The sequence below is a fragment of the Elaeis guineensis genome, chromosome 1, assembly GCF_000442705.2.
Source record: "Elaeis guineensis isolate ETL-2024a chromosome 1, EG11, whole genome shotgun sequence".
Lineage (NCBI taxonomy): Eukaryota > Viridiplantae > Streptophyta > Magnoliopsida > Arecales > Arecaceae > Elaeis > Elaeis guineensis.
Genome location: NC_025993.2, coordinates 156414407 through 156486495, shown reverse-complemented (window position 1 = coordinate 156486495; position 72089 = coordinate 156414407). Strand labels below are relative to the sequence as shown.

At 36.6% G+C, this 72089-nt stretch overlaps 5 protein-coding genes and 1 non-coding gene across 7 annotated transcripts in view; 2 read left to right on the top strand and 4 right to left on the bottom strand.

The window, feature by feature from the left end:
* LOC105039213 (probable 2-oxoglutarate-dependent dioxygenase AOP1) overlaps positions 1–29708 on the top strand; it is a 92707-nt gene extending 62999 nt beyond the window's left edge. Inside the window, exon 2 of the mRNA XM_073245125.1 lies at positions 29207–29708. Within this exon, the coding sequence (XP_073101226.1) occupies positions 29207–29693 (487 nt within the window). The 3' untranslated portion in view covers positions 29694–29708. The remainder of the gene's footprint in view (positions 1–29206) is intronic.
* On the bottom strand, positions 7585–7691 carry LOC140854934 (small nucleolar RNA R71). Its single transcript, XR_012138028.1, has one exon. It is a non-coding gene; the product is annotated as a small nucleolar RNA R71 (small nucleolar RNA).
* A 5107-nt stretch (positions 29709–34815) lies between the features above and the next one.
* LOC105039211 (protein CHAPERONE-LIKE PROTEIN OF POR1, chloroplastic) lies at positions 34816–41396 on the bottom strand. 2 transcript variants are annotated; one of them, XM_010915288.2, is made up of 5 exons: positions 41143–41396; positions 40936–41027; positions 36458–36843; positions 35242–35318; positions 34816–35154 (listed from the first exon to the last, which is right to left on the bottom strand). In XM_010915288.2, exons 1-5 carry the CDS (start codon positions 41226–41228, stop codon positions 35004–35006), a joined length of 792 nt encoding a protein of 263 aa, XP_010913590.1. In that variant the 5' UTR covers positions 41229–41396; the 3' UTR covers positions 34816–35003. The 2 variants fall into 2 exon arrangements, with proteins under 2 accessions (XP_010913590.1, XP_010913591.1); XM_010915289.2 differs by having other exon boundaries at positions 36458–36840.
* Positions 41397–43808: 2412 nt separating this feature from the next.
* Positions 43809–46323, top strand: LOC140856721 (uncharacterized). The gene is made up of 4 exons (XM_073254949.1): positions 43809–44300; positions 44468–44901; positions 45852–45954; positions 46096–46323. The coding sequence occupies exons 1-4, from the start codon at positions 43809–43811 to the stop codon at positions 46321–46323; spliced, it is 1257 nt and encodes a 418-aa protein (XP_073111050.1).
* Positions 46324–51759: 5436 nt separating this feature from the next.
* Positions 51760–52615, bottom strand: LOC105039210 (uncharacterized). The gene is made up of 2 exons (XM_010915287.3): positions 52480–52615; positions 51760–52339 (listed from the first exon to the last, which is right to left on the bottom strand). Exon 2 carries the CDS (start codon positions 52328–52330, stop codon positions 52127–52129), a length of 204 nt encoding a protein of 67 aa, XP_010913589.1. The 5' UTR covers positions 52331–52339; positions 52480–52615; the 3' UTR covers positions 51760–52126.
* Positions 52616–56578: 3963 nt separating this feature from the next.
* On the bottom strand, positions 56579–71312 carry LOC105039209 (probable acyl-activating enzyme 17, peroxisomal). The gene is made up of 14 exons (XM_010915285.4): positions 71015–71312; positions 69760–69889; positions 69408–69658; positions 66723–66927; positions 64630–64670; positions 64415–64540; positions 61647–61720; positions 60575–60795; positions 58635–58729; positions 58240–58456; positions 57499–57624; positions 57319–57417; positions 57022–57234; positions 56579–56916 (listed from the first exon to the last, which is right to left on the bottom strand). The coding sequence occupies exons 1-14, from the start codon at positions 71269–71271 to the stop codon at positions 56806–56808; spliced, it is 2166 nt and encodes a 721-aa protein (XP_010913587.1). The 5' UTR covers positions 71272–71312; the 3' UTR covers positions 56579–56805.
* Between the last annotated feature and the right edge of the window lie 777 nt (positions 71313–72089).

Below are 72089 nucleotides of genomic sequence, written 5' to 3'. Positions count from 1 at the left end.
TCAGAGAAGGAGGCTAGGGAGGTGGGGGTCATGACCCATGGGTGCGGCACCATGGGCTTCGGTGCTGGTTGTCGGAAAAGAGGAAGAAAGGGCTTGATCGAACAGGAAAAAAATAGGGCATGATGTTTTGTGAATTTTCTGACGATCCCGATGGCCGACGAGGGTGTGTGAAATCATAGAAAGGAGGGGAAGAGGGAGAAGAAGAAAAGTCAGAGTCTTACCTCAAGCTTCAGTAGCATTGTCGGCTCCAATTTTTGACGAGCACGAGCAAGGGTGGTCGCAACCTCAATCAGAGAAAAGAGGAGAAATCAAGCTTGAAGATCGTCGGTGAGGGATCTTAGGGAGGGGAGGACTTATTTATAGAGAGTCCTAGGACCCCAGTAGTCCTAGGACTCCCATTCCAAATGGGGCTTGCCGGAGAAGAAGACTCCCGAAGCCCTAGGACCCCAATAGTCTTAGGACTCCCATTCCAAACTGGGCTTGTCGGAGAAGAAGACTCCTATCGGGAGTCTTCTTCCCGTTTCTCTTTTTTTTTTTTTTTTGGGATTGATGGGCCGCTTTCGGGTGGGCTTAAGGGGCTTTAGGACAGGGTATTGCATTCTACCCCCATTAAGAGAAAGTTTCATCCTCGAAACTTGATATACCTTCATTTTCAAATAAATAAAGATACCTTATCTCTATATTATCTTTATCATACTTTAGATCAGTTTCTGTCAACTCTACTTTTCTTATGACGCAATTCTTAAATAAAGCATCGGTGAGAATAATTTTTCTTAAGTGAAGAGATCACACGTAGTAATTTATTCAATTCTTTGAATATGTAGTTAAACTTGAAAAACACAGAAGAATAACAAAATTAAAATCAAATAACACATGGGCATCTACGGGTTGACTAGAATCATACCTGTAATGACTTGATCACCTGTATTGGCATCCTGTTCAGTCAAAACAAATATTTGTGCATTCTCTTTTTGGTTTTGATCAGTGAGTTTGGTGGACTTAGAGTCATTCTTTTTATTAAGATAATTTCGTGCTAAATGTCTTTTCTTGCCGCACTCAAAGCACATTCTGAGTTTCTTATAACAAGGCCCACTATGAGTTCTACCACAGTACTCACAAATTTCAATTTCTTTCTTCTTATTAGAGTGGTTCTCTAAATCATCATGATGGTCATTCTAAGTCTCATTGGTCTAGACCTTTTCCTATTTTTTTTTCTTCCTTCGATCTTTTAATATCTGATTCAACTTTCAAAACTAATTTTAGTACATCTTTATAGCCATTAAAAAGATGAGAGGACAAACGAGAGCAAATTTTATATCGTAGATCATGCTCAAATCTATTTGCTTTACTTTTTTCATACTCTAAAAATTGAGGGCAAAATCGACTTAACTCATTGAATTTGTTTGCATATTCCAGTACTGTCATATCATCTTTTTGCTTCAAATCTAAGAACTCATTTTCTTTCACTAATCTCACTAACTCAGAAAAATATTGGTCAAAAAATCTCTTTTTCAACTCCTCTCATATCAATTGATTATCATTATTTTCATATGCAGTCTTTATTGCAGTCCACCAAAACTCGATATTTTCTTTTAACATAGGAATTGCTAACCTAACCTTCACATCCTCAGGATACTATAGTGCATCAAACATCTTTTTCATTTCTCGAATCCATGTCTCTGCAACCAGAGGGTCAGGTCCATCCTCAAACAGTGATGAATTAAGCCTTCTAAATCTCTCGTAATATGACTCTAAAGATGGTGTGGGTTGAGAAGCAAGTTGTGTCTACCGTTGTTGCATAAGTTGGGCCACTACTTGGCATACCCCAGCAATATCTGCCTAAGTGGCCGATGCATTAGGAACCTGCTCAACTGATTGGCTGGTATTTTTTCTTGTAGTCCTTCTTGCTCCTCTCTTTCTATTGACAGAATTTATCGAGACTTCATTCTCTCTATTACTCATTATCATCTAGATAAAAAATACTAGCATTAATTATCTTCTTTAAATGAGTAATGAAAACTCTAAGAAAATTTATCTGTTCTTATTTAGTTAAACATGATCAAGCTCAACGAGACCTATCTACCCATTGCTAGACTTTAAGTTTACCCTTGATCAAACCTATGGCTCTGATACCATAAAATATTACACCCCAAATACGGAACATAACACGATCATGATATCAAGAGATGCAGTCCTTGATAACACAAAGTCAATTAATCATAATCAGCTAAAATCCATCAAAAATAAATTATAACAAAAATTTTAATTTCATTATTCATCAAGTAAATAAACCAATATTGAGTCAGAGTGACTAAATCCAAAAGATAACACTAAACCCATATATCAAAATTTATCAGTAGTTGATTACAAGCCCATAATAATCCTATAAATTCAATTTCAACTGCCAATCTCCATACTTACTGGTGTAGATCCTCCAGCCTAGATCATCTTTATTTTCTAACCTTATTTATCTGGACAGAAAAAAAATAAAAAGATATGAGCTACACCAGCTCAGTAAGCAAACCTTACACTATCTCATTCAGATCAAGCATAAGTTTATACATGCATCAATAAATCATTTAGAAAAAATAATTATCATTGAAACATAAAATTTTTATGATAACAATATATCATAAATCAATAATACTCTTGCACATGCATAAATCATGTAATTTATATAAACATAGTTTCAATGCACAGTATAAATAAATTCATAAATTATGTCAACTTTGTATATAAAGTTATAAATCATTTGTCATTCTTTTCATATCATGATTCTTAATAATTCTCTCAGACTAAATGCTAAGATCACTATTATATCCGTAACAGGGCCATAATCATATACCAACTACTATTATCTATTGACAAGATCGTATACCAATTACTATTACCCATTGACAGGGTCATATGTTAATTACTATTACCCACTGACAGGATCATATGCCAATAACTATTACCCATTGGTAGGATCGTACATAGCTACCTGAGAGCCCTTTTTTCTATGTTTCTTAAGATAGGCATTCTTATGCCATATTTCATCAAATCATATTTTCTTAAATTATATATAAATAAGATACTAGATAATTTTATAAAATTCATAATCCATAAATAATCTTTAACAGTAAAATGATTGTGAAATCATTCTTTTATAATAGAGCATACATTTCATAAATATGGAGTTCATATTTCATAAAAAGTCATTCATATTAAAATATTTATAAATCACTATTTTGTGATGAATCATGAATTTCACAATGCATATGCTCGATCTTTATTTTATGAAAATATGAAATAATTCTTTTCATGATAAAATAGTCAATAATTTCAAAAGTAAGTAAGAAGTGTCAGGGTTACTTATTTTTTTCATCCTAGATCTTTTATCTTCCTTAAATGAATCAGATAATCTTATTTAAAATATTAAATCAGAATCAATTTTTATTCTATAGATTCAATAAAATTAAATAATAACAGAAAGTGATTGATTAGGTGATCAGTCTGATAGACCACCCAAACACTGAATCGATTTGGGGTCATAGGTCCCTAAAAAGAAAAAAGATGGCCCAATATAGGATCTATAGATCTTCTTAGAGAGAGAAAGGAGGAGAGAGAAATTTTTTAGAGAGAGAAAATGGAGAGAGAAGAGAGAGAAAGAGGGAGAAAGAGGGGCGAGAGGAGAAAAAAAATTCTCCCCTTTTTTTTCTCTCTTTTTTTTCTTTTCTTTTCTTTTTTTTCTTTTCTTTTCTTTCTTGTTTTTTATTTTTCTTTTCCTTTTCTTTTCTTCTTCTTCTTCTTTCTTTTCTTTTCTTCTTTCTCTTCCTGGCCGAACAGAGGAGGGAGCGAGGGAAGGGGCTCGATGGCTCGGGCTCCTGCGAAGGACGACAGCACGGTCGGAGGTCCGACAGTGGCGGCCGACAGTGGAGAGCAAGAGATCGCCGACAGCGAGGCTCGACTGACGGAAGATTTAGAAAAAAATGAAAATAGGGGATCCATCCCTTTTCTTGGATTTCTCCGATCATTAGTCAACCACCGACGGCCATGACCTTCAGAGAAAGAGGCTAGGGAGGTGGAGATCATGACCCATAGGTGCTGCACCATGAGCGATGGCGCTGGTGGTCGGAAAAGAGGAAGAAAGGGCTCGACCGAATAGGAGAAAAATAAGGCATGATGTTTTATGGATTTTTCAACGATCCCGACGGTCGGTGAGGGTGTGCGAAACCATGGAAAAGAGGAGAAGAGGGAGAAGAAGAAAGGTCGGAGTGTTACCTCAAGCTTCAGCAGCGTTGTCGGCTCCAATTTTCAACGAGCACGAGCAAGGGTGGTCGCGGCCTCAATCGGAGAAAAGAGAGAAAATCAAGCATGAAGATCATCGATAGGGGGTGATTTATGTCACAAATTGACATAAAAAGTATTAATTAATATCTAAATTATCTAATTTTATTAGAAAATTGATACTTGTTATTATATTTTGTAGAAGAAGAGGTCATCAATAGAAAGAACAAGGAAAGAAGATTCCAACGGCATAAATTTTACGTAAAACGGAGTTAAATTGACCCAGGAATTGAAGAATGAAGAAAGAAGACTCAATTGGGTCAAATCCGAGTCAAATCAGATCAAAATTGATCAAAAATCAATTGATTTGGTGATCTGGTTAACCGCCTGATCCACAGCAACAGGCGCCTGGACCATGGACCCATCGGCGCACCATAAACCAGCCAATCAGCGAGTCTCGGCTCATCGCAACGCATCGCGAGCCCGATCCACGCGCGCGGTCCAGGGCTCATGAGGAGAGAGAAGAAGGTCCGAAGGGCAACCTGGTAACTTCACATCACTCGATGGTCCGATCTTCTCTGATCAAGATCAGCGCTCTACATTTTTACGCCATCGGACGGTCACCATCGCAGTCGGTCAAGATCCAACCGTAATCAAGGCAATTGCAAGAATCAATAAACACTAGGACAACACAGGATCCTTCTGCAGCACGATCCAACGGACAAAATCTTCCAGCGCCTTGATCGGACGGTCCGCAATGCATCCAACCTGATCCCATCTCTGCAGCACGATCCAACGATAGCGCTTCACCCAGATGGTGATCCGACGGCCCAGAATCGCTTCCGGCTTGATTTATTAGATGAATTGGATCCTTTAGATGAAGATCGGACGGCTGAAATAATTTCTAGAGTTTTTTGATGGATTTAAGTGCTTTTTGAGCGAGATTTGAGCCCCTAAACCCCCCTAACAGCCCTCTAAAATCTCTTAGTCCCACATCTAAAGTTTTGAAAACCTTATAACCCCCAAATGCCTATAAAAAGCCCCAAAAGGCCCTTGTTTTGAGGAGACTGGCCTTCCGATCAAGCTTGTAACCCTAGATAGTGGGGTTTTTAGCTTTCTTCTCAAGCCTCGAGCTTTGAAATTTTTGTAATAAATTTCTTTTATATAAAATCTTATTTTTATGCAATTTTATCTCTTTACATTATGCAATTTATTTTTCTTGCAATTAGGATAGTTTAATTTATGCAATTTAATTTTATGCAATTAGGTTAGTTTAAATTATGCAGTTTAAATTTATGCAATTAGGATAGTTTAATTTATGAAATTAGGGTAGTTTATTTTTCTGCATTTAAATTTTGCAAGTAGATTTAGATCATGTCTAGCTAAGCATCCCTTCTAGGGTTTGCGATGAAGCTAGATCATGAGTAGGAATTTTATATAGGGTTCTTTCTTTTTCTTAGGATTTTTTTTTCTTCCTCTTTTGTCAAGAATTTTTGATGAACTACAGTTGGGTCAGAGTCCCTTCATAGTTCATGCTTGATTCAGTGCATAGGAGGAGAAAACCCTAAGGGATCCTAGTTACTACTCCCTTGTAAAGAATCTTGATGGATTATCGTTGGGCCTTAGTCCCTTCATAATCTATGCTTGAGAAAGACAAGAGGAGTAGTCGTTAGGATCAATAAGAAAAATTCTAGGTAGAATTCCCTAATCTAGATCTAGTGGATTCAAAAACCCTAGATCCTTAGTCTTATTGTCTTTAGCAAACAACTTTCGATTTTCGATTTTCGTTAAAGCTCGCTTGAGCATAGATTTGAAAATTATTTTTAAACCAAGTCTCTGTGGGATCGACCCGTACTCGCTGGTCGTGCTACTCTGCATACTGTGTGCTTGCGATTTTATTTACAAATTTTAAGATTTGCACATCAAGTTTTTGGCGCCGTTGTCAGGGATTTGGCGTTTTAAATTGTTTTCAAATATTTGTTCTTCGTGCTTTGTAACTCTCTTTCTTTTTCCTTTAGGTTTCTAGATTTAGTTGGTGATTGCTGAAAAACTCAGGTACGCTTCTAATTTCTCTTTTATTATTTTTAGTTAATTACTTTTCCTTTTAGACCTAATCATTTGAATTTACTTAATCATAAAAAAATAATAAAAAAATAAAATAAAATAAAACAAAAGATATTTCATAATCATGAAGTAAAATATCAAAATAAAAAAAAATTCTAAATTAAAATCTTTTACATTCTTGGTCATCTTGTTTATTTGCATTTGTATTTTCATAATTAATCTAAGGGCATCAACCCATTAACAAGATAAGGTGGGGATTTCATTACCCTTCCTTAGCCCAAAAACCATCTCCATCATATTGCATTACCTAGACCTTTAATCTTAAAATCAATTAGACGTCAACCTTAAGGAATTCGAGCTCAATAGGACAAGGAACCCTAAGAGTTCTACCAAGTTTGAGTTGTTTGATTAGTTGGTGTCTAGGCAAGTCCCTGAGGGTGGTTTGTTAAATTGGTTCAGTTGCTGGCCTGGCCAACTCGTTTGGTGTCTAGAAAGACAACGATGAGTGAACCTCCCACCTCTTATACTTACCTGGCTAACTAGTTGATCAATCTCCACTTGGAAGACTTGAAGGGTCATCCTGGAACAGTTAGGAGCTGTCTAGATTTAGGTTAACCCTAGGATAGATTGAGTTTAATTTATTGTTTCACTTGTTTAAAAAATAAAAAAAAATTATTAAAATTTAAATTAATTTGGTTACTTTTCTTTAGATTTAGGACTCCTTAGGATCTTTTCTTTAGAACTTTTTCTCTTTTCTTTCTTTTTCTTATACATAAAAATTTTATAAAAAAAAATTGTATAAACATCGAGAACCGTACACCTCATGTGTGGAGAAGAGTGTCGGGTCGTCTAGTTAGAATTGAGTCAATTCCTGTTGTTTCAATGGCTGAACCAATCTAACCCATGACCCTTAAGGATTTGTGTTGTCCAGTTGGCTCCATCCAACCATCTTGTATCAGGTTGCCACAACCCACAGCTAACAATTTTGAAATCAAACCTCAAATCATAGATATGCTTCCAAAATTCACAGGATTAGAGGATGCTTATATATTTATTAGAGAATTTGAGGAGATATGTGCAACCATGAAACTGCAATTAACAGAGGATGAGGTCAAACTTAGATTAATCAACTTTGCCCTTAAGGATAATGCTAAGAAGTGGCTTTATAGTCTGCCAAACCATTCTGTCACTACCTGGGAGGGCTTTGTGAGAACATTTTTGAAAAAATATTTCCCCCATCATAAAACAGCTAGGATTAGGAATGAAATAAATCAATTTTACCAACTAGCTGGTGAATCATTTTGGAAGTACTTTGATCGTTTCAAGAATCTTTTGACCCAATGCCCACACCATGGAATAGAAACTTGGAGACTATGCCAGATCATCTATGAGGGGTTAGATTCAAACTCAAGAACCATGCTAGAGTCCATGTGCCAAGGCCAATTTATGGACAAAGAAACTACTGAAGCTTGGCAATTCTTAGAAGACCTAGCCGAGAAAAATTTACAGTGAGAAACAACTAGGGAACCTAATAAAGCTACACCTTCAAGAGGAGGAATGCATCAAATTCAACCAACCCTAGCATCAGAGGCCAAGATTGCAACCTTAACACGTAGATTGGAAGCCTTAGAATTACAAAGACCAGCCAATGTAAATCAAATATCTGCACCCATGTGTAAAGGGTGCAATGCACCAGACCATGTCTTAGAAGAATGTTCCTACTCGAATGAGTGTGCACAGGTGAATGCCACCTATCAAGGACCATTGAACAATCCTTATGCACCCACATATAACCCAGGTTGGAGGAATCACCCGAATTTCTCATGGTCCCAGAATCCTAATGTAGGCAATCCAAATTTCAATCAGCAAAATCTAAGGTCCAACCCAGTAATGAACAACCCGCCAGGCTTCCATGATAATGACAAGAAAATTACCTCTTTAGAGAAAAGCCTAGAAGCCATGATGAAGACACATACCAGCTTTATGCAAACCACGGGTCAATTCATAAATAATAACACCCAAGCTATAGCCCGTCTGGAAATGCAAGTAAGTCAGCTGGCTTCGACCATTAGTGAACGAGAACATGGTAGGTTACCTAGCCAACCTGAGCCAAATCCTAGGAACCAAAATGGTCCACGACCCCAACAAGGAAACCAAGTTAATGGTGTAAATGCCATTCATACCTTAAGATCGGGAAAACAAATAGACAATAAGGTAGTTGTACTTGATGATATAGAGGACTCATCTGCCGAGTCACCTTCTAAAACTACTACCTTTCAACTTCAAGCATCAGAAACTGAAAATTCACCTAGTCCAGTACTTAAAAGTCCTAGAGCTCCTTTTCCAAACAGACTGAAATCCAATAAATCTGAATATTTAGACAAAATTTTAGAGGTATTTAAACAAGTCCAAGTTAATATTTCTCTTTTAGATATAATCCATCAGGTTCCAACTTATGCCAAATTTTTAAAAGATCTTTGCACTAGGAAAAGGATCACTAATGTACCAAAGAAAGTATTTTTGGCTGCAAGTGTCAGTTCATACCTATCTAGCCATATGCCAATTAAATATAAGGACCCTAGAGCTCCAACAATTTCTTGTGTTATTGGAGAAACCAATATAAAAAAGGCCTTGCTAGATCTAGGAGCTAGTGTGAATATCCTTCCATATTCGGTGTATGAGCAACTAGGATTAGAAAAACTTCAACTTACTGGGATCACATTACAGTTAGCCGATAGATCTCTCAGGATCCCTAAGGGAATGGTCGAGGATGTTCTGATAAAGGTTGAAAATTTTATTTTTCCTGTAGATTTTATTGTTTTAGAGACTGAGCCAGTTGCGAATCCTAAAGGACATATACCTGTCATTTTAGGAAAACCATTCTTAGCTACGGCCAATGCTGAAATCAATTGTCGAAATGGTCTAATGAAGCTATCCTTTGGGAATATGACCATTGAGCTTAATGTTTTTAACTTAGAACAGGAATCCTCTTCTCATGCTGATGTCAATGTAGTCCAAGATGGTATTTATGAATCCATTGACATTAGTGATGATGAAGTCGACCTAGAGTCTAACCCCTGGTTAATCCATGAGTCTGAGGATGTCAATGAAATACTTAAAGAAAATCAGATTAATCAGGAATCGACACTTTCTACTGAACCAATCATTGAGATAGTGAAATCATCACCTAAACCATCGATAGAGGAAGCACCCATTTTAGAACTGAAACCCCTCCCAGAACATCTCAAGTATGCATATCTAGGACCCAAAGAAACTTTGCCTGTAATTATTGCATCAAACCTAGATCCCAAGCAAGAAGAGGAGTTAGTGTCAGTTCTAAAAGCAAATCAAGAAGCAATAGGTTGGACCATAGCAGATATCAAAGGAATAAGTCCTTCTATAGTTCAACATAGAATATACTTAGAGGAAGAGGCTAAACCAACAAGAGAAGCCCAAAGAAGGCTTAATCCAGCTATGAAGGATGTAGTTAAAAAGGAGATTCTGAAACTCCTAGATAGTAGAATAATTTATCCTATTTCTGATAGCTCTTGGGTAAGCCCAGTTCAAGTAGTACCCAAGAAATCTGGGGTAACAGTGGTCCAAAATGATGCAAACGAACTTATCCCGACTAGGATCCAAACGGGATAGAGGGTCTGTATAGACTATAGAAAGTTGAATGCTGCGACAAGGAAAGATCACTTTTCTTTGCCATTTATTGATCAAATGTTGGAAAGACTAGCCGAACAAGAGTTTTACTATTTTCTTGATGGATACTCCGGTTACAACCAGATCCCCATAGCCGCTGAAGATCAAGAAAAGACTACATTCATCTGTCCATTTGGTACTTTTGCCTATAGACGAATGCCCTTTGGACTATGTAATGCACCGGCAACCTTCCAGAGATGCATGATCAGCATGTTTTCAGATATGATAGAACGATTTCTAAAATTTTTATGGATGACTTTTCTATTTTTGGCCTAACCTTCTCCGAGTGTCTGAATCACCTGCAATTAGTTCTAGAACGATGTAAGGAGAAGTACTTAGTTCTCAACTGGGAAAAATATCAGTTTATGGTCAAACAGGGAATAGTTCTTGGCCATGTCATTTCTAAAAAGGGGATTGAAGTAGACAAGGCCAAAATAGATCTAATTGCAAGTCTTCCACCATCTAAATCTGTGAAAGAAATATGTTCATTTTTAGGTCATGCTGGATTCTATAGAAGGTTTATTGCCAACTTTAGCAAAGTAGCACGTCCACTGACTAATCTTTTGGCAAAGGATACCAAATTTGAATTTACTCATGAGTGCTTGGAATCTTTTGAATTTCTAAAAAAAGTACTTGTATCAGCTCCAATCATTCATCCTCCTGTCTGGTCTGAACCATTTGAATTAATGTGTGATACGTCCGATCATGTTGTGGGCGCAATCTTAGGTCAACGGATAAATAAGCTGCCTAGAATGATATATTATGCAAGTAAAACCTTAAATGATGCGCAGCTTAGCTACACCACAACTGAGAAGGAGTTCCTTGCCGTTGTCTTTGCTTTAGAAAAATTTAGATCTTATTTGGTTGGGACCCACACCATTGTTTACCCCGATCACTCAGCCATTAGACATCTCCTAGCAAAGAAGGATGCCAAGGCACGCTTAATCAGATAGATTTTGCTCCTTCAAGAATTTAACCTAGAAATTAGGGACAAGAAAGGCACTGAGAATGTTGTAGCAGATCATTTGTCCCGAATTTTAGTCGTACCATCTAGTGAACCACCCATCAATGAATCTTTTCCAGATGAGCAACTCATGTCTGTGTCTACTGAACCTTGGTTTGCTGATATTGTAAATTATTTAGCCATAGGTAAGATACCTTCTCATTGGACTAAGCAGGATAAATATAAATTCTTTGCCCAAGTAAAGTATTTCATTTGGGATGATCCTTATCTTTTTAAACAATGTCCTGATCAAATTATTAGAAGGTATATCCCAGATAACGAAGTCATGAATATTTTATCTTTTTGTCATGATCAAGCATGTGGGGGTCACTTCGCGTCTAAGAAAACTGCTGTTAAGGTTCTTCAATGTGGTTTTTATTGGCCCAATTTGTTTAAGGATGCTCATGAATATTGTAAAAGTTGTGCTCAATGTCAGAAAATGGGTCGAATCATCAAGCGACACATGATGCCACTCAACCCAATCTTGGTAGTTGAAGTTTTTGATGTTTGGGGGATCGATTTCATGGGACCATTTTCAAATTCTTTTGGAAATGAATATATTCTAGTAGCAGTTGATTATGTTTCAAAATGGGTAGAAGCAATTGCATGTAGAACACCCGATAGCAAAATGGTCATTAAGTTTCTTAAAGAAAATATTCTCGCCCGTTTCGGTATTCCTAGGACAATCATTAGTGATCGGAGAACCCATTTTTGTAACTGACCTTTTGCAACATTGATGAAAAAGTATAATGTCACCCACAAATTGGCCACACCATATCATCCTCAAACTAGTGGGCAAGTTGAAGTGTCAAACCGATAAATCAAACAGATCCTGAAAAAAACTGTTAGTGCCAATAGAAAGGATTGGTCTTTGAAATTAATTGATGCACTTTGGGCATACCGAACCGCTTTCAAGACCAATCTAGGAATGTCTCCTTATAGGATTGTGTTTGGTAAACCATGTCACTTGCCTATTGAGATAGAACACAAAGCCATATGAGCCATCAAACAACTAAATACAAATTTGAACGACGCTGGAAACCATAGGAAGCTTCAGTTGAATGAATTAGAAGAACTTAGAAATGAAGCCTATGAAAATGCAAGGATATACAAGGAACAAACCAAAGCATTTCATGATCAATCAATTATGAGAAAAACTTTCAATATCGGATAAAAGGTGCTCTTATATAACTCTAGATTACATCTGTTTCCAGGAAAGCTTAGGTCTAGATGGACAGGATCATTTTTAGTAAAGGAAGTATTTTCACACGGAGCTGTTGAGATAGAAAACCCAAGTAATGGTGTTATCTTTAAAGTTAATGGTCAACAATTAAAACCATTCTTGGAATTACCTGTCGAGACTGTTGAAGATGCCATGGTTCTTTATGAACCAACTTATTCTGATTAAATTGCTTTGAGGTTTGATCTGGCTGAAGACATAAAACTTAGCGCTTCTGGGAGGCAACCCAGCTTATTTAATTTCTAATGCTTTCTTTGTTTTCAGTTTGCTTAGGACAAATAAATTAGATAAACTCCATTGGGGACAATGTCGGTCAAGTTGGGGGGAGAGCTTGAACAAAATCAGGTGTTATCATTTCCTTTTCCTTCCACTATGAGTTATTTCTTGCATTTAATATATTAAAAAAAATTTAAAATAAATTAATCTAGAAAAGAAATAAGAGTAAGTTAGAAAGTATTTGCTAATAAATGTAGTGAGTCACGGAGAAGATTAGCTGGTTAGACTCTTGGTGGCCTAGGTCATTTAAAGACTATTAGCACTTCCAATTGCACATGCACACTAACAAGGTAAAGTAGGTGTTATTGTAAAGCCAATTAAGGATTTGAGTATTATTTAAATTAGATAATTTTTTCTACACCCCAATTGAAGAAATTTGAATTTAAGGAAAGAGCTATCTGTTGAAATAAAATGCAAAACACAGAGTAAATATGGATTGCCCTAAGCCTAGTAACCGGGTCTCTTCACCTAAGTCAAGTGTTGAGATTCGCGTCAAACGGTGGTGGAAGGCCAGGATGCTCAGCAAAAAAAAAAAAAAAAAACAGTGTGAAAGCTACCTTAGTTCTTTGTTTAATCTGGGGTGTATAGAAAATTAATCGAACTAAGTTATGAAAAATGATATAATTGGCCTGTACAAGTTAATACTGAAATACTAAGTTAGTTATCACTCACACAAGTGCTATAAAACTTTAAGTGTACTCTAAGAAAGCTCCTAAGTAGACTGACTACCGATTCTAATTCGAAGCTCATTACTTAGTAATACTAGAAAACTTCTTGAATTTCGATCTTAAATTAATTTGCAAAGGAAGGATCTTTTTGGAATATGATCTTATTTTGGTACATTGCTAAGGGACTAGCAATGATTAAGTTGGGGGGTATGATTTATGTCATAAATTGACATAAAAAGTATCAATTAATATCTAAATTATCTAATTTTATTAGAAAATTGATATTTGTTATTATATTTTGCAGAAGAAGAGTCATCAATAGAAAGAACAAGGAAAGAGAATTCCAACGGCATAAATTTTACGCAAAATGGAGTTAAATTGACCCAGAAATTGAAGAATGAAGAAAGAAGACTCAATTGGGTCAAACCCGAGTCAAATCATGTCAAAATTGGTCAAAAATCAACTGATTTGGTGATCTGGTTAGCCGCCGGGTCCACAGCAACAGACGCCTGGACCATGGACCCATCGGTGCACCATAAACCAGCCAATCAGCGAGTCTCGGCTCACCGCAACGCATCGCGAGCCCGATCCACGCGCATGGTCCAGGGCTCATGAGGAGAGAGAAGAAGGTCCGAAGGGCAACCTGGTAACTTCACATCACTCGATGGTCCGATCTTCTCTGATCAAGATCCAACGCTCCATATTTTTGCGCCATCGGACGGCCACCATCGCAGCCGGTCAAGATCCAACCGTAATCAAGGCAATTGCAAGAATCAATAAATACTAGGACAACACGGGATCCTTCTGCAGCGCGATCCAATGGACGAAATCTTTCAGCACCTTGATCGGACGGTCCGCGATGCATCCGACCTGATCCCATCTCTGCAGCGCGATCCAACGGCAGCGCTTCACCCAGATCGTGATCCGACAGCCCAGAATCGCTTTCGGCTTGATTTATTAGATGAATTGGGTCCTTTAGATAAAGATCGGATGGCTGAAACAATTTTTAGGGTTTCTTGATGGATTTAAGTGCTTTTTGAGCGAGATTTGAGTCCCTAAACCCCCCTAACAGTCCTCTAAAATCTCTTAGTCCTACATCTAAAGTTTTGAAAACTTTATAACCCCCAAATGCCTATAAAAAGCCCCCAAAGGCCCTTGTTTTGAGGAGACTGGCCTTCCGATCAAGCTTGTAACCCTAGATAGTGAGGTTTTTAGCTTTCTTCTCAAGCCTCGAGCTTTGAAGTTTTTGTAATAAATTTTTTTTATATAAAATTTTATTTTTATGCAATTTTATCTCTTTACATTATGCAATTTATTTTTCTTGCAATTAGGATAGTTTAATTTATGCAATTTAATTTTATGCAATTAGGTTAGTTTAAATTATGCAGTTTAAATTTATGCAATTAGGATAGTTTAATTTATGAAATTAGGGTAGTTTATTTTTCTGCATTTAAATTTTGCAAGTAGATTTAGATCATGTCTAGCTAAGCATCCCTTCTAGGGTTTGCGATGAAGCTAGATCATGAGTAGGGGTTTTACATAGGGTTCTTTCTTTTTCTTAGGGTTTCTTTTTCTTCCTCTTTTGCCAAAAATTTTTGATGAACTACAATTGGGTCAGAGTCCCTTCATAGTTCATGCTTAATTCAGTGCATAGGAGGAGAAAACCCTAAGGGATCCTAGTTACTACTCCCCTGTAAAGAATCTTGATGGGTTATCGTTGGACCTTAGTCCCTTCATAATCTATGCTTGGGAAAGACAAGAGGAGTAGTTGTTAGGATCAATAAGAAAAATTCTAGGTAGAATTTCCTAATCTAGATCTAGTGGATTCAAAAACCCTAGATCCTTAGTCTTATTGTCTTTAGCAAACAACTTTCGATTTTTGATTTTCGTTAAAGCTCGCTTGAGCATAGATTTGAAAATCATTTTTAAACCAAGTCTCTGTGGGATCGACCCGTACTCGCTGGTCGTGCTACTCTGCACACTGTGCGCTTGCGGTTTTATTTACAAATTTTAAGATTTGCACATCAGGGGGCCTTAGGGAGGGGAGGACTTGTTTATAGAGAGCCCTAAGACCCCAGTAGTCCTAGGACTCTCATTCCAAATGAGGCTCATCGGAGAAGAAGACTCCTATCGGGAGTCTTCTTCCTATTTTTCTTTTTTTTTTTGTTTTGGGCTTGGTGGGCCGCTTTCAGGTGGGCTTGAGGGGCTTTAGGACAGGGTATTACATGGTGTGCGCGTGTGCGATGCATCACGAGCGATGCAACACCGTGCATACATATGTAAGTTTGTGTTTTGCTTTTACTTGTTTTGAGTTGTTTTAGAATTATTTTAATTTTTAAATTATGTTTCATACGGTTTATTGGACTAGCCATTGGAGAGGTTTCCATGGCTAGACTAACTGTGAAGGAGACATTATCAACCCACGACGCCTGGTAACCTTTCTGGGTGCTTTATGGGCTAACAACCTGTTGAGCCCAACTCAACCACAACCTCCATGGACGTTGGGCTGACCTCCGCCACATTCTCCAGCCGACGGCCATAGAGAGCGATCATTTCCATTTAAGGAGGGATCAGTCGATAGGAGGCAACAACTATCATTGGAGAATCCAATCCGCCTGCAGATTGAACCAAACCATCGAGAGCTTTTCATAAACGAATGGTTGCCAAAAAATCTTATTTTTCAACTTGATGGAGACTCTTGGCTTCAACAACTTAGACGAGTTGATCTCCACCTTAACCCTAGCAAAATCAGTCTTCTGAAGCTGCTCGGTTAAGTTATCGATAACAATGGACTTCTTGCTTCCTCCACTGTGAGGCTCGGCCCAAGCAATGAATCCAAAGCCCAAAACAAAAAAAAAAAAAAGAAGAAAAACAGAGGAGAACAACTCCCAAAGGGAGTCTTCTTCCTCCATTCACCGGCTCCTAATCGGAGTCGGAAACAAGTTTCTTCCGGCTCTATTTAAGGAGGAGAACCCTCCTCTCTCCTCTCATCGAGAAATTCCGGAGAAAAACGGCGGCAATCGTCGAAAATTTCTCGCGGAGACCCGTCGCTGTGCCGTCCAATTTTTCGTCGGAAAAGCTTCACCGGCGACGGAGGTAAGCCTCCTCCTCTTCCTCTCTTCTCCCCCTTCCTTTCCGTGCCGATGTGCACGCTCGCCGGCGACCAGAGTCACCAAATTTTGTTGCGGAAGAATTTTCTTTTTTTGCCGTTTTGCCGATGCCGGTGGTCACCGCCGACCATCGGTTTGGCCATCTTCTTATCGGCGAGTCACCCCCTCCTGCCGACGGCCGCCCCACGCCGGCTGCACCGCCGGTCGGCCACCCAATGAGGGGATCTCAGGGTCCCTGTTTTGGCCCAAAGGAACCCACGGGAGAAGAAGAAAAGAAGAAGAAGGAGGAAAAGAAAAGAAAAAGAAAAGAAAAAGAAGAAAAAGAAAAGAAAAAAAAAGAAAGAAGAAAAATAAAATGATAATAATATAATAATAATAAATAGGATTTTCTCCTCTAACTTCCGTGAAGAAAAAGAAAAAAAAAGAGAGTGAGAAAATAAAAGAAAAGAAAAATTATTAAATTAATTAATAAATAATGATATAAATAATAAAATATGAGAAAGAGAGTTTCTCTCTCTTCTCTCTCTTTCTTCAGCCTGAACTAGTATTTTCTCTCTCTAAAATTGAACTTTCTCTCTCTACTTTCTCTCTCTAGAATCCTCTCTCTAGATTATTTCTCTCTCCTAAGATTTTTAGAATTTTGAGAAGAATAATGATGAATTTAAATGATTCTCGTAATGGATTTTTGATTTGTGATCGTCGGACGATACACCGACATCCACTTTGATCAGATCAGGTATTTTTAGATTTTATTTCTCATGATCTTATTGAATTATCCACATGATAATTTTAGCATGATTTGATCTGATCGATCAAAATTTATTGAATCATATTGTCTGAAGAATTCAAAATGAGTTTTCTCTCTCTAGAATTTTCTCTCTCTAAAATTTTTTCTCTCTAAAATATTCTCTCTTGATTGATTCTCTCTCTAAAAAAAAAGCTAGTGAATGAAAAAAAAAATTTTAATAAGTCTGATCTGATTTTAATGAAGAACCCTGATCTATGATTGTCAGACAGCGTACTGGCACCCACCTTAATCAGACCATGAATCTTTAGATTTGATCATCCATGATTCCGATCTAGCCATGATTTGATTTGATCATGTTGATTTCACCAATTGAGATATTGGACCAATCGTAATATTGGATTGTGTCACCTGATCAATTCGAATTGTACCTCATGAATTTTTTCTCCTCTGATTTTTTCTCTCCACTTGATTTTATGAAATCGATGAAGAAACCTCGGTCCTATCACTTCGAATCCGATTTGATCTGATAGTCAAATTTTGGATCATTTAGGTCCTAATTAGATTTTGATTAGATAAAATTAGATGATCGGACCCAATCTAAACCGTTGAAATATGGTATTCGTATTCTTTCTAATTATTGAAATTGATTCTGTATAGGATTGTGGATGTTTGATCATGGGATATCGCGATATGATCTACGAACAGAATTTTTGAAAGAAAATTTATAGAATTATGTGGATTTATTGGAATGCGTTCGAGGTAAGTAATGTTTCATTTTTTCTAGATTTATCGATAAATTATAATGTATTTTCTGACATGATTTGTGAAACGATGCATGAATTGGATGAATGATATCTTGTTATGAAAATATCTTATTTGAAATGTTATGATGAAGCATGATTGAACATATTGATTTCATGATGCATTATATTGATTGATTTCGATACTACATGATTATATATTTTATTATCGAAATTAGAATATGAAACATGATTTATGAAGAATTATGATATAAGAAACAATAAGAATTGACAACCTGACTATGTAAAGGACCCTGCCAATGGGGGCATGTACATTGGCAATTGATTGTCCTGAGGGTTTATGTCGCCAGCGAGACCAGCGACATGTCGCCAGAGAGACCAGCGACAAACCGCCAGCGAGACCAGCGGTTCCAAAGGACATAGCTGCCAGATGATTCGCAGCTTACCGCAAGCAGATACGCGGTATTATGACCCTGCCACAGGAAAAATATGGTCATAGCTCATGGTTGACGAAAAAAAATTGAAGAACAAAAGAAATTAAAATTTGGAAAGAAACTTGAATTTTCGAAAAAGAAATGAATTTGGCATGAATTATGTTGCATAATTAAAATTGATTTCGAATTAATGAACTCTATATGCTTATTTTTTTATAAATGATGATTTACTTAAATGCTGATGAAATCTATTGAAAAGTGATCATTGCTTACTGGGCTGTCTAGCTCATTACCTCCTGTTTTACTGTTTTTACAGATGTTGAAGAATTAAGATGATACAAGATATGAATGGAAGAGTGATCAGAAGCAGAATCTTCATACTTTTATTTTAGGTTGAAAGGCTTATTGAATTTGATGCAAAGCCTTTGAATCATTGTTGAATTTATTGAGATATTAAAGAAAAAATTTAGGTCGTTATATTTTAGATTTAAATTGTTGACTAATTATTCCGCTGTTGTTTTAGGATAGTATAATAAGATGCCTTGCATGCTTATGGGAAGAGTTTTCTATGAGTATGCGGCGGTTGCCATGACCCTCGATTCAAAATCTCGGGTCGGGGGCGTAACAATTAATATGGTATCAGAGCATAAGTGGATGAATTATGAAACATAGAATCAGATATAGAATGGGTGTAAGTGGATAGACACCAGGGACATTATAGTGTAGATCTTTGATGATTGTAGTGGGAGAAATATTTATAAATTTTGATTAAATATTGAGATTATGTATAAAAGGATCGCAAGAGATTATAACATATGAAGTTTGAAATATGATGGATGATCTATTGATCATGATATGATTAGTTAGATCTTGATCGAAAGTAATCACAAAAGGATTGACATAAAATTTTATTATGCATTGTGGTTATTAATTTGATCATTGGTTATTCAAGTAAATCGTAAGTTCAAATTCGATGTGAAAATAATACTATGATATTAGTTTTAGTTGAGAAGTTGACTATTATTGACAAGATAAAGATTTGATAATAAAATATTGTTCCAGGATGGACTAAGAAAAATCTTTTATGATGCTTGATTGGAATATTTATCGAAATTGAATTTGGTATGTGGATTATATATAAAGTGGCATATTAGGATGAATGCATATTTGGAGATATTGCAAAGAAGTCTATTTCTTATTGATGAAATTGATTTTGAGATTGTAGGATATTCATCATACTGAAATCTTTAATCATCATCCTTAGATCTAGAAAATAGATCTTATTATGTCTCTTGGAGACTACCTGATGTGTATGAAATTTTAATTTAAAGATTTCGTATCTAAGTTGATCAAAAGATTTTCTGATATTATTGTTGAGGTTGATATTTTTTAGATTAAGATCTGATTTATATTTATTTCAGATCAAGGGATCCATGTGAATTTATAATTTAGAAATTTTAGATTTAGAAATTTATATAGAGTTCTTTTGCTTTTGTTAACGAGGTCCCTAATTGAATCTACTATTAAATGGAGATTTGATTTTTTTTGAAGCTTGTATGATTGTTATAAAAGGATATTTGATAGATATTGAAGATCCTGATGATAGAAATTTTAGAAAAAAATAATGATTTGAAATTCTTATATATTCTGATTATGTCCAAATTTGGTGGAGCATCGAAGGATTTTTTTTTTCTCCATTAATTTGATTTATAAAGATTTTTAGTTTGAAAATTATCGAATTGAATTGATATGAGAATTGAGATTTGATTCATATTGATTATAGTAAATCTATATGATGGTTTAAATATGATATTGGACTCAAGGGTTAATCAAGATTATTGTACACCAGTAAAGGTATGAATGAGAATCGAAAGTTAATCTTTGATTTCAATTGAAATTTAAAATTTTAGGATAAAAAAATAATTTGATCAAACTTTTTTTTGGTGAACCTAAGAAATTTTGATTGTTAGATCAGAGTGCGCAGCGGAAGCATGGTAATCTAGACTATTTTGAGTAAGTCAGGAATGTTGACCCTTTGAGTTAAAGAATTATGATAGATGATATGGTTTGATACGAGAAATTTATTGATATTAGAAAGAATAATATTAAAAAAAAATAATACAATAATAATTTGATAATGAATCGATTAATTAAGAGTTGTTAATATTTAGATAAAGAAAATTGATATACTTACTTAGAATAGAGACATTGAAAAATATAGTTTTGATTTAGATCAATTTTTGAGTTATTGATTTTTATTATGGAATGACTTAATGATAAAATTTGCTTCAAGAATTAGAATATTTAAGAGTTTGAGGGTGTGAGTAAGAAAATTTCGATGACTAGAAAATAGTGATATTGATTCAATCAACAATGGTGATACTGATCTTTATAAAATGACTTAATGATAAAGTTGTATCGAGAATTAAAATATTAAAAGTTTGAGAATGAGATGATAAATCTTCAACCTTTGAAAGTACGAATAAGAGAAAATATTTTTGAATTTTGATTGATTGGGATGTCATCATATGATTCATAGAAGTATGTTTTCCAATCTTATGATGGGTTGAAATTAAGAGTGGTTAATATTTTAAAATAAATAAATAAATAAATAAATGATGATGAATGAAGTTCTTATGCAAGAATAGAGACATTGACCTTTTTCTATTCACAAGAGATAGATTTGATTTTAATTTGAGTCATGAGATATTGAATATTAATTTTTATAAGAAATAAGATCATAATTTCGAAATCTTGAAACATTGAAAATCTTTGAGATGGTGATCTTGATAAATAAGAAAATGGATGGTTCCGTTCAGATCAATATTTGATGTATTTACTTTTTCCTTATGGAATGATTTAAGAATGAATTTATATTAAGAATTAGAATATTGAAATATTTGTGGATGAGATTCAAGTAAGAAACTATGAAGACTCAGGCAAGAAAAATTTCGAGGACGAAATTTCTTTTAGAGGGGAAGAATGTGAGGCCCGGCCCAAGCAACGAATCCAAAGCCCAAAACAAAAAAAAAAAAGGAAGGAAAACAGAGGAGAAGAACTCCTGAAGGGAGTCTTCTTCCTCCGTTCACCGGCTCCTAATCGGAGTCGGAAACAAGTTTCCTCCGGCTCTATTTAAGGAGGAGAACCCTCCTCTCTCCTCTCATCGAGAAATCCCGGGGCAAAACGACGGCAATCGCCGAAAATTTTTCACGGAGACCCGTCGCTGTGCCGTCCAATTTCTCACCGAAAAAGCTTCGCCGGCGACGGAGGTAAGCCTCCTCCTCTTCCTCTCTTCTCCCCCTTCCTTCCGATGTCGATGTGCACACTCGCCGGCGACCGGAGTCGCCGGATTTTGTTGCGGAAGAATTTTCTTTTTTTGCCGTTTTGCCGACGTCGGTGGTCACCGCCGACCACCGATTTGGCCCTCTTCTTATCGGCGAGTCACCCCCTCCTGCCGACGGCCGCCCCACGCCGGCTGCGCCGTCGGCCGGCCACCCAACGAGGGGACCTCAGGATCCCCTGTTTTGGCCCAAAGGAACCCACGGGAGAAGAAGAAAAGAAGAAGAATAAGAAGGAAAAGAAAAGAAAAAGAAAAAAAAAAGAAAAAAAAAGAAAAAAAAAAGAAGAAGAAAGAAGAAAAATAAAATGATAATAATATAATAATAATAAATAGGATTTTCTCCTCTCTCTTCCGTGAAGAAAAAGAAAAAAAAAAGAGAGAGAGAAAAGAAAAGAAAAGAAAAATTATTAAATTAATTAATAAATAATGATATAAATAATAAAATATGAGAAAGAGAGTTTCTCTCTCTTCCCTCTCTCTCTTCAGCCTGAACTAGTATTTTCTCTCTCTAAAATTGGACTTTCTCTCTCTACTTTTTCTCTCTAGAATCCTCTCTCTAGATTATTTCTCTCTCCTAAGATTTTTAGAATTTTGAGAAGAATGATGATGAATTTAAATGATTCTCGTAATAGATTTTTGATCTGTGATCGTCGGACGATACACCGACATCCACTTTGATCAGATCAGGTATTTTTAGATTTTATTTCTCATGATCTTATTGAATTATCCACATGATAATTTTAGCATGATTTGATCTGATCGATCAGAATTTATTGAATCATATTGTCTGAAGAATTCAAGATGAGTTTTCTCTCTCTAAAATATTCTCTCTCTTGATTGATTCTCTCTCTAAAAAAAAGGCTAGTGAATGAAGAAATTTTTTTTAATAAGTCTGATCTGATTTTAATGAAGAACCCTGATCTATGATTGTCAGACAGCGTACTGGCACCCACCTTAATCAGACCATGAATCTTTAGATTTGATCATCCATGATTTCGATCTAGCCATGATTTGATTTGATCATGTTGATTTCACCAATTGAGATATTGGACCAATCGTAATGTTGGATTGTGTCACCTGATCAATTCGAATTGTACCTCATGAATTCTCTCTCCTCTGATTTTCTCTCTCCATTTGATTTTATGAAATCGATGAAGAAACTTCGGTCCTATCACTTCGAATCTGATTTGATCTGATAGTCAAACTTTGGATCATTTAGGTCCTAATTAGATTTTGATTAGATAAAATTAGATGATCGGACCCAATCTAAACCGTTGAAATATGGTATTCGTATTCTTTCTAATTATTGAAATTGATTCTGTATAGGATTGTGGATGTTTGATCATGGGATATCGCGATATGATCTACGAACAGAATTTTTAGAAGAAAATTTATAGAATTATGTGGATTTATTGGAATGCGTTCGAGGTAAGTAATATTTTATTTTTTCTAGATTTATCGACAAATTATAATATATTTTCTGACATGATTTGTGAAACGATGCATGAATTGGATGAATGATATCTTGTTATGAAAATATCTTATTTGAAATGTTATGATGAAGCATGATTGAACATATTGATTTCATCATGCATTATATTGATTGATTTCGATACTACATGATTATATGTTTTATTATCGAAATTAGAATATGAAACATGATTTATGAAGAATTATGATATAAGAAACAATAAGAATTGACAACCTGACTATGTAAAGGACCCTGCCAATGGGGGCATGTACGTTGGCAATTGATTGTCCTGAAGGTTTATGTCGCCAGCGAGACCAGCGACATATCGCCAGAGAGACCAGCGATAAACCGCCAGCGAGACCAGCGGTTTCAAAGGACATGGCTGCCAGATGATTCGCAGCCTACCGCAAGCAGATACGCGGTATTATGACCCTGCCACAGGAAAAATGTGGTCATAGCTCATGGTTGACGAAAAAAAATTGAAGAACAAAAGAAATTAAAATTTGGAAAGAAACTTGAATTTTTGAAAAAGAAATGAATTTGGCATGAATTATGTTGCATAATTGAAATTAATTTCGAATTGATGAACTCTATATGCTTATTTTTTTATAAATGATGATTTACTTAAATGCTGATGAAATCTATTGAAAAGTGATCATTGCTTACTGGGCTATCTAGCTCATTACCTCCTATTTTACTGTTTTTACAGATGTTGAAGAATTAAGATGATACAAGATATGAATGGAAGAATGATCAGAAGCAGAATCTTCATACTTTTATTTTAGGTTGAAAGGCTTATTGAATTTGATGCAAAGCCTTTGAATCGTTGTTGAATTTATTGAGATATTAAAGAAAAAATTTAGGTCGTTATATTTTAGATTTAAATTGTTGACTAATTATTCCGCTGTTGTTTTAGGATAGTATAATAAGATGCCTTGCATGCTTATGGGAAGAATTTTCTATGAGTATGCGGCGGTTGCCATGACCCTTGATTCAAAATCTCGGATCGGGGGCGTGACATCCACAATGCTCTAAAGCCTTCTTGTGCTACAAAACTCGATCAGAAGACCAGAAAGCCACATCCACACCATCATCTTCTTGACTATGTTGGTCTGGCACAAAATCTGGCACCCACGATTCAAAAGCAAGTAGTTGGCTGACGATAATCCAGAGGCCGCCTTGAAAGATAGCATCCTGATCCTCAGCCAAAGAGAAAGCTCGACCTCATTTTGCAACTTCTCCTTTTCTTTAAAATCCTCTAAAGCCCCCTCCATCGGAGCTCAATGACCTAAGCTCTAGGTAGGCACTGCCACCTTCTCCCATTTCCTCCTCGATTCCTCCATTTCATCCTCAGGGAATTTCAGGACTTCTGTAAAGTAACCTGGAATTGTTCGACCTCTGCTGCTGGAATCTTATAGGTCATCCAGGTTGGCTGTCGTGGTAGACCCCGGCACCTTTGCCCAAGTCTAGCCCCCCTCACCAGAGGTCGATTGTTGCGTAAGATTTCAGTGCACATTTGATGAGACATAGGGAGAGATTGGTAGTCGAAAAAGATTCAATAAGATTTTGAAAGAGGATGGTAACCGAGAGGGTTCGGTGAGATATTCGAAGAGGACTCAATGAGACTCTGGAAAAGGATGGTAGCCAAGGAGTTCGGTGAGACTCAGACTGAGATTAATAGCTGAAGATGGCTGATGTATTGGCAACAATTTTGAGAGTCGACATGGAGAGTTGACTGGTGCCTGGTTAATAAGATTAAATGGGTCTAACCATCCACCTGCTGATTAAGGATGATTTAGTTTGATGCGGGTCAACTCAAGTGTGAAGCCCCTGTGCTTAGTAGATAAAGGCTAATAAACTTCGCCTCCTAATGGACATGGTTAGGGGCTATGGTTCTAACATGTAGTATCAAAACGAGGTTGCAGGTTCGAAACCTGATAGGCCTCCAGAGTGTTAAAAAAAAAAGACAGTGAGACTCTGGAAGAGGATGATAGCTGAGGGGGTTCAGTATGACACAGGCTGGGGTTAATAGCTGAAGATGGCTGATGTATTGGCAACAATTATGAGAGTCGACATGGAGGATTGATTGGTGCCTGGTTGGCTCGTTCCACTGGCACCAGTACATGCGTATGCTTTTTCATCGGTCACTGCCATCTATATGTAATTTTGTGTTTCACCTTCTTAATTATGAGATCAACTTTTCCAACCTCAAATCACCAAGTGATGATTTAGAAGCAGGCCAATGAGCGGCGCATATAAACTTTTGAAACTTTTAAAAGCTCCCTTTTCTTTTTTCAAGAGGGTGAGTTCACATGCTGCTGTATTGATATTATCAGCACTGGCATGATGGTTATCATCAACATTGCGCGTAGATTCAGCACTCACTTTCAAGTCTTAAGAGCAGCCGTTTTGAATTCGTGCATCAGGAGCCTAAGACCCTTTTCTTTTTGCGGCCTCCCTTTTTAAACACATCTACTTGCCATTTAGAAATACACGACTTTGACATCGTTGTATATTACTAAAGAAAATGTATTCTCACTTTTGTTTATTATTTGATGTCAACTTTATTGTTGATTATTATTTTCCAAGGATTCATCATAGATTTTTAAGGATTATTATTGATTCTAAGCTCCTAACGAGCATTTGAAGAGAAAATCCGGTTGATTTTTTATGATGCTTATAACATTTATCTCTTTTTTTTTGAAGAAAATGGAGGAAGTAAGGTATTTCCACCATAGATTAATATATTAATATTAGTTAAATAAGATAAGGATGGATATGCACGTCCTATGGACGTGGACTCATGTGTTCATGGAAGAAACAAGATCCCATGCAAAACAACTCGATCGATCTCCTACGACCTGAAGACCATTAACAAGATACAGACTTGCTGAAAATATAACAGGACTGAAAATAGCCTGCTAAAATCCTTACAGACATTTACGGGATCTGCCAAAGCTTTGTACACTTCTCCCGCTATTCACGCATCAACAATTCACCAAACCTGCTGCACCTGTGGAAACTGGAGAAGTAGGCAGGTTTGCTGGCTGAAGCTGCCTCCTTATAATTGTCATTGCATAGTTTTGAGCATGTACCGTTCAGTCTGAAAACAAGGTTGCAATCCGTTTGCTGACTACCCAATGTGAAAAAGCTTCAAATTTAAAAACACGGCCATTCCTTTCTTTCCAGCTACACCAAGAATCCACTACTAAGACAGCATCCCAAGCTTGAGTCCATTCTGAATCACCTATCTTGGGTCTCCAAAGATACCAGAGGTCATAAATACTACCAGAAAGATTTGTCAGCAGCAAGGTAAACCTACCCAAGATTACAAAACTTCCTTTCTTAGATCCAGATTTTATGAGTATTAGAAGAACAGCTCGGACGCAATACTCTCTATAGCATACTCGATCCCAAGATCCCTTTAATTTCCATCAACCCGTCTGGCTTACCAGTCTGTAGTATGAGGTTCCGCCTGATTGTTTGCAGGTAGGGGATTGTGGTAAAAGCTCAAGAGATGTCGCCTGATGTCCGTTAATGCTCTATTTTGAGTAGATGAGGTCCAGTCGCAGATTAGCCATGCAATACGAGAAGTAACAATCGCCTCAGAGTATGCTTCAAAGTTGAAAATTCATATTGTTCCTTTCCTTCCAAATACTCCAGAAGCCCACTGCTATAACAGCATCCCAGGCCTTGGTTACTTGATGGTTTCTAATTTTTGGTCTCCAAATGTGCCAGAGCTCGTAAATACTTTCAGATAACGGCTGAAAGTTAAAATTGTCAATGATTTTAGACCAAATTTTTCTAGAGAAAACACAACCTAGCATTATATGGTCTAAATTTTCTGGATAATTATAACACAAGGGACATGAGATCGGGGCCTTGAACTCCTCTTTTCTGCAGATTATCAGCTGTAAGTACCTTATTTTGATAGCATGACCAGCAAAAAATTTTTACTTTTTCCGATAAGGGTGTTTTCCAAACGATTCTGTTGAAGAAGAAAGTTTTGCCACCATGTATCATGAAGAGATAGCACCTCTTGACGGAGAAGAAACTAGAGGTATGCCATTTTCATGACCTTTTATCTTTCTGCATCCCAATTTGAAGATGATTCCTCATCATTTGTAAAGACTGGAGTTCAGTTGCTGCTGCTGAGCTCAGGGGCTATCTAAATAGTGCAGCCCAATTAGGTATGTTGTAAAAATGATGAATTGACCCTGATGTCTGGAGTGCAACCGAGTAGAGATGAGGAAAGCATCGAGCAAGAGAAGTTTTATCTGCCCAATTGTCGTGCCAAAATGATGTGAGACGCCCATCACCTATAGTGATATCAGAGAAGAGCTGATCCAGCTCTCTTGTTCTTAAAACACTCTTCCAGAAAGGTGAGGCGATTTTCATTCACCTCGAGTGGGGATCGGCTGGTGTGGACGAGATATAATAGATTTTCTATATCAATGAACTCCATGGACGATCTGAATCATTGTCATCCGCAAATTGAGTACAACCAACCTGACCAATATTGTGTGACGAACCAATTCCTGCTATAAGATTTTCTGAGGTTGCCCTTCAGAGAATACGCTCCAAAGTATCTGTTACCAAAATAAAGAGGAGGAGAAATAGGATTCCCTTGTTTGAGCCCCTTCTTGCTCGTGAACCATCTGCCTTGTTGTCCGTTGATAATAATAGCAGACTTAGGATCATGGAGAATTTTTCTGATCCAAGAGATCCACCTTGGACCAAACCCACGATGAGCCAATAGGTCCAACAAAAATTTCCATGAGACCGAATCAAAAGCCTTCTCGAAATCTACCTTGCAAACAATACCCTTGTTCTTACCTCTCTTACCTTGCGCAAGGACCTCAGAAGCAGTGATAAAACTTTCAAATATAAGTCTCCCTTTCATGAAGGCAGTTTGTGAAGCGAAGACAAGGTCACTAATGAATTTACTTAACCGCTTAGCCAAAATTTTAGAGAAAATCTTGATAATTGCATGCTCTAAATAAATTGGCCTGAAGTGTTTAATAGTGAGAATGTCTGCTGCTTTTGGAATTAAGGTGAGGAAAGAGAAGTTAAAACGGGAAGCATCAGTGGTCTGCTTCTGGATGGCCACAATAGTATTTGTAACATCTTTCCCAATAGTCTCCCAATACTTTCTGGTAGAAGGATATAGGGAAGCCATCAGGCCCCGGCGATTTATTTTTGGCCATACCAAAGACTGCCTCTTTTACCTTCTTAGCTAAGATATCTTGCTCCAGTTGTTGAAGGTCGACACTCGTTTCAGGTTACAATTCCTCCCATCTAGCTTCAACCGAGGTGTTGTTACTAGAGCCAAACAAGGATGAGTAAAATGAATGGAAAGCTGTCTGGATGTCGTCAGGATTATGCAAACACCTTCCATCATCCATGATCTCAGAGATTAGGTTTTTGCGGCGCCGTTTTGATGCATTGAGATGGAAGAATTTGGTATTTCGGTTGCCATCTTTAATCCACTGTATTCGAGATCTCTGATGCCAGTATAATTCTTCCTGCTGCAAAATCTTGTCTAAGTGAGATTTCATACTTCTTATCTCCTCCTGTTCAGAGATAGTCAATGACCTCTCTTCCTCTATCCTATCCAAACTTCCAGTAGTCTTGATTATCTCCCCTTTCTTTTTTCCATATGCTACCCACCTGCTCCACACTCCACCGCCTAAGGTTTGAGCGAAGATGCCGAAGCTTTAGAGTAAGAATTTTTCCCACGTTTGTGGGGCACTGAGCCAATAACCACCATTGTTTGATGTTCTATTCCAAATCAGGATGAGCATACCACATATTCTCCAAACGAAATGGCGCACCTTTCCTACTCAAGCCAGGACTCTGACAAGAAAGATTCAGTCTAAGAGGTGTGTGATCTGAAGTGGGTCGCGGAAGTATCGTCAGAATCGCCTTAGGGAAATCCAAGTTCCAATTAATAGAAGCAAAGCATCTGTCCAGCTTAGCTAAGCTTGGAGTTTCTCTGAAGTTTGTCCAAGTATATCTTCTGTTGGTAGCATTCAGCTCGATCAGGTCCCGTTTGCCAATCAGTTGATTAAACTTCCTTGCTTCTGCCATGCTACTTTTATCTCTTATCTTTGCTAGCCAAACAGTGTGGAACTTTGCCAAGCAAGTGCAGAAATTGGAGCAAATGGTTGAGAGGATGGTCTTACAGAGCCTGGGTGTTGATAAGTATTGGACTTCTCATACAGAATCACTAGCACATGGGGTTCGGCTAGGGGAGCATGGGATTCCGTTGGATCAGGAAACTAAGATTGCCATGGTTTCCCATGTAGATCCAAATATGATGACCATAATATGCCAGCATCAAGTTAAAGGACTTGAAGTACAAACAAAAGATGGTGAATGGATCGATGTAGAGCCCTTACCGAACTCCTTCACCGTCGTGATTGGCGAAGTATTTGAGGTAATGAATTTCTTCTGTTATATTTTTTTTTTTTTGATGCATCCTCCTGTTATATATAAACTAGCTTTTAATATGATACTAGAGCATCACTTTCTTAACAAGATTAAGAAACATCTAGAGTGCCTTATATTTTTGCTTTATTTACTTCTGCTAGGCATGGACTAATGGAAGACTGCAACCTGTGCATCATCGGGTAAGGATACACAGCAATCAGAAAAGACACTCTGCTCTTTTTGGCTCTCAACCAAAAGATGGTTCTATGGTACGGATCCCAGATAGATAAAGAGTACCCTTTGCTTTATAAGCCTTATAATTAGGATGACTACCTCAAATTCCGGTTCTCCACTGCAAGAGAGAGAGCTGAGGATCGGTTGAGGGCTTTCTGTGGCACAAAGAGAATTGGATTGGAAGCCTGAGCATCCCAGTTAAGCATGTTGTCGCTGTGTTGGCATGTAATGTATTGATCAAACCTTTTTCTGGTGCTGTCTTTAGTTGTGTATCGTGTATTTGGCCAAGGATGATAAGATGGAGATTTAAAATGAATTCGAATAAGGTAACTACTTTGTGATAACCATTGTTCGGTGATTTAATTTTGCTTACTGTTCTTCTTGGAGCTTCCTCTCTTACGTTTGTCTAACTTCGATTGCTGTCCATCATAACTTGTAGGAAATGGGTCAACCTGACATGTTCTATTATCTTCTAGAGATGGTGAACGTTGTTAAAGTCATGCTATCATCTATATATGAAAATGGACCGACGTAGCGACCACACCAACAAAACTAATCCAGTTTTTTTTGTGTCCGAGTGCCTCAAGGATGCGGATATGTGTTTAAGCTCCGAGCCTTAACTGTTTTGCTTATTAACATGAAACATAAAATGAAATATGGCAGTTTTTCCCTATTTTTTTGCTCAAAAAAAAAAAAAATAAAGGATGAGGAAGAACAAACAATTGTGACAGGCTATATATTGGGCAGTGGGGGTGTTTAAGGCAATGGAATCAATTACAGGAGGATAAAGACGGTCATGAGCATCCTTGTACCGGGGAAAGTTGGCTAGCAGACATCCAAACAGGAGTCCTATTGCTTTGGTGGATTATAGCTATTAGTTTCTATTAACAATAGCAGCGGCCGCTGGAAGCTTAGAATCCAGTTGATGACCCTTTTGCTAGCCACTCTCTCATTGTGCATGGCACTTGACAAGTTTTTGTTAATTTTATAGTAGTGCAAAATGAACTCAAGCCCCCCAGGCCGTACTTAACTCTTGGCTGTACAACTTGCTCTTAGCGGCCAGCTTGAAGCCTTTGAAATTTTATGCTTGCCTTTACAAAATCTTGAACTGCTATCCGGCCATGACGCTCGGCCGGTTGGGACTCAAGCCGGGCCTCGCAAAACGGGCACGACACACAAGATCATGGGGTCCGTTATATGCTGTGCTGCCAGTTGACGTAGGCTGCCTCCAGTTTATAGAAACAATTAGCTATAATCCACCATGGCGTGTGGCTTGTCTCGGAGAATGGTATGTCTTATGGTCATAAACACCATCATCGAATCCCCAACTTAGTGGCGGATTCATCGGTCCAGAATAGGAAGACATCCGAGATGAAGAGGCTGACAATAGTTTTGAGGGTTTGCTTGGGCTGCGGCTTGAGTAGTTCCGGAAGAGGGACATGGAGGGGAGATGACTGGGGCTGTCAACTCCAGTAGGAACATCAGGGATGTTTTATGGGAAGGCTGGCTCGATGATTGATGCTTCTGCGGAGGTGGACTTGATCGACTAAAGGAATAATGGGACATTGAAATATAGCTATGAGAGAGAGACAGACAAAGAAACAGCCAGCTCTGTCACCTCGGGCTTCTTCAAGATTTAAACATCTCGGAAGGAACTTACAGCTCCAAATTGAAAAACCATCAGCTAGACGCGTATGATACCTCTTGGTTGAATCTAGACGATTTAAATCTGGTGAGCCTCCCCACTTGCCCAAAAATAAGGAAAATAAAACTTAGAGAGCAATTTATTGTTTCATCAAACCCCAAGCTGCAATGCGGCATAATCATATTTATCGCATTCAACTCAAAGCTTTTACTTCTTCTTCTTCTTCTTCTTCTTCTTCTTCTTTTTCGGAGAAGAGTATTATATTATGTCAAGCTTGAAAATGAATGCTTCAATTATTAGTGTAATGACGAACGTGCTGGTTAGCTTTGCTGGTAAGATCTAGTGGTTGTACCAGACTGTGAAACCTCTAGACCATTGCTGGTAAGACGCATAGACACCCACCCACGATTGAAAAAAAAATCTTGTTTACCAAACAAAAAAAAAAAGAGAGAGAGAAAATTCTAGCTAGTTTTTTTTTTTTTTTTTTTGATGCTTCTGATATTTGTTTATCATCTCTGCTAGCCAAAGGGTGCGAAACTTCACTAAGCAAGTGCAACAAGTTGAAGCAAATGGTTTAGAAGATTTTCCTACAGAGCCCACGTGTTAAAGTACCACTGGGGCTGAAATTGGATTGGGCTGGGCCGGGTCATATTCCTGCCCAAGTTCAGCTTGATAAAAATTTTTGGACTTCGGGTGGACCTTAGACCCGATTATTTTGAAAAAAAAAATCTAAACCCGGCCCGAACCTGATTGGGCCAACCCGAGGCCGCCCTTTGCAGCACTGACTCTCTCCTCCACATCCACTCCATCGGCTGCCACCCACGCCGATCGTCCCAGCTGTGCCCATATGGCCGGCGTCGCATTCACCTATTGCCACGGGAGCACCCATCCATTTCGGCAGCCGACCACCTGAACACTCCCTCCCCTCTCACCAATCTCTCCCTCCACCTTCCCCCTCCAAAACAAAACCAAAACCAGCTCAAAGCCTCGAAATCTTGAAAATAGGCAAGCCAAAAAACGGTGGAGGGCGCATACATTCGATTCTTGGAATCCTAACTCACCGTCGATCCAATGAATTCATGCAAACTGAAAGAATTCAAAAAAAAAAAAAAAAAAGCAAGAAATATTGGAGATTTACCGAAGTCGCCTCGAGAAATGACCTCCCCCCCCCCCCCCCCCTCCTGCTTTCTGCTTCTGCCCGTGGCTTCGGGTGGACCCACTCAAAGCTGCCCCTCACACCCCTTTCTCTTCGCCTCACTCCTCTATATAATTTCTAATTTTGAAGCCCTTCGAGTTCTTTTTTAAAAACAATGTTGAACCACCTCCGGATGCTGCCACCATGCCAAAGCAGATCGATGGTGCTTCGAGATCCTCCATGATCACATCCTCTGCGACCACATCGGGATCCAAAACAAGAGCCCGCACAGGTCACGACGAGGGAGAAAGATGGCCAAGCAACGTGGCGAGGGAGAAGGAAGTGGCCAAACAGCGGAGGTCAAAGCAGATCAGAGGACAGGATCTTGGGGCAGGTGGTCGGGGGAGTTGGGGCTTAGGGACAATCATCGAGTAGACTGAATCCGGAAGCATATGAATGGTGGATAGCGTGTTATGCAAAGGATAACATGGTGTGTTATGCACCGTGAGATTTGTCCCAAGGGACCTAAATTTTGGACTGAACTTTGAGCTAATATCGGGCTCAGGCCGGATTTGAACTTGGACTCGGGACAGGCCGAAGATATATCCGAACCCGACATGAAAGATAAACGGATTCCATATTTAGACCCAAACTCGGCCTGAATTATCTCGAATCGAGCCCAAAGCTTGACCCAAAGTAGGCTTAGCCCAATGGGCCTCAGACCAGCCCAAGCCTAGTTCCAACTCTAAATACTGCATGTAATTGACCTTCATTTTCTTTTATCCTCCTGATTGGTAAACGTTGTCAGCTATCCTCATATTCATATTAAAGAATATACTATATGGTATGCTGAAATTGCAGCATCTGAAGGTTGTTGAAAAAAAAAAAATCCATGTAAGCAAATCCAAACTTGATTTGTCTTATCAATTTCAGATGTGCATATAGCAGATTTAACTCCAGTCCGATCCTTTTATAACCCTAATTATTCACGGAAGCAAGTAGTGTTTGCCAGATGGAATATAACATGTGCAAGCATGTACAAATGAAACTTGATAAATTTTGATTTTCTGATTTAGTTTATCCACAGTTCTTTTTAAATGTTATGCTTTCTGTTTGATTTGAGTTTGTTAAACAGTCTAAGCACATCACTAGTTTTCCAATCCATTCATCACAGATCTCAATTCCCTCCATTCAAAAGAAATGTGATATTGATTCATATTGCAACTAACATATCTGTAGCTGCCTTGCAATCAGTATGTTTTCTTAAGTTAGCTTCAAAAGAACTAGACCTCAACTATACCCAGCGAGGCAAAAGACGTCTTAAAACTTGATAAACCAACCTGATTATTTTATAACAATCCGGATCCAAATTAAGTTTTTGATAACCTTATTGGATCGAATTAAAACTATATAGGATCCAATTTCTTCTGGACTGAACTCAGATTTAGTTATGTTTAAATCCAAAAGCTCAATAACTTGAATATTGAAAGAAAAAACTACACACACATGAATATAAAGAAAATTGGCTACCTGATTGGTGCTTATATCTTTTCTTCAAATTTGGATTTACACCCTTTTCTCATGCACTCAATTTTTGCCAGTTGTTATTTTAGTTACAAAATTCCCACTGATTTTAGATTTTGGTTATATTTTAATTAGACTAATCATAAATATAAACTTAGATCTGTTTAAGGAGTGATTGGAAATTTCCAATACCAATCATTCACTTCCCGTATCATGCTCCTTTCATATTTCAATCGCCACAGGCTGTTGTGATAAGAGACCTTTCAATTATGGAAATTGTCAACCTTTGACTAGTTGGCCCAATAAACTCGTGTGCTACATCAAAACTCAAACAAAGAATAAAAGAAAAAAATCAAATCAAATCAAATCAAACTTCTATCCGATTATTAATTGAGTTTAGATGCACGTTCGGAGCTTACTCATTTTGATGGATCCCAACTTGAATCTAAACTACAAGTTTCTCATCATGTTTGGGCATGGATACACCATGTTCTGACTCAGATCTAGCCCATTAACATCCCTAGTTACACCCACTAAATAGTTCCCAATTGTATTTGAAACCCTGAAACATATACGCTAAACTGTCAGCATATTTATTCATATATAGAAGTAGATTGCATCCCTCCTGTAAGGCAAGAGAGCATGAAAAATGGAAATAGGGGCCTCACGAGTTTTGAGTAACAGATACAACAATTAGACTAAGACCAAAAATTTTACTGCATAAGCATTATATGAGACTACAAAAAGGATGATAAATGGTATAAAAGTGTATTTCACAGGATTCATATATCTAGGCCTGTAGCATGACAAATTATGAGAAGCAAATTCTCCAGCGGTTCAAAATTGTTGGTAACAGGAAGGCTGTTGTAATGGTTGCTGAAACTAATGGAAGCCAAACGCACATTCAAATCCATTCTACAAATTGGCATGAAAAAAAAAGAGAACTACTTCAGAAAGGTACAGGCTAAAAACATGAAAACAAATGATACCAGTGACGTCAGGAGTTCGAGTGTCCAAGTTGGCTGCAGAAGAACTGATGGAATCATAGGTACCAGTAGGGAACCAGCTATCCAGCCAACAACAAGTGCACCAAATCTGGATAAGAGGATATTAGTGAATAAACAGCAGTTAGATATGTTTTGCTGCCGCAATGTGGATTACTTCCATGAGATTTTCACTTACCCAGTTATTGAAGCTCTGACAACATTCTTCATCTTGTCATTAAGAAAGTAGATGCATGCAAGAAGTGAGAGTGCAACCTGTTGCGGAACACAACTCAATCAGACCACGTCAGTAAATGCATGTGTTGACACTAGTTTCTCCGAGGTTAAAATTAAAATAGTTACTCTCAGTATTTTTTTTAAAAAAAAAAAGCTGCATCTCATATATATGTATATCTCTAACAAGTCAAGTGCATATAACCAAAAAATCAACCATAATCACAACTGAACCTTTTTCTTTTCCAAATAAAAGAAATATGACAAACTCAGTTCAAAGCAATTAGGCTTCGATGAAAAGATATTACAAAGAACCAAAGGAAAGCATGAGGTCAACTCTGATCATTTGAAGGCTAAAATTACTCTGTTTAAGTCAGATATCAAAATAACTGAAAGGGACATACTTTAAGGGGGAATGCAAGTTCGCTCCAAGTCGATCAACATTAACTAGCCTAGCCGAATGTCTAATGGAAAGGTTATGGAAGATAAATGTCAGGAAGAATAATGTTGGCTTGGATACCCAAGACATGATAAAGTAGGAATAACCAACCAATAATATGTATATCTGAAGCTAGTCAAGTGCAAATTACCACATAATAGGAGACAAAAGTAACTAAAACTGAACCTTTATCCCGTCCAAGCAACAAAAATAATTACAATCTCAGGTTAGCAATGAGGCTTCACGGAGAAGATATAATGTAGAACCAAAAGAAAGTTTTAGGTCAGTAGCATATCTGATGTTTTTCTAGGTTAAAAAATCAACAAGCCTAGCCGAACCTCTAATTGAAAGGTGAGGCCAGATAAATGTTAGGAAGAACATATTCACTTTAATTAACTCGACCAACAGTATAAAATAATAATATTAAACCAGAGTCACTTGGAATAAATTACTGACACCTGAGAAAATATGCACTATACTCATCACTCTGTAAAGCAAATAAATAGTCACAATTGCTCCAAAAGGGATTAACTTTGTTCATCTTTGCTTCGTACATCATAAGAGTCATATAGAAGCCACTATAAGTTCCACACAATAGTGTCAACCTGTATATGGCATGTTGTTGACCATAACCATCCAGCTTTTTCCCAACTATCTATGGTTGGCTTTATGGATTCTTGTTCATGTATAACATGTTCTCTTCCTCAGATGAAAGTATAAAACAGCTAGATAAAAAGCTTACCTGGAAAGCAGGCCCACTCTCAGCAGAATTCATTATACTCCATGCCCCCATGAAAGCAAAGAGGAACAGTCTTCGGAGTATAATGTCAGTTGGAGGTAGTTCAACAAAGCTAATCAATGTTTTTACCCATGGTGGTGACTCATCTACTTTCTTTTTCAATCTGCTTTTCAGATTAATTTTTGATTTCTTGCGTTCTCTAAAACTCGCCATTAGTATCTTCTCATAAGCAGCTTCAATAGACTCCTCACTTCTCTCATGCCCAGCATACTGCTCCAAAAGAAAATTTCTTGCTTCTCTGATTTCTTCTTCTGAAGCATCATGACTTATACCAAGACGCTTGTAAGGATCCCGCACATTCATACGAGGAAATTTAGGAATGTTCTCTGCTAAAAAAAAGAACACAGTGTTTGCATAAAAAAAGTGCAAGTTATAAATGAACCCATATCAAGGATTCTTTCGAACCAAAATCATTTTTATGTTCCAAAGAAATATAGGAAGAAAGCATAAGGAACAGCATAATTCTTCCACCAAACAACATTATATAAGTAGCTTTATGATTCCACTTATCAACTCAAGCTTTATTTGGAACTCTTTTTTCATAATTATGCATGTTCACGTGCTACTTTGAAGGCATGTAAGTGGGATCAGAACTACAGAGACCTAAGTTCATGCTGTAAAAAACCTATTCAGAAGATTAAACCAAAGAATAGTAGACTTATAGCCGACAGAGCAATGGACAGAATCGAGCTTGTGACTTATCATTGTAATCATGATCAAGAAGTACCAATCACTGGTCTTGACAACATGATTTGGATGTTGGCTCCTGAACATTAGCAGACATTAATTTATTTTACAGCATCAAATAGTGAACTTATGATGTGGCTTAAGGTTCATTTATCCGCTCCATGAAGCTAACAAATTGGCTGCATTTGGAGATAAAGAGGATATAGAAGTTGAATATTTGTTTGGACGGAGGTCATAGAGGAAATATTAGTTAACAGATATACATAGAAGATTAGCTAATTCATAATGAAAATACCATCATATAATGCATTTGATAGCTCTAGAAAGTTAATCTAGATATGGAGCTAAAAAACAGTCAATGATAAACCTGCATTTGCATTATATAGTATAACGAGCATTTGTACCTAAAATGCAAATAACTGAGAGAATAAGAAAAATGGCCCTAACCTGCCTTAAAGTATTAACATTATAATTTCTATTATGCAAATCATCTAAGTGGATAAATTTGTTGGATCAATTCAAGGGACAAAACCTTGGTTTTACATACTGGACTGCACTGGTCCATACCAGGCATATGGTACTATACCAATAGGGAGCCGGTACGATTATCGAGGCTCAACACATGGTATAGGTACCATATCAACTTAACATCTTTACCATGTGTCTGTATGATGCTGTATCATACATGTAAGGTAGCAGCACAGGACCCAACACCAAGGTGCGGAACCTTGACTAACACAAATACAAATTGCGTCATTGGTGAACTACCCAATAATTAGGACTCATTTGGTTCATGGTAAGTTGGGAGAGTGGACAATTCATTGGAAGTGGAGAGGAATCCCCTTGTTTGGTTGAAGTTTTAAGAGGAGAGAATGAAAAAAATCTTCCTAGGGAAAGACACTTCCTATGTTTCATGAAAAATAAAAACCCATGAGAAAGATGAGTTTTAGGACTTCCCACGGGATGAAAATTAATGGCCATCTTTTCTTTTCAAAAATACCCTTTTAAGATCCACAGATAAATTCTAATATTTATATTAATATAATATAATATTTATATTAATATAAATATTATAATATTTATAATATATTAACATTATTTTAATATTTATACTAATATAATATTTTTATTAATATTAATATAGTATTAATATTAATAAAGTATTATATTTAATATTATATTTATATCTATATTAATGAATTTATTATATTAAAATATTAATATAATACTAATATATTTATATTGGTATTACATTAATATAATAAATTATTATAATCTAATGTTATATTATAATATACTAATATTATATATATTAATATAAATATAATATTACTATTTATACAAAATTTGGGAGCAAAACTGTATGATTTTATATCTATTAAAGATATAATAGGTATTTTATATAGTTTTTTCAAAAAAATGAATGCTCAACCAAACATAAGCCACTTTAGAATAAGTCATTTTTCAATATCAACTAAACATGCCAAAATCATATTTGCAGAAAGTAATTTTTCAGGAAATTACTTCTTAAAAAAAAAGTTCTTCTCGTGAACCAAACGAGTCTTTAATGATTCTCTTGCCTTCTTCCATAGAGAATATGCTAAAAGTATGATATGTCTTCACCATTTCTTCATGTAAAGGTAAAATTCTTCCTTTATCTATAGATAATACAATTATTATGTAACACCAAGAGAAACAGAAATACGCATAAATTATAAGAAACCAAATAATAAAAGCAAAATGAGAAGAACAAAAGGACGAATATTTCATGATGAAATACCTCTCACATATATGATATAAGAAAGGGAATACCAAATTCAAAATAAATCTGGTATTCTGATTCTAGTTAGCTCATATCAAAGATAAAACCTACCTTAGATTAAACATGCACATTTAAGTTGGCTTCCTAGTGAATGTGTTGCATTTAAGAAGCTTTAAAACTCTTTAACTAAATACCAAAGTAAAGCACTGAGCACCAATCATCCGATAAACGTTGTTTGCATAAAGGCCCTAAATTATATGTTAAGAGACAAGGAGAATGTCAATTATATATCCATTTATTGCTTATCCTTATCAATTATTTATAAAGATTGTGGAGACATTTGTTGTTAGGGATAAGGTAGTGCCCTGTCCACTTGGGAAGTGACAAAAATTCCTACATCAGATAAGCGATGTCACTAAATCCTTCTATCAATATATCAAGCAGCTATAGTCAAGGTGACATGAAGACACTAGTCTGGAATTAAAGAAGTTAAATATCTCAAGAGAAATCAAAGGATAGAGATGGCACATATCAATTCTTATATAAATAATTACAGATCTACTGAGGTTTGCAAGAAGAGAAGTAACATATTTATCGAGTAGAATGGGACTATGTTCCAAGATAAATCATCCCGTAATGGCGCTCTAACCGAATTTTAATCCCGATGACGGGGTTATTTGAGTAGTGTATTATTCTACATACAACACATCCTCCATGGACTGATCAATATTATTGCAAGGTTGCAACTTCTGAGATTGGCCTATCATTATAACACTCAAAACATTAAGGGATTGATGCAAGGCCACACTAACCCAAAGTAGGCCAACGTAAGTTGCTTCTGAAATATGCAATTCTGCACCAAAGACCCTAATTTCAAGATATTCACTATGGCTTCTTGCATATAAAACAATTCATCATTAAAGATTCAAATCCACATGGTAACCTCGGCCATCAGAAGTAATATTTGCTTGCATGAATAGCTTTAGTATAATTTCAAGTTCTAAATAATGTGTTGGAATTTTAGAGTTTATTTATTATTTTTATATTTTATACTTTTGTTTAGTAAATTATTAATCATTAGTTAGTGCTTCAATTCCTTTCATGTTTTTCTTCTGAAGGGATCTTGGACTTTCCCCAAGTGCTTAATTTCCTACGTAGATGTTCTCACGAAGATGTCTTTGAAACCTCCAGTCGTGATGAAGGAATGTCCATACAGCTCTAACAAGAAAATGTGTCTCCAAGGATGAGTCAGAGGGACATTCAAAAACTTCAATTCCTAGAACCTCTTAAAACAAGCCTTGCATAAGTCATAGATAAACATGAAAGGAACTCTTCTCATAGATCAGAGAGATAGTAAACAAAATCTTGACTGTGACTTAAGTAGTTTTAGCAAAAATGATCTCTAAACCTACCAAGCAAGAACTCACTTATGGACTTTCTAGTTCATTGAAAGGAGGAAATCATCATTTAAAGTTTCTCTTGCTTTCATCTACATTTCTAGACTTATTTTTCTTTCATGTCCAATTGCCTCTTTTTAAAGAATGATAAGTAATTGCTCCAAGGCAACCCATAAGAGCGCATATTATGCAACCCTAGAGGTGTCCACTATATGATATATTTGCACCAGGGAACGGAAAATTCTACTCTGAGGAAGTACCGTCAAAAAAATGCCATAAGTTTGTTGATTTTTTGTAGTTCCTTCTGTATTTTTTTGGAAGAGAGAGAGAGAGAGAGAGAGAGAGAGTAATCTAACAACTAGTTTCTTTGTATCATTACATAACCAAACAAACGTGATTTCCAACAATTTGACAACGAGACAACAAGTCGTAAACTAAGTTGTACCCCAAACACAGCAAAATTTTAGACCTAAAGCTGTCTAACTTAATGCTACCTAATGAAAGAGGGAAGTAAAAAATCCACCACTATCACTGTATCCTTTTCCCTAATTTATATCGCAAATCTCGAAGCTTACCATAGTTATAGCTGCCGCCGAGAGAAACATCCATCGAACATCTTGGAGTTCTAATAACGATACCATCTACCTTCCTCAGTTCCTTTAGATTCCTGTCACCATTCAATAAAAAATAAGAAAGATTTGAAAATCAAAAAAGCAAGAAAAAAACACGAGCATCTTAGGATAGAGATATCAAGATTTCAGGAAAAAAAGAGAAGTACTAACAAAAACCGGCGATTGTGGCGGAGAAAATGAGAGGGGGCGAGGTATACGCAACAGCTCGTCGAATTGGCGGCGAGAAGGGCTTTCATCTCCACGAGGAGGTCCCTAAGCCCTAGAACCCCCGTCGAAAAGAAAGGAACCGACGGGGTTCAAAGAGCCCCAGGGACGAAGGAAGAGAGGCGGAGAGAGGAGGGGCCTTCCTGATAAGGCTCAGCTCTGCCGGCCGGGATGAGCGAGAACGAGGAACTCGGGTGTCCGAGCCAGTTAACCCGAATCAGATCCCTTTAAATCGGGTCAACCCGAATCCGGTTCGTTCATCAAAGGTTTTTTTTTTCCCCCTTCCCTTACGGCCTTACCAAACTCGCAGCTTGGGACAAATTAATCAGCATCAAACAAAACAATATCCTTCAATCTCTGGGTAACGATCATGCAAGAGATACAACTCAAAATAAATCTCCAAGTATCCATCAGCAATAGAAGGCCGGTGTCTTGATATTCCATCCCCACCCTAATCCACGAAATCTCGGGGTATTTTTTTTTGGAAAAAGTACGTTGAAGGGATCTAGATGCTTGTGAAGTGCGGGGAACAATCATAGCTTAGGAGCGAGTTGGGGTGGATCTTGCAATCTAGGAAGCATGTTAGCAACCACTGTCTTTTTGGTTGTGATCAATTTTATGCAAGTTTGTTGACCCATATACGTGATCAAAGGTTTGGATCTGCTCGAAACTCTAATCATGAAGATTTGGAATCAAATCAAAGTTCACTTATCAATGAGGTGCAGAAGGAGACAACAATTTAAGGTTTATATTTGCTACAGCAATGGGACTCCTAGAGGATCGCAACTCTATTTAGGGCTTGTTTGGACCCATGAGATCAAAATCCCGTATGATTTATGGTTTAGATCTATATACTTGGAAAAATGAGTTTAAATTAGGCCTGTATTCAAAAATACCCAGGAGTGGAGAGGGCAGACCCAAATCCCATAAGATTAAAAAAAAATGACTTAACTTCCGCAGCCTTCTAGGTATTTCTGAATACAGGTCTAATCCAAACTCGTTTTTCCCAATTTTATAGGCCTAAACTATGATTTTGTGAGATTTTGGGCCCATAAATCCAAATGGGCCATTATAGGTGTGCTAAAGAGGATAAAACCTGAAAAAAGTCTCTCGCATGTTAATGAGATAGGAGCCTTGTAAATGACATAGATGCCTAAAAATGTGCTTTTGCAAGCAAAAAATAGACATCAAACAAACGCTGACGTGATTCTGTTTGTCCCAAAATTGAAGGATTTCTCTCAATTTTAATTTATGATCCGAAATAGTTTGAGTGATCATTAGAGTTTTGGCACATGCTACATATATAAAATTATGAAGATATAACAAGCGATAACATGCCGTGAGAAAGGAAAGGAAACAAAGAAAATGTGAGGGCTATAAAAGTTTTGGCAACGTGCACCATGCTCTAAGCCTGTCAGAACCTTTCAAGTTTTGAACCAGCAAATTAATCTATATAAGCATTCATAACCCAAAGAATCAAAAAAATAAATAGAGCCTTGAATGCTCACAAATTTGTGTTCTTTGATCATCCTTTCAGGAATCACAAACTTCTGAAAATAATTTGGAGATAGTAACTTGTTTATCTCATAAACCCTAGCAAGAATATTTACATCAGAGCTTCTGAGCTAAATATATGCAATGTTTGTCAGAAGAAAATGATATACATCAAGGAATCCTCCCCTTTTGCAAGACCAAGAAAGTGTCTATATAGTGGTGTTTGGAGAGAACCCTAGCTTCTACCTTTAAAAAAACCTGTCATCCAGTTCTTCCATATGTTAGAACCCCTTTAATTCTCAGGTCCACAATCCATGCACCCCTCTTTAGCAAGCTCTCTGCCATAACCAGGGGATCCTATCGGTAGGATACGAAGACAATACCACCATGAAAAAAAAAAAAAAAGAATAAAAGTTTGAGCCTGTTTTAGAAAAAAATATTTGTTGCAACGGTGATACCATGTCAAATCCATAACAAATCAATGAAAATTTTTATATTTCATCGACTGTCGTGTATTTCATCGATTTTTATGGATAATATCCTACACTATCTCTTGTATTTTATTCATTTCCAATTGTTGATTGGTTTGTTACAATGGTGACGAGGTATCACCGTTGCAACAAAAATTTATTTTTATTTTAGGGCTAGTTTTGGTTTTATTGGTGGATGGTGAGATTGCTGACATTGGATGAATCCAAAGCTTGAGCCGCAAATAATTTTCAATTGCAACACCTCTTGTTGGAAAATGAGAAGGTTTTGGACTTCTCGGTAAACTCAAGTGTTGGGAAATGAAAAGGTCTTTGACTTTTCGATAAACTGAAGCTCATTCTAGAAATTTTGAAACTAATCTTTTAGTATTTCAAAAAATATTTATTATGCTGTTATCTTCTAAGTTTAGATTCAATGTTTTGCTTAGCCTATAAGACTTGCATGCCTATAAATAGATGTGTAATCTAGTTGATTTGTATCAAGATATCAAGTCCAAAAATTTCAAAAAAATTAGTTCTCTTTCTCTTCCAAGAGTTTTCATGTTCTATTCCATCATCTGATATCAAAGCTTCAAGACAACGCCTAGTAAGGCTTTTTGCGGTGAAGGTCTCTTAGGTGATCCAAAGACGATGGCTTCTGGGAATGGTGCCGGGTCTTTCCAACCTCAACTCCCGAAGTTTGATGGGAAGAATTTTGAGCGTTGGAAAATCCAGATGGAGGTACTATTTGGGTACCAGGACCTCATGGAAATCATCGAGGAAGGTTTCATAGAGCCAGAGGCAACGACTATTTTATCGCAAGAAGAGCAAAAGATTTTGAAAGAAAATCGTAAAAAAAATCATGAGGCACTATTTTACATTTTTCGAGCGATAGATTCCATCATCTTTGAAAAGGTGGCAACTTCAAAGATGGGAAAGGAAGCATGGGATACTCTTGTGAAGTCGTACAAAGGTGTGGATAAGGCTCATAAGGTTCATTTTCATATTTTTCAAAGACAGTTTGAGCATCTTCAAATGAAGAAATCGGAGTCGATCTCTGATTATTTCTCACAGACATTGGCCCTCGTTAATCAAATGAAGGCTAATGATGAAAAAATCAGTGACCAACAGATTGTCGGGAAGGTTCTTCGATCTCTTACCTTGCAGTTCGAGTATATTGTAATAACTATAGAGGAGTCCAAAGATCTCTCTATCTTGTCAGTCGATGAGTTGATGGGCTCTCTACAGGTTCACGAGTAGCGACTCAAAGAAAAATCGAGGAAGCTCTGCAAAGTCAATTGACATTGCAGGATGATAGAAAGAGTACCTTCAATAACTCCAATCGGAAAGGAAGAGATTGCAAATCTCAAGAGCGTCAGGAGAAGGAGTCCAGCAAAGCTAAAGATAAATCCCCTATTCAATGCTTCAATTGCAAGAAGTATGGGCATTATAAGTCTCAGTGCCACAGTAAGAAAGGAGAAGGTAGAACTTTACGTGCTAAAGTTGCGAGATCTACCGACAGTGGTGATGAATTAGAGAGAGCTTTATTGTTTGCATGTGATGTTGCTGTGGAGAATCAAAAAAATATTGAGTTCCTTGACACAGGATGCAGCAACCATATGTGTGGACAGAAGGAGTTGTTCTCGAAGCTAGATGACACTATTAAGTCAGAGGTGAAGTTCGAAAATAATGCAAAAATTTCTGTCATAGGAAAGGGATACATCACCATCAAAGCAAATGACGGGTCCGTTTGGTGCATCACTGATGTGTATTATGTTCCGAGTCTTCACTAGAATCTTCTTAGCATAGGATAGTTGTCCGAGCATGGCTATGATATGCAAATTAGTGACGAGCTGTGCACGATCAGAGATAGGCAACAAGGCCTAATTGCGAAGATGAAAATATCTCCTAATCAACTTTTTCCTTTGCACATTAAATATACTACTTCATGCTTCGGTTCTACTATCCAAGATTCCTCTTGGTTGTAGCATATGCGTTTTGGGCATGTGAACTTTGATAGCTTAAAGCTACTAAGCCGCAAGCAGATGGTGCTTGGCTTACCGGAGATATCTTCTCCGAAAGATGTGTGTGAGATGTGTATGGTCGGGACGAAATGCAGGGAGGTGTTCTCTTCTGGACAATCTTAGAGAGCAATGAAGCAATTGGAGTTAGTTCACTCCGATCTTTGTGGGCCACTGGAAGTACCTTTGAATCAAGGGTATAAGTACTTTATTACTTTTATTGATGATTTTAGTCGACAGACATGAGTTTATTTCTTGAAGCATAAATATGACACGATTGATGTTTTCAAGGAGTTCAAAGCTTATGTAGAAAAACAAAGTGGGCACCAGATAAAACTCTTCATACTGATCGAGGTACAGAGTATTTGGCAGGTGATGACTTCTTTAAGCAGGCAATATCAAGCATCAGTTGACTGTGAAATACACCTCAATAAAACAGGATGGCTGAGAGGAAGAATTGGACCATTATGGATATGGTTCATTGCATGTTGCGAGCAAAATATGTGCCAAAGCAGTTCTGAGCAGAAGCTGTTGGATGTGCAATCTATCTTCTGAATAGATGTCCAACCAAAGTTCTTGAGTTCAAGACTCCTTATGAGGTATGGAATAGTCGAACACCTTCTATTAAACATCTCCATGTGTATGGTTGTATTGTTTATACACATGTGCTCAGTGAGCTCTACAAAAAGCTTGATAATAAAAGTGAGAAGTGCATCTTTATTAGCTATAGCACTGTGATCAAGGGCTATCGGTTGTATAATCCTATCATGGAGAAGGTAATTGTCAGCACAGATGTCACCTTTGATGAGACAAGTGAATGAAATTGGAGCATCAAGGAGAAAAAGAAGTTTCACTTCATCCCAAAAGAGGAGTTTACTCTGGATTCTTCACAACATGCTAATCCTTCCAATGAGCAGCCAGCTCAGGCAGAGACATCCATCCATCTGCAGCGAAATCAAGTCTTACCTGCTCGTTTACAAGACTATGTGTTGTCTAGGGACACTGATGCATCTGATAAAAAAATTATTGATTTTGCCCTATTTGCGGATTGTGATCCGAAGATAATTGCAGAAGCTTCACGTGATGAAGATTGGATTCATGCCATGGATGAGGAGATCTATGCCATTGAAAAGAATGACACATAGGAATTATCTTCTCTTCCGAAAGACAAGAAGTCTATCAGAGTAAAGTGGGTCTACAAGACCAAGAGCAATCCAAATGGAAAGATTGATAAGCTCAAAGCCTGATTGGTAGTCAAAGGCTACAGTCAAAAGCTAGGGATTGACTATTTTGAGGTCTTTGCTCTGGTTGGTCGATTAGACACAGTTGACCTAATCATTGCTTTAGCCGCTCAGAAGCACTGAAAAATACATCAGATGGATGTTAAGTCTGTATTCCTCAATAGAGTACTTGAGGAGGAGGTGTATGTAGGACCAATCAGAAGGATATGTCAAACAAAGTCAAGAACACATGGTCTACAAATTGAAGAAAGCTCTCTATGGACTTAAGCAAGCACAGAGAGCATGATACACCAAGATTGACATATATTTCATAAATCACGGCTTTATTCGATGTCCTTATGAACATACTTTATATGTTAAGGCAAATCCAAATGGTGAGATGCTTATGGTGTGCTTGTATGTTGACGATCTCATCTTCACTAGGGATAGTCAAAAGATGATTAACAACTTCAGGGAGGCCAGGATTCACGATTTCGAGATGATGAATTTGGGTCTCATGTCTTATTTTCTCAGCCTTGAAGTAATCCAATCAGAGAAGGATATTTTTGTTTCCCAGAAGAAGCATGCTATGGATGTTCTTAAGAAATTCATGATGATTAATTGCAATCTGATTCTCACTCCAATGGAAGCAAGGTTGAAGTTGACAAAGGAAGGAAATAGTGCAAAAGTAGATCCCACATATTACAAAAGGTTGGTGGATAGTCTACGTTATTTGACTTCTATTAGATCAGATATTATATATAGTGTTGGGATTGTTAGTAGATTCATGGAGTCCCCAAGATAATTACACTTGCAGGCAACAAAGAGGATTTTAAGGTACATCAAAGGTATCATTGAAAATGGTATATTCTACACTTCATCGAATAGCTTTCAGCTAGTAAGATATACTGATAGTGATTGGGGAGGTGATACTGGAGAAAGAAAGAGTACTTCCGGTTATGCATTTTATCTTGGATCATATATTTTCTCTTGGTCCTCAGAAAAGCAACAGATGGTTGCTTTATCAACTGCAGAGATAGAGTACATAGCAACGGCATATTGTGCTACTCAAACTGTTTAGTCGTGCCAGATGCTTATCGAGTTACATCACAGATAGGGGCATCCAACGATTATCAAGTGTGATAATAAGTCGGCAATTGCTCTAGCAAAGAACCCAATTTTTCATAGAAAAAATAAGCACATCGACATCAAATATCACTATATCCGAGATCTAGTGAAGTCGAATCGCTGCCATGCTATATCTTAGAAATAAAGGGCTCTTGCACAATCTCTCTACAGGCATGCAAGTATAGCAACTATCCCACATGTCCGGGATAAGCAAGAGTGCTTTGTTTCGGAGATGGGAGAAAGAGACCTTAGTTTCTAACATGCGTACATGATGGCTATCGATCCAAGCATGCATGCATGGTTCTCTGCAATGCCAAAAATGCACCACTAGAGAGAAGGAAATAAAATAGTTTATTTATAGAGAAGAATTGGCATAGTTATTAGTAAATAGAAGAAATCTCGTAAGCATCTTTCTTCTAAGGGTGTTGACAAACTGGAAGTTTAAATCAAGAGTATCTTGTGAGATTACATTAGTGCCTCTAGATGATTTATAGCAAGTTATGTAACCCGAATACAAGTTTTCCAAGAGAATGCTAACCCGTTTTCCTCCTCTCCTCCTTCCTTCCTCTCTCTTCTCTTCCTCTTCCTTCTTTCCCTGTATTTTCCTCCCCTCCACCTAGTCTGATCCCCTCTCCTCCGTTCTTACTCCTTTATTGTATAATAAATTGCCATGCCAGCATCATGTGGATCCAAGGAATTTTTGGTGTGATTGACCAACACGATAGAGCATTTTCCACCGAACAATACGATGCTACTATCCTACGTATCTTGTTCATTTTTGAATCTGGATTTGTGCCTTTCGTTATGTGTATAATTGTAGTGAACTTCCCTTCAGATACGGATTAGGCCTGGAAAGGGGCCAGCTTTGGGCTTAACCAATCCAAAATTCTCGTAGGTTTGGCTAACAGCCTGACCCAAATCAAAGAAAAGCCGGGACTCAGAACCTCGTACATCCATGCACTTCTCGACCACAACTCATATATTGTTAAAATCCGTATTGGTTTATAATAAACAAAGATCTTCAATGCGTTTGATATGTGTGTTTCTATTTGCATTCCCCATCAAAAAACAGATAGGCATATGAGTATGTAGCCATTGATCTTTAGAAAATATATCCACCCGTTATTTGTATATGCTTTCATTGCATAAAAACATGTGAGCAGTGCGACCACAAAAGATGGTTACCATTACATAATCTCTCACTCATGTGGACATATTTTCGGTATTCATTGGTCATATGCTCAGGCACAACAAAACTTGCAAGCTCCGATATAGAAATGTTTAATACTTCAGATTTTGCAAGTGGCTATCGTTAATACCATGTAAGAAGAGTTGACGTAGTTATTTCAACTTTCATTTGTTACCATTGTAGTTGTTAGCTGTCTTGGGTAAATGTTTATTTAAAAAATATTTTAAAAGCAAACTATTTTCTTTATTTACCAAAAAGAATTGGTGGTGTGATCTTTGCTTGTCAAATTTTTATTTGTTAACTAATTATATGATGTTAACTTGATTAAGGGTGCCATATACAATACATCTGTAAAGGATGAGATGAAATGGATGCAGCAATTTCTCCTTATGCTTTGAGTGTTCTACATTTATATCACGCATAACTTGTGTGCATATTTTATAGACTATTTGATTTTTTAGATTGGTTCTCCTATGTTTTATTTAATTTCTTCATAGTCTCAGGCATTTCTGCTACATTCTTGGACTCGATATGATGTCTTGATAGATTTCCCTGCGTTACTTGTAGCCTTGGAATTTGCATTTAAATAATTTCTATCCTTTTTTCCTTTTTGGCAGTAATAATTCCTATCTTTTTGAGCAAATAAGAAGTTCCTCTGTATCTTTTGGTTCTTCTGATGCCTTCCTCTCACAGGAGCCATGGGTTTGAAAGGTCAAGTGAACTTTTCTCAAATTTGAAGATATTGCGTGGAATACATCGTCTGACCCAACAAAAAAAACATTGGAAATGTACCTGAGTCGAAGAATGAGACACGTATATGTGTCCATAGTGTCAAAGGATAACTTAATCAACGATTGGTGGTATCCGTGCTTCGCCATGCATGCTTTCTTTTTCTCGAGCCTGTCCATGTCTTTCATAATTGTGCATAAACTTTTCTTGTACAGTGGTACTTTTTTTTCTTGTACAGTGGTACTTCACCTCTGTCATTTAAAACTGCCAGAGAGTTATTCTTCTTTTGCCGGAAAAAAAAAAGGTTTCAAGAGTGTGGCCGATATTGTTGAAGTCTTTGCAAGCTTCTTATGAAATATATATATATATATATATATATATATATATATATATATATATATATATATATATATATATATTATGATTTTAATAACGTGGAGGATATCAATAATTTCATATGATTGTGAGTCAAAAAAAATTTATGTTTATAAAGAGAAAAAAATTTTTTCATGTGAGGCGTCTTCTAAAGGACAAAATCGTAAGATCCATAGGTCAGAATGGGTGATGGTCTTTGTCCACAACAATGACACGTCAGATAGGGATCGAGATCTGCCTCGATTCCTTGGGACTATATATATATGTGTGTGTGGTTCTAATAATATGGAGGACATCAATAGTTCCATATGATTATGAGTCAAGAAAAATTCATGTTCATAAGGAGAGAAAATCTTTTCCATGTGAGGTATCTTTTAAAAGACAAAATCGTGAGCCCCATGGATCAGAGCGGACAATACCTCACGTGACGGATCGAATCCTTATCCGCAATAATGACGCCCCAGATAGGGATCGAGGTCCGTCTCGATTTTCTGAGACTGAGATCCATCTCGACTGACGTGGGACTCCTCAAACTGTACACATCGTCATCTCCCTTAACTGGAAGGCTCTATTATATTTCTAATAATGTGGAGGGCATCAATAGTCTCATGCATTTATAAGGAGAAAAATTTTTTTTCATGTAAGATATTTTTTAAAAAATAAAATCGTAAAGTTCATGGATCAAAACAAACAAATGGATTAGACCCTTATTTATAATAATATATATATATATATATATATATATATATATTCATTCAAAGATTATGGTGGCGTGGATTAGTTACGTTGAGCCTTAGGCTTACCAGAGCTACAAGTGTTGGTTGTTTACCTGGATGGCTGAGCATTTTAGTTTGACTTTGCCACTCTTGGTCTTTAAATTTTGGATGGGAACGAAGCAAGTACGACGGACTCTTTTCTCGCAAAATGTGAAGCGTGAGAAAGAGAGAGCTTGTGGCTTCCTGCTTCTTAGGGAGCCGAGTGTGAATCTTGGTTTACAATAATTTTAACAAAATATTTTTTTTCTCCCTTCTAATTTTTTCTTTTGATATCTCTCTTCTCTGTTCTTTTTGGTATTTATTCTGGTTCTTAGGCCGATATATTCGATCAACTCCGAATAGTATACCGTTCTATAACTCTTTCAACTGGTAATTGGTATTAGGGGTTCCTTTTTCTCCTCTCCAACGAGTGATTCAATTAGACAAGTAGAGCATCCAAATTTTAAGTATGAGAGCAAGAGAGGGTTAGTTTTAAAACAAATACTTCAGTACAATTAAATAATTTAAGGATAGATTTATCACAATCGATTAAGAAAAGCATAACCAGTTTGTGTCTGGACAACTTTCTTTGTTTTTATAGTTTTCGACCAATTCTTCATCAGACAAAAGTCAGAAACCTTAATAAATTCTAACCTAGAAATGCAAACAAGACCAGCTGCGGATGCCAGAACCATGACTACTTCCCTTGTGGACTTTCATTTTGAATTGAAGGACACAGTGGTAGCTCCTAGGAAGCCATTAGATATTTAGACCACCATAGATTTCAGACCGCAGACAAAGGAAGCCTAACATTAAAAGTAGGCCTAAATTTTCAAGCTCTACCTTCCCATACATGAGTCCCCAAAAGCATAGGAGTGGATATCTGGCTACAGTTTCCCTCCTTCACATCTCTTCTTATTGGTGGAGGATAAAGGGTGAACCAACAAAATCACAGTCGCCATTTAAGATAGGAGACTTAATTTTTGCAACTTATCAGCTAGCTAGTAAAATAAGCTAGAAAAAGAGGCACTAGAGCTTAGAAAGGTATAGAGAACTGCTCTTTCCGGTGATCAAATATAAAAAAATATATCAACGTATGAGCCCCGATGCAGTTGAGTGATATTTATTAAACATAATTCAGAAGAAAAAAGAAAAAAAGAAAATTTTGAAGAAAAAGCTTCTAAATGAAAGTGAATATAAACCGGCTAATTTTAGCCGAGTTACCATATAATTTTTATTGATCTAATCAAATTATCATGATGATTCCTGAAAGACCTCCAATAGCAGAACTCCTACTCATACTATCTGTTTACGAATTAAACAGAACAAAGTTTCTTAGCACCACGTGCTAAATCTTAATAAAGCACAGATATAATATGGAACTACAACCTTTTTTTTTTTTTAACATAGAAAGCACCATATATATTCTTATATATTGGTCCCTCTTGTTCATGATCTCCATGAAACTAATCATGGTGTGCCGAAAGATAAAGGGACCATGGTGCACAGTTCTGTGTGTAAATCAAAACAGGTACATAGCTGCACATGTAGATCAAAAGGGATAACCCTTGTGGCCCAGGGAATCGGCAACCTTGAGGTTCTTGGCTATGAGCTTCTGAGCCCTCCTGCTTCGGATCTCCACCCTCATGCTCTCCGTTTTGTCCATCTTGTCATAAGGCTTCTTGGCCTTCAGTGACTTCAATTTTGACTTGAGGCTGCCCACCAGCCTCTCCAGTTGGTGCCCCATCATCACCATCGTCCCAACCTGCAGTAAAACATATGATTCAATAAATATGAGCTCAACCAACAGTGTGAAAGAGGTATATATGAGTGATAAAGCTTATCACAAAGATGTGCGTGTGTGTGTTGAGGGAGGGAGAGGGGGGGAGAGAGAGAGAGGCGAACCTAGACGGAGGAGAGATTGGTTATCAGTTAGAAGGGAGAGGAAGGGAGAGCCTAAACTTGCTTGGGGTTGTCTTATTTTTATACTAGTTTTGGCTTCCACCGGTGCCCTTGAGTCTTCAAGATGCGAAATGTCCCAACGAGTCATTGTTATTTTTCTTCTCTTAAAAGAAGTCATAGTTATTTTTGAAGTAAACAATTAAACCTACTTTTTGACAACGTTAAAAGTCTAAACTGAATTCCTCTTTTTTTTTAAAAAAAAAATCTAAAATCGAATCCTCTACCGTACTTATTTCGAGGACCACGAGAAGTAGACCGTAGAGCCTGCGAAAGCGATGGTGGGTGGAAGCTTTATTGCGTGGTTGATGAAGTGGGGATCAATTGAACATTCTTTCATTGGAGGCCAAAAATATCACAACAACATCTGGTAAGAAATATTGCTTGAGTAGAAGTTTTCTATTCCCTTCTCTAGAGGGTGACATTGCCAGCTTCCTCACGCTTTTCTGTCCTAAGAAAACAACCTGCATGGCTGGCCTTAGTGATCACATCTTCGGTAAAATTAGCTAAACAGATTGCATCTATTAGGTGACACATGGATGAAAGCGTCCTTGCATGCTCTCTTTAGAGTGCCACATCAAGATGTAGGCCCTCTATATATATGATTGCATCTTATTTTTCAAAATTTTCTTTCCCACGTATGGTCAATTTAGAAATTTAGCAAATGGGATCCACTGCAGTGCGACTTTTGCACCATAGCTCGGAGGCCAGCAACCTTTCAATGTAGTGTATGTCATGCTGAAAAAATATTTGGATACGTTCATATTTTAAGAGAATAAAATTTTTTTACGGTGCCCATGATGTACCATACAATACAGTGCATATCGTCGCACCATTCATTGCATGATGGATGATTGATGTGATCACACACGACATGCATTGCATAGCGTCTGGCTCTACGTGACTATCCATCGTGTGATGGATAATACATATTGTGTATCGTACCGTACAATGCACAGCAAATAATTTATATATTTTTTAAGATGAATGATGTGGTGGCTTTCGATGTATAAAATTTTATGGTACAAAGAGTGCATGTGGTCTGAATCCAAAGTTTAAATCAAACGTGGACATCTAAGATCCACACGGACCTTTGGATCTACTTCCACGCCTTCTTACCAACAGCTACACCAGAAGGCAGAAAAGTATATACATGATACAAGTTATAATGGATTTTGGCAACAAGGCGGACGAAAGTAGCCAATTTATAACCAAGATATACCCTCTGCTCCCTTTAGTTCATGGACTTTCGTACAACTGTCCCAATAGTGATGCCACGCAATACGATTGGAAATGTCAATCTGTTCGACTGTGGGCCATGCTACAACTAATGTATTAATTTCAACTGTATCTCGTGCAGCACATGCCAGCAACAAATAGTTGTCACGACTGCAATCATTTTTAATATTAACAAAGACATGTCTGCTCCAAGTTCTAATTAAGCGAGAGTTCGAGATTTGTTGTTTACATATACAGTTAAGTTTTGTATGTTTTCATCTACATGGGCAGGCGAAGTAGCATTCATTGCGCTAGAAAGCAATGATAGACCTTTAAACACCTAGGATTGTTCAATTTTCTCACTAAAATATTTTTTAAAAATATTAATATCTGAATATATAATATTTAAAAAATAATTTTTACACATATGATTGCTCATGAAAATAACTATTTCAAAATAATTTATATTTGATTGAACACATATTTTTTTCTAAAAATAATGTAAAATATCAATTATAGTTTAAATAAAAAAAAAATCTTATCTTAATCTATCTAAAAATTAAAAAATATTTTTTAAAAATTCTAATTTTCAATGAATTTTCAAAATTCCACATGATTTTTTTTCTTATAAAATATAATAATCTTATTTTCATAAAAAATTTATTTTTCTATTTTTTTTGAAAATTCTAATCAAATATAAAATATCTCTCTCTCTCTTTCTCTCTCTCTCTCTCTAGCCCTATTTTTTCTCCTCCTAACCACACGAGTCCTCCAAATAAATTACAGCGTAGGAGCATCCAGAACGAAACTGGCGTGGGGGACCATGAAATGCTAGAGGGCCTGCACCAGAAACGACCACCAGGTAGGCCTACCGTTGCACTCGTTGTCTCTGCTTCAGCTTTCATCATTGAGGTGCAGACGAGGAGATGCTGATGTGATGGCACCAGGAAGGCAGCAAAGTTTTCTTTTTCTTTTTTTTTCTCTCTTTCTTTTGTTTCCATTTCACATCCTTTTCTCATTAATGGTTGTTTAGATTTTCAGAAATGTTGGGCGCTCGTTCCACTGCGACATCCGCGACCTACGCTGTCCACAAAGTGACTTCTACCGGATCCTTAATTACCCGCGGAAGCGGAAAAGGCTTTACAAAAAGTGCATTACATGACAATGCGGATCCTTAACTACCGATGGATGCAGGTTAGTTTTTCCATTCCAGCTGATATGTTGGATTCATTTGGTTGATGAAAAATCAAGAGAAAAAAAAATATTTTTTAAAAAGTAAAAAAAAAAATTCTTGTTCGGTTGGAGTTTAAAAAAAAAAGAGAGTGAAAAAAATACTTCTCATATAAAATTATTTCCTATATTTCATGGAAAATGAAAATTCATAGGAGATGTGGGTTTTGACACTTCTCCTGATATGAAAAATGATAATATTTTTTTCTTTCTCAAAATATCTTTTTAAGATCTATAAGTAAAATTTAATAAAATATCAATGGATGGTTAAAATGAAATACTAAATAGTAATATAATATTATATTAATATTATCTTAATATTTATAAAAATATAATATTAAAATTTATTATATTTTAATATTATTTTAATATTTATATTATTATAATATTTTTATTAATATTAATATAATATTTATATTAATATTATATTATATTTATATCTATATTAATAAATTTATTATATTAAAATATTTATATTATATTAATATAATATTAATATATTAGTATTATATTAACACAATAAATTATTATGGTCTAATATTATATTATAATATATTAATGTTATATTTATATTTATATAAATATAATATTTATATTTATATAAAGTTTATGAGTAAAAATATATGATTTTATATCTACTAATGGTATAATAGGTATTTTACACAGTTTTCCTAAAAAAATAGGTGCTCATCCAAATATAAGCTACTTTATAATAAGTCATCTTCTCATGGTCAACCAAACGTATCAAAATGCTATTCTTAAAAAGTAACTTCTTGAGAAATTACTTCTCAGGAAGTAACTTTCTGGGAAGAAAAGTTCTTCCCGCGAACCAAACGAGTCCGTTATACATGATAAACTTTATGATCCCAAGGTTTATCCTACCATACATAGTGAAATACATGAAGGATATTCATACAGACCTTGTATTCTATTAAAAACACTATAAAATATCCATAAAAAACCATATATAATTATCTTTGGAGTGGATCGGCTCAAATTCTATAGTTTGATTCAAACCACAAATCCTAAAAAATTTTCAGCACAATTATCCAAATATACCTTAAATGTACTCTTAAGGCTGGAGTTTGAACTAAAATCAGCCAACTATAAACAACAATTAAACAGAAAAAAACCCTTTTCATAATGTTCGGGTTAAATAGAAAAATATTTAAAATACCCTCTATAATTAACACTAGTTTTTAATTAGCACATACTAAAGATGATAAATATGTAGAATTTCAAGACTATCAATCTCATTAAATAAAAAAGGAAAGCAAGATTAAGTATCTAAGTGCTGGATTAGGCCTAAAGTAGGCGATACAATACGCTTGGAAGCAGGTCAGATAAAAGCCCATTCTCGTCCATATAATGAGGTTACAATTTCTACTTGGTTTACTCAAACATATGCTAAGTGATATTAATCCACAATTGTCTTTTCCCTTAGTTATGAATAAATGAGGACATGCTTAACGGTGCACAGTTCTATAAGTTATACCCGATATTGCTACAAAGAACAGTTCGATAATTGTAATCTATTTGATATGGCACGTCAAATTCTGGTTGAACTGACCCTGTTACTATGATATACTTAAAATAATTCGGCATTGAAGGTTTCAAATTTATTTAAAAGATATATTGGAGTGGTCTAACTATAATTCCTCTGAAGAAAGTGTTACAAATGTTTATGATAGGGGATGCATGGCAACAAACAGAAAACAGCAAACATTATGGAGATACAAGATTGGCAAATTTTTAACAAGAAGGTGAACAGTTTCGTGAAGACATTAGATGCTCTTAATCCTTGATGGACATTGCCTTGATGATTTAGATCTTGGCACGTTCTTTAGATTGGGAGAATTGCTTTCGCAAAACTCTTCTCATGATTTTATTTGAAGCAGTTCGAGGGAGAGATGGGACAGCCACAACAGATGAAACCTGCATAGAGGGGGAATGATAAGAGAGTATATTTCGTTAGATCTATGCAAAAATGCTTCCAAAATGGGGAAAAGGAAACAACATAGAGAAAACAAAACAAAATACCTTAAATAAAGGGTTCAGTTTCTTCTGCAGTGCAGAATTGAATGCTAATTTTAACTGGTCTAAAGTTTCTTCTACAAAATCTTGATCTTTGAAGACAACAGCTACCATTAACTGCTCGGGTCCACCTCCAGAAGGTGGCACCCCAAATGCAGCTGTCTCAAGGATAGCATCATTAACTCTATTGCAGACACGCTCAATCTCGATGGAACTTACCTGAGCATGAACCAATTATGATAATTTGATTAGAATGCTAAAGTCATGACTCTAGATTTAAAATCCCTTGCTGCAATTTTTCACCTTAATGCCACCAAGATTCATTGTGTCATCTGCACGACCATGTGCCCTATAGTATCCTTCAGGAGTACGCTCAAATTCATCTCCATGCCTCCGAAGGTGCTGCATTGCAAACTAGATTAGATTAGAACATATCAATTTGTTACATTAATACAAATTACAGAGCATGAAAGGAACACTTACCTTGCCATTGTAAAGTGGCATGCCTTTGAAGTAGACATCATAGTGATCAGCATTTAATAACGTTGTGGATGCTCCAAACATGGTGGGATCAAGGGCTAGCTCTCCAGTGCCGGCTTTACTTTGTGGCTGTTATTGAAAGCAAAATCAGAGTTATTAAAACCAAGACTAACCCAGCTAATACCTTTACAGCAGATAGCCATTAATCATTGCCATCAGCATTTTCTTGAAACTTTGTAGGGCATCTATTGACTCAATTTAGAGATTTGTGACCCCTCTTTGGCAACAGGATGATCAGTTGCAGATAATCTGCTTGGTGAAAAATTAGATATGAGGGAACCAGCCAGCTGATTGATTGGCAGAAAGGCAGGTTATTGGTTGCACCAAGGCAAGGATGATGGATGAATCCCTCCCTGCTCAGTTATAATTATCAATCCAGGTTGATGAGATTGGCTATATTTATCCTGTACTTTAGGCAATGGAGGTCCATACCAATTACAAGGGCAGCTCATGATGTAGGATATCATCCCTTCATTGAACAAGAATAGAAGCCATAAGAGGCTTGTGATCCACTGTCAGGTGCAGGGAGGCATTTATGTCCTTAAGAGCATATCTGTGTATAACAGTTGCATTCTCCTATTTCCAAGCTATTCCAGATGCCACAGCTATTGAGAATTCAAGATGAACTTGTACAAAATTAAGAAAAGTTTCATATCATGAATAGAAATTTAAAATTATACTTACTAGTGGATTTCCATCACCATCAAGGATAAATAAGGTGCATCCCATAGCCGGTGTACTGAATGCAGCCAATGCTTGGGACTGCAACAATGATCCACAGATAAATCCACCTCCAATCTCTGTACCACCACAGTACTCAATGACAGGTTTGTAGTGAGCCCTTCCCATCAGCCATAGATACTCATCTACACTAGATGCCTCCCCAGTGGAGCTAAAGCATCTACATGTTATCATAATTCGAGTGAAAATAAAAATGTGGTCAAACTCATTCTGCATAGTGATGTAGAACATTTCTTCATTTAGGAATCAGATAGACATTGGATATATCACCATTCTATTACTTTATAATGGAAAGGCCATAAACAAGTAAAACAGTATAACCTAGGAGTTGATCTTACCGAATGGTAGACCAATCAAGGCCTGCAGTGCAGTTTGAATTTTTCCAAGCACGGACAATACTTGGAACTACACCAAGCATAGTTACCTTAGCATCCTGGATATTTTAGTGTATTAATGAGATCACAATAACTTTAATCATGAAAGAAATGCAATAGCCTTAAAATTGATATGTTCCTTAAACCATTCATGAGTCAATACAGACAATTTAGCAAGCACAGAACATGTCTATTAATAATGTTTTGCAGTATTATAACAGTCTCTGAGTATAAGATGCACAAATGACACCCAAATAGAGTCATCGGTACCAAATATGTTTTCACATCAAACAAACGTTTTGCATCCAAAATTAATGAAATTATTTAGAATGGAAACATGTAGCCATGAGGACTTGAGAGAATAGAACCATTTACCAAGAAACCTTTACCAACATGCAAAGATTAGGCATGTGTGTGTGTGTGTGTGTGTGTGTGTGTGTACTTGGCAGTCCTCAAGTATTGGGAACTTCCAAGTGGAAACTTAAAAAGATTAATAAAGAATCCACATCCTAATGAACTGATTAATCAACAAAAATATTTCAGAAATAATCAGAGAAGAAGACAAGAATGATAATACAGGAAATTAAGGTCATTGGAAGGTGATTGTTTAGTAATGGGATTATTTTTAGTAATGCAATTATTCCCTTGAAGGTTTTAAGTATCATGGGATGGGAATGTCTTGGTTTTTCTATGGAAGGCGATGCTTGTCCCCCACATACCCACACTCGGGATGTTGGATGTCTTGTCCCATCCTAGTGCATTTCTTGACTTATCCCAACACTCAAGACAGTGCCCTGTCCTGACACTTGGGGTGGTGGGACCCCCTGCCTTCCTATATGTACTTAGAACCTTGATTTCCTCTGCATATAGTAAATTTGTTTTTCACTCTGTTAATGCAGTAATCATAAACCCTCTTTTTAAGTAAGATTTTATGTAGAAATGCTGAACATACTTCTCATGAAACTCATTTAAATGTTTTATGACCTAACTGCTTTGCCAAGACGGGTTTTGTTGAAAGCAATTGAACATGTGTTTTCATAAAAGGCCATTATTTTAGACTGTATAAGCTCATCACAGTAAAACCTGAAACCAAGAAGGCCCATAATAAATCATGCAATCAATGTTATATACACAGATTTATGTTTGCATATAGATGATAGACTGGAGAAGACAGACTCTTATGTCAGATTGACTAATTTTCCTAAGCACCATAGAAGTAACAGATTTGAAATATCAAGCATTTGTTTATTTGTTTGGCATTTCTGAGCCTTATTTAGGACATTGACAACAAAAGAAGAAAACCCTTATTTAACTCATTGAGGAAGAAATGGAGATCAAAGATGAAGATCAACCGGGAGGAGGACAGCTACTGCTTCATGCTTGGATATGTCTCCCAACGTCCTCATGAAGGAATCTTACAACAGAGGTAATAGAACTTTTGGAAATCATGAAATTATACTTGACAAACTCATAGTTTGTTCTTTCAAAATTCTTTGAGAAAGTATAATGAAAGAAGTACCCAAAATTTGGTTTATATGTCACGGAAGAAAACAAGATAGGAAGGTACTCTTGCAACTACAGTGAGTCAACTAATTCAAGAAAAGCCATGAATTAAGATTGGCATAATTTGAACACCTGTTAGCAAATAATTACTAGATTTTGTTAGACAGCTTGTTCCATTGTTTTCAGGAGGAAACAGCATTTTATATGTGATATTATCTCCACAGAAGCATGATTTTTCAAAGATAAAAATTGATTGTTTAAAATCCAAATATATTGGAAGAAATCATTCCTCTAATATCCTTGAATTGTCTGTCTAGGGGAAAAAACTTGAAGGGATCAAAAGTGAGATTTTCTTAGATACACATGAAATAAAAAACTTATACAAGCAAAGCTAATAGTACCTGTACAAACTTTGCAAACCCCGAACCAAGGGGAGAGCCATTGTACAGAGCCATTGAAGCTCCATTTAATAAACTAGCATAAACAAGCCAGGGACCCATCATCCAACCAAGATTAGTAGGCCATGCAACAACATCACCTTTACGAATATCCATATGAGACCATGCATCAGCAGCAGCCTTGAGAGGAGTTACATGTGTCCAGGAGATTGCTTTTGGTTCTCCTACACAGCAGCAGTCAGAGAGAGTAATTCATTTGCAAAGGTTGAAAATGATGCACAAAATCATAAGTGTCTAAGCAAAGGCAAACTTAATCTGGTGGATCCATCAAGACAAAGGGATATCCAACTTTGTGGTGATAACATTGGTTTCGAGATAGCTCATGGTCAACTTACAAAGTCTCTTTTAATGAGAACCTTAAGTTAACATAGGGATGTGCAACTCCTAAGAGTTGATATAATTACCTACAACTAAAATGTCATAATCTCTGCAGATGCACATATATGGTATTTAAATGACTGCTTGATATGCTTTAAGACTGTCAATACATCATCATTTAATGGTTAATGCAACTGTCAAATTTCTGTTATGTTACTACATGCTGTTCTAATAGCTAATAATCCCACAAACAAAACAAAAACAGTATAGACAAAAATATTTACAGAAGTTTTGATCAAACATAAGTATCGATCGACAATACTTTGTAGCTTTTAACCAAGTTGATGTCAAGGAATTTCTGGACATAGAAATTCATTTCATACAATTGAACCTTTACAAACTGTTTCCTTTTAAGAACCAAAAAGACTTGTGCCAAAATAACAGATGCCAAGAAGAACTATTGCCATCAACCATTCATTTTTCACAATATTCTAACTTAAAAAAGGCTTGTGACTTTTCTATTTTGATAATAGTGTTTTTTTGCAACATATCAATGGTTTAAAATTTAAAGGTCATAGGATATCACCATTACATAGCCAAAATAACATCACTAGAACCATGACTTTTATGAGTAAACTATATGTATTGACAGGATGCAAAAGCAGAACTTTCAGTTGCTAAGGGCCATGAATGTCACCTGTAGTTCCAGATGAAAAAAGGATGTTCGTGAATGCCTCTATAGGTTGTTCAACTGCAATATAATCATTCGCTCTGCAATTTCAATATAATAATACGAATTGAGAACTTTCTGAACATTAGTATCCAATCATTCCATAAAATACAGCTCGATATACACTCACACATAGACCCACTATTAGCCAATTATCCATAAATAGATAATCCAAAGTCCGCCATCTCGGTACCGGACTCCATACCAGTACGATGCTATTACGATGTTCGTATATGGTACGGACCAGTATGATAGTGTTGGCATGGTATGGTACGGCATATCAATATGGTACGCCCTGTACCAGATGGTACGGCAAACATCTGATAATCTCAATCTCTAATAATATTTTAAGGAATAAAATCGGTTCAAGGATGATAGCCAATGATTTCCAAATATATACTAACAGCTTTCTTTTATGATTTTTCAAGAAAAAAATAGTTATTTGAATGTTAAAATCACATTTAACAGAACAGAAAATTAGATTCAAATCGGTAATATTGTATCTTCATATCTCCATACATTATTGCTCTGCATTTTTTGTGTATATAATGCATACTTTATGTGAATCTGAAGTGAAATTGAAGCTCTATTATAGAACTGGTTGATCCATTTAACAGAGGAACCATTTCCATGTGAAAGAGGGGAATATTTCTGTGGGCTTTAATGAAAGTAGGAAAATGAAAAAGGCTTAGTGTATCTACTTGATTATATCCAATCCCACCTCCTAGAACAGTTGAAGTTGTTTGATTGCTTTGTAACTTCCAACGGATGCAATAAGCCCTATTTGTTTGTTCTTAATGGCTAAAAGATTATCCAGTTGCAAGGAAGACATGAAAAAGCTTCAAATAACACACAAGGCAAGAAAACCCCCAAGAATATCCACATGAAGAGGTCAAGAGGATAGATTTAGCAAAGTTTGCATAGTTCCCTCTTCATATGCTCCAACTCACTGTTTCAAATTGGTTGATGTGCATCACTGATTTGAAAGACATCGTGTCATTTTGCATCAAAGCTCAGGCCAAACCATTCCTTGTCAATCATGCCAGATGGTCACTAAATGGCCAGTAAATGATCCTGAACTTCAGCTGCTTACAGAAATGTTCAATATAGGAGTATCCCATGTCAGAAAGCATCTAACATCATGTAGGCTTCTGTCAAATATCCAACATCTAGCAAGCAAACAATGAATTAAAATGTCAATTGGACACAAAACATTGGTTGTATCCACACTGGTTCCGGGCCTGACTGAGGATCAAGACCATGGTTTACCAAACCAAACCGAACCACCTTGTTCGGCCCTTACCAAGCCGAACCAGCACAGAAATAGTCTAGCTCGGCCCTATTTTTTGAATCAGGGCCGAACCAGGCTGCACCACCCGGTACAATACGATTCGGCCCTATTTCCCCTTTTTTTTTTTTTAAGAGTGTCGATGGGTGGATTTTTTTTATTTTTTTTATTGTCAGTACAGTATGGTATGGTATGGTACAGTACTATACCATACCGTACCAGCCAGTACCGGTTCAACTTTCTTTGATCCAGACACTAGAGGATTTTGCATCAGATTGCAATCTGACTCCTACCCAGTCAAAACCAACGAAGATGGCATTGGAGAAAGACTCCGTAACTGAAATGCCCCAGAAAGAACCAAGTTGATATGATGCTGACTGCTCATGATCCTGGGCTTCTATTGTCTATAACTTATAAAGTTGAATTAAAATCCCAGCCTTATTCAGAGTTGACATTTTCATAAATGTCTCAGGGCAAACAGCTTAAAACAGATCATATCACCAAATTCAATCAAGAGGCAGGAAAAGAGCCATTAGATAGTTTAGCTAATAATTTTTGCAACAGCTCATGAATCACACAAGTTGGAGAATGGAGGAAGTTCAAGTCGTGTCACTGAATATTCTGAACTGCTGGATGTTATGATCTTGCCAATTTGCCATATAGATAATCATTCAGGCTGAAAAATGCGCTTTCTGGAGTCTTCTTGTTTACTAGGAGTTCTAAGGCCTTAAGAAGCCCCGGGTAGACTACAGGTCCTGTACTCAAAATTTTACAGTCATAGACTCATAATATATTGACAAGAGATTCTTCCTTGGTACATATTGCTTTCAAATTCTTGGAGAATTGTTTGTCAACACTACAGGAGCTTCAACAAGCATTGATAGGTTTGTGGAAGACAAAAAGACACCATGTATAAAGCGACTCTTCGTACAACTGAGGCTTTTAAACAAATGGATTCTCCACTAGTTTTCTTCCTTCCTCTTATACCCTTATGTTCAGATTTCCTTTCTAATCAGTTAACCATAGATTCTCATTCTCATTGCTCTCAGAGACCCCTCATGAATTTGTTTTTACCATGCAACCTCTGATCTCACATAATTTATAGCTCTTTACATGGAGAAATTCCTTCTGCAGATCATAAAGTACTCTTCACATGCATTGCAAATGATATATGCATACTCAGTCAATAACAAATCAGTATTCTGATTATCTAGAGCGTCTTCACATGATATGAGAATTTAAACGGCCTTATCTCATCTTGACCTCCTGTTTTAAAATTCAAGATTTTCCAAAATATTCACACATAATATTCATACAGTCGCCACTCAGAGAAGCTAGCAAAATACATTTCAAGGCATTCCAAGACTGATAGGATGAAGAACTTCACTATATTCATGTATTTAAAAAGGAAAGAGAAACAAAAACACATACACAGAAGATATCATACTTGGTAAGTTTCACTCTTCCCAAGAAATCATGCCAAGATATATCAGCATCACGTAATCCCTTGATGGAGGAGGAGCCTCTTGTAGGGACCACAATTGCTAAAGGAGCATGAGCTTCAATAACTCTACTGTAACAACCAAAGTTAAAACATGAGAAACTGCAGTTTGCAAGGACAAGCAAATCCTATACCTCCGCCATGAAAATCACTAACATCACCTATATAAGGGCAGTTTCTTGTCGCCACGAATAATAAAATCCTAGCAAAAGAAAAGAAAAGGCAGTAAATAACAGATTCGCACGCAAATCACTTTGAAGTGCTATACATATGCACTATATTGAAAACATAGGGTAAATGGATGTACCACTTATGTTCCAATATCTTAACAAGAACAGAATTTAAAGATAGCATGGTAGAAAGGAGAAGACATGATTTACGCTGTACAGTTGTTTCAAAGCTTCCAGAAATTATTTTCATGAGAAGACATGACTTATGCTGCACGGTTGTTTCAAAGCTTCTAGAAATTATTTTCATGAGAAGACATGACTTATGCTGTACAGTTGTTTCGAAGCTTTTAGCAATCATTTTCATTAGGAGGCTAGGATATACTGTAAGAGATTACCAGCTACACCTGTCTACAGTTGGTATGATTTTGAACTGGAACAACCCTAACCACATTGCCTCTTGCACCCTCTCTAACACAGGTCCCAAGCCACACACAACAAGAAGGTCCACATAGGGGTCCAACTAAACTGGTCAAATTGCAAAACTGATCCGAACCGCTAATTTTGGTTCAGTTTGGGTCAGATTTTTTCAGATTCAGTTTGGTTTCAGTTTAAAATTTTTCGAAACTGAAAAACCGGTTCGATTCCAGTTTAAATTTTGAAAAACCTGATTTAAATCGAATCGACTTATATACATATACAGATAAATGACAAACCATAAGTTATCCTATTTCCTCAGAGGAAGTTGTAGTCCTACCCATTTAGCCCATCCATAAGCTGCCCATTTAACCCATCCTATTTAGCAAGGATAGAACTTAAAATGGATTGCAGCCCATTTAGCCTATTCCACAAGCTGCCCATTTGATAAAAGCCCAATAGTTCATTACTCGAAAAATCAAACCGAACCGAACTGATTTTGCGGATCCTTTTAAACCAGTTGTTCCATGTGGTCAGTTCAGGTTCAGGTTTGGGTCCAGTTTCGGTTTTAGAAAACCGATTCAAGTCAGTTTGGTTTGAAGATTGATCCTAAACCGACCCAAGCCAATCATGCGCACCCCTAGGTCCACAGGTTGTTCTCTTGAAAATTGTTCTGACAACAAACATATTGAAATCAAGCAATAGCTATTTTCAGCAGTATGTGTATGAGGTGGTAGCCCGGTGAATGCATCCCTCCAAATGGGGATGTTCAGGTTTCAAAATTTGGGATGCATTTCTCCAAGTATATGGACCTAGATAATTCCATTGGTTGGGGCCTTCTTTACATTCCCTTGAAGAAAAAGAAAGAGAAAAAATTGCAGTATACTAACAATGTTGCTTGCAAATTAGAATAATATAAAATTCCAACTGTTATAACATGAACAATCAAGCTTCTCACTGACAATCTGAAGGCTCATTCTTCAAACAAAACTCATGGTGCTTCATTTAGTTTGTATTTGAAACAGCTCCCCTGCTTCCATGAAAAAAAGGTCTCTCTTTCTTCATGAACGCCAGTTGCATGCAACAGATTGCAATAGAATCATTACTGATGCTAAGGTAAAATAGCGAATGCACTGGCTGTGTTTATACTCTTATGCCTGCTCTTTGAGAACATTTCCTAGGCAATTATTGGATGCATGGATTTAGATAGCCACCCTCAAGGCCTCAATTTTTGAAAACTCCTTATCCTGTATGTTGTGCAGGACTGGTTACCAAAGCAAGAAGAACTGCAGCGGCAACCAGCAATGTATGAGGCTAAATGCAAATACTGGATCTAAATCGCATGAAAGCAGATAAGTATCCTAATTCTTCTGCAAAGCCATGCCTTTCTAGTCAAGAATATTAGAAAAAGAACATGAAATCACTTCTGCATAGTAAAACTCTTCAATCATAGTTTGATTCTCTATGATCTTGATAAGAGCATATACCTTTGTGATAATTAGTGGTTTATATGATAGGTTCATTTGGAGTAAAAATAGCACCAAAATAAGCAAATTTCAGTCAGTGATGTCATGAGTTACATCTTTGACATGAAAGCATAACTTGGAGTCATTCAAAGTTTCAAACACGAGTTGCAACAAAACTAATCTAAACTAAAATAAGCAACTAACCTGGGTAAAAATTGCCTTTGCATTTGAAATCTTGAGTCTCGTTGATATTTCAGTAGGAGCAAAGCTATCTGCAATCGAGACAACCACGTAGCCTGCTAAAACAATAGCAAGGTAGATAATCACAGCAGTCACAGTCATCGGCATATCTATTGCAATAGCAGATCCTTTTGTCAAGCCCAATGTGTCTATTGCATTCGCAACCATACTGCAAAAAAGATGTCAAAGTAAGTTCCCACTAAATCGGTCTCTAAACCACATTTCTGTTATATTGTTGATAGCAATGCACTATTAGATGTTAATGTAATTGCAAGCAAGAATGGATTTGAAACTGAGACAGAAAATCAGAAAAGAACTAGCTAACAATTCAGGTGCATCATCACTCCATTCTTACCAAAGAAAACCATTATCTGACTTCCATCATAGAAAAACTGGTTCAAGAGACATGAAGCAAAGCATACTAAAGGTACTCATTGCAATGAGGAACTACCTTGGTATACTTTTTGGAACCATATGCAAAAAAAGATGAAATAATATAAAATACAACATCGTACTCATTGCAGTGCAGATAAAGACACATCTCAATGTTATTGTTTGTTTCAATTGATCCAGTGTTCAAAAACATTGAGGAAATTAATTGCTTTCTTTTATAGAAGCTATAAATTATGTGTTTTTCTTTGATGAATATATTAACTAAAATTGTCTGGTCCAATAGTGAAGATGAACTCTGATAAGATTTTCTCTTTGCAATTGTTGATCCCAGGTAGGAGTTACACCTATAGTTTTGAAGATAAATTCACTTCTGCTGTTTCTTGAAGCAATGGTCAAGAAGCCATAGCATAAGTTTGCATCTTATGGTATGAGCCACACCAATTTGGACCTTACAACACATACAATACTGTCCAGATAGCGCATTGTACAATGGGCTACACTGTTCTATTGTGCCCTGTTATGTGAATGATCCCTTAACTCACGACTGACATGAGTACACAATATGGTGCCATATTCAGCTGGTGTGTAACCAGCACAAGCATGGCAAACAAAACTTCAATCTGTGGTTTGAAAATGAGGATAAAATATATCCTAATAGTCCTGCGTTCGAATCATAGAAACATGTAACAATTGATTGTAAAATAATACTGTTAATTAGTGCTTGAAACATCAGCATGTACCACATTACAATTGATTGACATTAATTTAAACTACAGTTCTCATCCTTAGAGATTGTAATGCATTCCATTTATTCATACTTTACAGATTTTTCAACCGAGGGAATTGAATGGACTTACTTTCACCTATTAAACATGATTGATATCAGTGCACCTAAGCATGCCTAAGAAAAGGGAGAGGTGAATCTTATACAAGCATTTAATAATCATTACAACCTAATTCTAGTTTATTCTAATAAGATAAGAAGGATCTTCATTATTGAGTTTAATCATGCAGTATGTTTTTCTCTGACCTCCTTTCAGCATGCGTCCCATTTTCTTAGTGGCAAACAAAAACAATGTCCATAAGCACATATTATCTGGATATAATAATAGAATAGAGGATGACAAGACAACAGGTATTGAAACAATGGTGCAACTGATAATGGAAGTGAGATTCTAGAGCAAGGGTGACAACCTGGTCAGAAGATTAAAATTTTTAAGCAAAAGGGTAATTTGAAATGTTACAATTTGACAAAAACTAGCATTCAATTTTTTATTCAAAATTTCGATTTTTTGGAGAATTTTACTTATTACTTCATAATCCCATATCTCAACTACTTACACTCCTTCCTTATCTGGATATAATAATAGAATAGAGGATGACAAGACAACAGGTATTGAAACAAAGGTGCAACTGATAATGGAAGTGAGATTCTAGAGCAAGGGTGACAACCTGGTCAGAAGATTAAAATTTTTAAGCAAAAGGGTAATTTGAAATGTTACAATTTGACAAAAACTAGCATTCAATTTTTTATTCAAAATTTTGATTTTTTGGAGAATTTTACTTATTACTTCATAATCCCATATCTCAACTACTTACACTCCTTCCTAAATATATATTCCCCCCTCTTAACTGTTTCTCCATATTTAGTTCTAACTACATCCCTTCCCCCCTCTTTTTGTAATCTTTGTGAAATTTATTTCAATATGGTTGGTTTAGGATTCCCTAACTCTTCTTTCAGGGGAAAAAAAAAATAATAATAAGAAAAGCAAAGGAAAATGATAAAAGAGAGTAAATGCATCTGAACCCTATGCATGGTTCAACCATTTAACTTTTCCTGACTAAGCTTCTAGCCATATTGAGATACACTTAAAAACACTTGTTCGTAATATATATGTTTATTTACCATATTCAGTCAAGTAATGGTTCTCCACTCACTAACATATCATAACATTAATCTGTAAAGTCGCTAGAAGAAGTTATTTACTACAAAATAAGTCCTCCCCCAAGGAGCAACATCAAACGTGGATAAAAGGGAATATTTTCATTAGAGTTCATTTAACCATTGAATAAAATATGCATCTATCTGTTTCCTATTCTAATCAAATAGGCATACTATATATTTTCTGCAAGAAACAAGAAACAAGAAACACCGTGCAAAAGAATATGATAAAAGAGAAGATACAGTTGAGCTAATACTTTAAGGCAAACAACTTCCATATTTAAGCAAATAGTTATTTGGACATGAAAGCATACCAGACTTCTGCGTGCAGTTCCTTTAGTGTCATTTGCTGGAGAGGCAAAGCATCATAACCTTCATCTCTCCATATAATCATTGCGTCATCCAGGCCTCTTTTATCACTCAAACTCAAGCAATTGGCAGCACAGTTTAGATAAGCCCCTGGTAACCATTGACCTCCGGGATAAGAAGCATGTTCATGTAAAATACACGATGGAGGCATGGAGAATGATACGCTCATTTCCTTAAAAACCATTTTCCAGTAAGCCTGAAAAATAAATCATTAAATGTAAAGCAAAGCACCAACACAAAACAAACTTAGGTTCACATCATAGGAAAGGAAAGATATCAAGATGCTTTGACCAGTACCTCAGGGTTTGAGACAGAAAATTTCTGGAAGTCAGAAAAGCTTGAAATTGGGTCTTTGTACCCTGAACCAAGGAACTCTTTTCCATGCCTCTCTAGTACCAAACCAATGTTTGTCAAAACTGCATTCTCTCTGTTTTTGCCCACTTCTATAATTTATTAGATGTTCAGGGAACATACTTATGCTAAAGTATTGGAAAACTGATAGTAAAAGAGGGCATCACTGACACTCATTTGTTGATGACTTGTGAATGTTCAAACAGCAAAAGGATAGACAAGATATGACTTCGCATTTAATGATCTTGAGGAATATACAAATGTACTGGATTTGGTAGCTCTAATAGATATAATATAAAGATTTTCTTTTCCTTCTTCTAACCAAGTCTGCAATTCTAGCCAATTTATAATTTGTTTAATGGCTTTCTGATTTTCGTCTATATAAACTTCTGTACCAGTCACTCAGTCAGAGCCATTTGGACACGGAGATTCATGGAAATCCAAATTTTCTTCAGCCAGAATCAATCCATTTCAGCTGAAATGACAAACATTGATATCAACTAACAAATCAATTAGTTTTTTTTTTTCCAATCATATCAACAGGCACTCCTCTAAGTTTTCATTATTAATTCAACTTTACATTGATAGAAGCAGCGGATAACAGCAACAATTCATATTATTATTTCGTGTATACCCAACAATATTATGAATCGATGGTGGTTTGAGAGCTACAAGTACAAAAAGAAACCAAAAATATCCACTTATTCAGTACTGTTCTTGAATGTTTGATCCTTCTTTTCACCTTTTATCACCCTAAGTTCCTGTCTCTTCTTGGATAACAGAGAAATACAACTCCGAAACATCCAGAATTACTTTATTCTTTCCCTCTTCCAATACACCTTAGCAAAGAACTTCACCAACACCATATTTTTCTTCAGTTACTCACTCCCCCTCAAGAATCTCAAATATCCAACTTAACTAAACTAGAAATATCCATTGATTTATTCGGAGTTTTATGCATAGTTTTGTATTGCTTAATTATTTGATCAGAAAACGAAGGCAAAATCTGATCTTGTCAGGAAAGCAATCGTGCTTTCTATGTCCTTTAAAAAATATGAATAAAAATTAAATAATGGAACAACAGAAATACAGAACCAAAACCCTAGAATCTAAAAGAATGCCTTTTTTCTTTATATTTTTCGTTTCTCTTTTTTTTTTTTTTTTTGTCTATAGAAAGAGACAAAAGGATCAAAGAGCTCACTCGTCCGGAATCCAAGCGGGAGGAGTAAGGGAATCGTAGCCCTTATAGGATCCGTAGTACATCATCTGATGAAAGGGGAACGGCAGATCAGGGCTCAGGAGGCGCCTCGAGATCTCCCTCCACGTCTCCGGACCAGAGTTCCCGTGGTCCCGGAGTATCCGGGAGAGCTCACCGTGGAGTCTCTCCGCGTCGTCCGATGGTATGCCGACGGCAGAGATCTTCTCGGCCGTGATCCGATCCAAGCTCTCGTAAGCCATTGCTCTTCTCAGTGCCTGGCCTCAGCCTTCGTTCTTTCTTGTTTTCTTGATAGGATGGAACACCCGCTGCGGATGGATGTTGGCGCTCCTGGTCATTTTAGTTAAAAGTGTTTCCCGGAAGGTCAGCCGTGAGATGCGTAGCTTGGCGACCAGATGCAACTCTTGGAGTTTGTATTTATTGATGGGTGCAGTTTAGACAAGATGGGTTGAGGACCATGTGAAGGGGTGAAGGGGTTTGGAGTTTGGTGCTTATGATTGTGAGGTTTGGTACGGCACGTGAGTTTAAGCAGCTGACAGTACTGGCTGCAAGATGATCCGATTTCTGTATGGGATAGTGTCGGGGCTGCAGCTCGAGTGGACAGGGGGACCCGGATTTAACGCAACGTAGACGAGACCAGAAGAACAAAAAGTCATACCGGGCGGACATTGCATTTTATGGTGTTTCCCCTAATACTCATCTTAAAATAAAAATTAAAAAATTAAAAAAATTATTAACAAAATTATTAATCATTAATAAAAATAAAAAATAAATTAAATATATATATTTTTTAATTTTTAAAATATATTTATTTTCAATATATACCCGATAATATATATTTGCTAAGTTCTTAGTATACATCACGATTTTTTTTTATAATAATATTTTTTTGATATATATCCAACAGTAATATATATCTCTAGATAAATTGATATATAATTTTTAAAATTTATTTTTTAACTAAAAATATGTATTAAATCATCTGAATGTATACCAAAGAAGTTTGTAATATGTATCCAACAGTTGATGAATGCGCGTCACGCAGCCATATAACGGATAT

What these genes read in the sequence shown, in the direction of transcription:
- LOC140856721 (XM_073254949.1), top strand. Translation starts at nt 43,809, where the DNA reads ATGGCTTCTGGGAATGGTGCCGGGTCTTTCCAACCTCAACTCCCGAAG. An exon ending in ACCATCAAAGCAAATGACGG is followed by an intron (nt 44,902 to 45,851) that starts GTCCGTTTGGTG and finishes ACATGTGCTCAG; the next exon opens with TGAGCTCTACAAAAAGCTTG. An exon ending in ATAATCCTATCATGGAGAAG is followed by an intron (nt 45,955 to 46,095) that starts GTAATTGTCAGC and finishes TCCAATGAGCAG; the next exon opens with CCAGCTCAGGCAGAGACATC.
- LOC105039209 (XM_010915285.4), bottom strand. Translation starts at nt 71,271, where the DNA reads ATGGCTTACGAGAGCTTGGATCGGATCACGGCCGAGAAGATCTCTGCC. An exon ending in GAACTGCACGCAGAAGTCTG is followed by an intron (nt 66,928 to 69,407) that starts GTATGCTTTCAT and finishes TCTTTTTTGCAG; the next exon opens with TATGGTTGCGAATGCAATAG. An exon ending in AAGAAACTGCCCTTATATAG is followed by an intron (nt 64,541 to 64,629) that starts GTGATGTTAGTG and finishes TGGTTGTTACAG; the next exon opens with TAGAGTTATTGAAGCTCATG.
- LOC105039211 (XM_010915288.2), bottom strand. Translation starts at nt 41,228, where the DNA reads ATGAAAGCCCTTCTCGCCGCCAATTCGACGAGCTGTTGCGTATACCTC. An exon ending in CGGCGGCAGCTATAACTATG is followed by an intron (nt 36,844 to 40,935) that starts GTAAGCTTCGAG and finishes TCTTTTTTTTAG; the next exon opens with CAGAGAACATTCCTAAATTT. An exon ending in GTCAGAGCTTCAATAACTGG is followed by an intron (nt 35,155 to 35,241) that starts GTAAGTGAAAAT and finishes CCTCTTATCCAG; the next exon opens with ATTTGGTGCACTTGTTGTTG.
- LOC105039210 (XM_010915287.3), bottom strand. Translation starts at nt 52,330, where the DNA reads ATGGTGATGATGGGGCACCAACTGGAGAGGCTGGTGGGCAGCCTCAAG.